The sequence below is a fragment of the Chenopodium album genome, chromosome 5, assembly GCF_948465745.1.
Source record: "Chenopodium album chromosome 5, dcCheAlbu1.1, whole genome shotgun sequence".
NCBI lineage: Eukaryota > Viridiplantae > Streptophyta > Magnoliopsida > Caryophyllales > Amaranthaceae > Chenopodium > Chenopodium album.
The window spans coordinates 14846202-14918290 of record NC_137838.1 but is presented as its reverse complement, the minus strand read 5'-3'; the positions used below and the strand labels follow the sequence as shown (position 1 = coordinate 14918290).

At 37.1% G+C, this 72089-nt stretch overlaps 2 protein-coding genes and 1 long non-coding RNA gene across 3 annotated transcripts; 1 reads left to right on the top strand and 2 right to left on the bottom strand.

The window, feature by feature from the left end:
- Positions 1-30506: 30506 nt before the first annotated feature.
- Positions 30507-46400, top strand: LOC145631964 (nuclear pore complex protein NUP155-like). The gene is made up of 13 exons (XM_081684205.1): positions 30507-30859; positions 34326-34495; positions 35752-35878; positions 39604-39866; positions 40072-41731; positions 41814-42026; positions 42131-42378; positions 42452-42854; positions 43130-43335; positions 43564-43912; positions 45062-45280; positions 45383-45708; positions 46158-46400. The coding sequence occupies exons 1-13, from the start codon at positions 30698-30700 to the stop codon at positions 46273-46275; spliced, it is 4464 nt and encodes a 1487-aa protein (XP_081540331.1). The 5' UTR covers positions 30507-30697; the 3' UTR covers positions 46276-46400.
- An 11243-nt stretch (positions 46401-57643) lies between these two features.
- LOC145632646 (uncharacterized) lies at positions 57644-58522 on the bottom strand. Its single transcript, XM_081684995.1, has one exon. It carries the CDS (start codon positions 58520-58522, stop codon positions 57644-57646), a length of 879 nt encoding a protein of 292 aa, XP_081541121.1.
- A 2636-nt stretch (positions 58523-61158) lies between these two features.
- On the bottom strand, positions 61159-62683 carry LOC145630499 (uncharacterized). The gene is made up of 2 exons (XR_014112061.1): positions 62015-62683; positions 61159-61357 (listed from the first exon to the last, which is right to left on the bottom strand). It is a non-coding gene; the product is annotated as an uncharacterized LOC145630499 (long non-coding RNA).
- Positions 62684-72089: the final 9406 nt, after the last annotated feature.

Below are 72089 nucleotides of genomic sequence, written 5' to 3'. Positions count from 1 at the left end.
AAATATCGCCACTAAAAAGGACCACTTTCCTCTTCCCTTTATAGATCAAATGCTTGAGAGGTTAGCCAATCATAAATTATTTTGCTATTTGGATGGGTATTCGGGATTTTTCCAAATTCCGATTCACCCTGAAGATCAGCAAAAGACTACTTTTACATGCCCTTATGGCACTTTTGCATATCGTAGAATGCCCTTTGGTTTATGTAATGCACCCGCTACCTTTCAACGTTGTATGATGAGCATTTTTTCTGATTTCATAGAGTCTTTTATGGAGGTCTTTATGGATGATTTTAGAGTATATGGTTCTTCATTTGATTCATGCTTAATTAATCTCGCTAAAATTTTGAAAAGATGTGAAGAGTGCAACTTAGTTCTTAATTGGGAAAAATGTCACTTTATGGTGACAGAGGGAGTAGTCCTAGGTCATATTGTATCTGATAAGGGCATACAAGTAGACAAAGCTAAAATATCACTGATTGAGCAATTACCTCCCCCAGTTAATGTTAAGGGAGTTAGAAGTTTCTTGGGTCATGCGGGGTTTTATCGCCGCTTTATCAAAGATTTTTCTAAAATTGCTAAACCACTGACGCAGCTTTTGCTCAAGGATGCCCCTTTTATTTTTACTGACGAGTGTCTTGAGGCTTTCAACAGGATTAAGCAGGCTTTGATATCGGCACCCATCATATGTGCTCCCGATTGGAACCTTCCTTTCGAGATCATGTGTGATGCAAGTGACTTTGCGCTAGGAGTCGTGCTCGGACAGAGAAAGAACAAGGTTTTGCATGCTATTTATTATGCAATCAAAACCTTGGATGAAGCCCAAGTCAACTATGCCACTACGGAAAAGGAGTTTCTTACTGTTATTTATGCTTTAGAAAAATTTAGATCATATCTTGTTGGTTCTAAAGTTATTGTTTTTACTGATCATGCAGCATTGAAGTATTTGATAGCTAAGGCGGAATCAAAGCCAAGGCTGCTCCGATGGGTTCTTTTGCTCCAAGACTTCAACATAGAAATAAAAGATAAAAAAGGGAGCAGAGAACGTAGTGGCAGATCACTTGTCACGTATCAGGTATGATGAGGGTAAGGATTCTCTACCTATTGATGATTCTTTCCCTGATGACAACCTTTATGAAGTTGTAGAGCATCACCCATGGTATGCGGATTTTGCTAATTATTTAGTGGGTGGTACTCTACCTCTTGACTTGTCCTACCAACAAAAAAAGAAATTCCTTTCTGATGTTAAACATTATTTTTGGGATGATCCTTTTTTGTTTCGTGAGTGTGCAGATGGATTGTTTCGCAGGTGTGTTCCCGAATGGGAAGTCCACGGTGTGCTTACTAGTTGCCATACCTCACCATATGGAGGACATCATGGCCCCACTAAAACGGTGGCCAAGATTAATGAGTCAGGTTTTTATTGGCCTATGATGTTTAAGGATGCTAACATTTTTGTGCGGACTTGTGACTCTTGCCAGAGGACTGGTAACATCTCGCGGAGGCATGAGATGCCCCAAACAGGAATTTTAGAAGTTGAAATTTTTGACGTTTGGGGTGTTGATTACATAGGACCGTTCCCTTCTTCAAAAGGGAACCGTTATATTCTTGTCGCCGTAGATTATGTATCTAAGTGGGTCGAGGCCATTGCCACTCCTACCAATGACGCCAAGGTCGTCCACAAGCTTTTCAAGAAGACCATCTTTCCAAGATTTGGTGTACCCAGAGCTATAATAAGTGACGGAGGATCTCACTTTCATGAACGGAAGTTGGACACCCTCCTCAAAAAGTATGGTGTCGACCATAGGACAGGTTTAGCCTACCACCCCCAAACTAGTGGCCAAGTTGAGGTTTCCAACCGTGAGATTAAGGCCATTCTAGAGAAGGTGGTGGCAAAGTCAAGGAAAGATTGGAGCGACAAGTTGGACGACACTCTTTGGGCATACAGAACTGCATTCAAGACCCCTATAAGTATTACTCCGTATAGACTCGTGTACGGAAAAGCATGTCATCTCTCGGTCGAATTGGAATATAAGGCATATTGGGCTATTAAGGAGCTCAATATAGATGCCAAACTAGCGGGAGAAAAGAGGTTACTTCAACTTAATCAACTCGATGAGTTTAGGTTGACGGCCTATGATAGTGCTCGAGTCTACAAAGAGAAGACGAAGAAGTGGCACGACAAGATGATCCTTCCGAGAGAATTCAAGGAGGGTGATAAAGTGTTACTATTCAACTCACGACTTAAACTTTTCCCAGGAAAGTTAAGGTCAAGGTGGTCGGGTCCTTTTATCGTAAAAAGGGCCAACAAATTTGGTTCTGTGGAGGTTTTCGATGAACATGGTAACGAGTTCAAGGTTAATGGCCAAAGACTCAAGCTATATCATGAGGGGGCTACAATTGGTGCAGTTGATGTACTTCACCTAAGTGGTTCCGATTCACTCTGAGTTTCACTGTGGTAAGAGGGTCGTGCGGGACCTAGATAAACCAGCGCTTTGCGGGAGGCAACCCATATTTCTTGCTTTCTAGACTAGTTTTCCTTTTTCTTTATTTTTATTTTTATCGATCCCATGAAACAACAACAGATGGACCTCATGCAAGAGAGTCTAAGCAAGCTATCTAGCGACTACAAGTTTCAAGGGATTAGTTCACAAGGGGTCTCGGTGGACAAAGATCTTCTTCCGCAAAAGTTCAATGCCAATGACATCCCGAAATTTAAAGCAACCGATAACCCTTATTTTCATTTAAGAGCCTTCGAAACAATAATGAGTATTAAGGGTATCGACAAGAAGGTTTTTCCCTCTCTGTTCTCACTATCTCTCGAGACCGTTTGCCAGCAATAGTTCTTTTCTCTCGAGAAAGAAAAAACCTCCACCTGGGAGTCCATAGCAAACTCTTTCGTTGATAGATACAAATGCAACATTCCAGTTGAGACTGACCATAGGGAGCTTGAAATCCTCAAGCAGAAAGAGAACGAAGGCTTCACCTCCTTCTTTAACAAATGGAGAGAAACCTCAGCTAAGATGATTGAGGTGCCGAGTGAAAAAGAGTCTGTAAGGTTATTCATCAAAAACCTTCAAGAAAAATACTCCAAGCATCTCAAGTATCAAAATAATATCCATACCTTTAAGGCCGTCTATGACATTGGAATCAATATTGAAGACGACCTGGCTAAGTTGAAAGCCGTCAACAATAACTCTAACAGTGGTTGGAAAGGCAAGAAGAACGACAATCCTTCTTCTTCTAAAACCACCCACTCAAACAATGTTAGCACTTTTAACCTAGGTAAAGTCCTTGCTATGAATAATCAAGGACAAAAGAAACCATTTAGGAGGAACTTTACTCCTATTGGCATGAGTTATGATACCGCATTTGACCGACTAAATGTAAAAGGTCTTATAAATCCTATTGGACAATTTGGGGACCCACCAGTCGAAAAGAGGTCGGCTAATTGGAACCCCAATGCACACTGCAAGTATCACCAAGGTAGGGGCCATCTCACCGAGAATTGTTGGAAGCTTAAAGAAGATATCCAAGACTTAATCGACAACAACAAGTTGCCATTGCCCCATGCCAGTAAGAAGCCAAGTATTGATAATGCGCCTCTCGCTCATTCCTTGGCTATCTCTGATGAGGAAAACGAGGTTGACCCCTCGTCTCTTATCAAACTTGTTAAAGAAATCCATGCCATCGAAGAAGAGGAGGAGATCTTTTTCGACGCCATGGATAACCTTCCAGAACTAGCAAGTAAAGAGGACATACAATCGCTCACACTGTCTATGATAGAAGGATCGCACTTGCTACGTGAAACTCTCAAGGCTATAAAGGAACTTCAGAAGAAATATGACGAGGTTTCACTCCCGAAAAATGAACCTAAGAGAGAGTTCACACCCATGGGAACGACTTACGAGGCAAAACATTTTCCTTTACAAGTCACCGAAAAACCCAAGAAGAGTAATAGACTCTACACTCCAATTGGGATCCCCTATATACAAATGTTCAAAATGCTCTCCGAGAGTGGCGAGATCAAACCTCTCGAACCGAGACCATTCGAATCATTGAAAAGGACATATAGATATTACTGTCACTATCATCAATCAGGAGGTCACACTATCGAAAACTGTTTTAAATTCAAGGATTTAATTCAGAAAATGATTGATGAAAAGAAACTAGTCCAAGTTCCACAAGAAGAGGATGCAAGTATTAATGGAGTTTGGGACAGTGATGAAGAAGACCTCTACTTAAAAGACATGGTAGGACTTCCACCTTCGGTGTCATATTCCATGGATGACTTTTGGGTTGAAGAAGACTCATCAATAGACGTCCTCACGAGATCCGGGAGAATGCAACCTCCTATTTTAACACAACCCATGCCAACCACACAGCAAGTTCCCATACCTATCATTGAAGATAATGACATCGTCAAACAATTCAAGAAAACAAAAGTTGAAATGAATGTATGGAAGCTTCTGGCAACATCTCGAGAACATAGGTTGGCTGTAATGAATTCCTTGGACAAAATAGGGATAGATTCTGACACCACTCCTGAGGAGTTGGCTAACTTCCTCACGAGTGATCTACCTAGTCCCATCAATTTGATCACCTTTTCTGACAAGGATTTACCCCCAGAAGGTGACAAACACTATAAGGCATTAAACCTCACAGTAGTTTGCAAGAGAATGAACGTCCCTATGACTCTTGTAGATAATGGATCAGCCATTAACGTCTTTCCACTTAGAATTGCGAGGATGCTAGGCATAAGGGATGAAGACTTAACTCCGTCAACGCAAGAAATAAGAGCCTACGACAACACTCGTCGTCAAGCTCTTGGTAAAATTACCATGAATGTAATGACAGGAGCGATAGAACATGCTACTACTTTCCAAGTAGTAGATATCAAAGCTTCATTCAATTTATTGTTGGGACGCCCTTGGCTTCATGACCTAAAGGCCGTCCCCTCATCTCTCCACCAACAAGTAAAAGCCATAGTTGGGGGAATTCCTATCACCATCGATGCTTCACCTATGAGAATCAAGTCTATAGAAAACCCAATAATTAACGTGGAGAACGACGAGGATGATGAAGATTTATGGGGATTTAACGAAGAGGTCTCCTTAATCCAGGAGGATGAAAGGACCCCTCTCGGCCACGACCCCCATTCTAACATGACCGTGAATGCTATTCTGAAGAAACAAGGACATTTTCCTGGGATGACTTTAGGAAAGAAAAAGGGAATAGCAAAACCGCTGGAGTCACCTGTTCTCCCTAAATTAGATACTTTCGAACTTGGTTTAGAACCGACTCAGAAATATCTTAAGCGAGCCCAGGAAAAATCGAAGGCACGTAGGGACGCTCGCATTCAAAAGAAAGCAATCCCAATAGATCAGTACCCTCTTACCCTTAATGGTCAATTCATAAAATAAGGAGAGGACTATCCATGCCACGAATTTCCTGAACCATTTGTCATAAACGGCATAAGGCAACCGGGATTTGAAATTTGCTTGGATTGCTATTTCACAGATGAAATCCCAACTCCTGTCCATAAGGAGAAAGCACCCCCATGCTTTGACTTTAACGTCATGGGATTATTATTTGGGCGAGAAAAGGATGAGCCGACATACAAAGAGGATAACTCCTCGCTCATTCAAACAGTCCTACAAAGTGAAAACTTCGATCCTTCGAAGCTAATCACTCCAGCGGAAGGATCACTACAAGGGTGGCGCAAGACCGTCAAGGTGACTACTCCAAGTGGAAGAAAAATATCCATCACGACAGGGCAAGGACCGATGTTCGAAGAGTCGTCTGAGTCAGAGTCAGAGTTAGAGTCTCTCCCTATAGAGTCATCTAGGTCTTTAGTAGTAGCACCTTCCCCTTCTATTTCTCCTAGAATAGTTAGTGATCAAGTCCCTGAGGACATATCACTCTTTGATGTAATGATCTCAGAGTATAATAATATAATTTCTTCTCCTTACTCTTTGTGTTCTTCTTTAACCCAAGATGACGAGCATTGCTTAACTAACAATGAAAAAGACAAAGAACTTATTAAAGCAATGGAAACACTCGAAAAGAAAACACCGATAATTGAAGAAACTGAAACGATTGATATCTCAAATGATTCGACCAATAAAAGAGAAGTTAAAATCGGACTAACACTTAATGAACAAGAAAGAATTGATTTAATTAACCTACTTAAAGAATTCATCGATGTATTTTCTTGGTCATACGAAGATATGCCAGGCATTAATAGAGAAATAGCTCAGCACACTATACCACTAATTCTAGGAATGAAACCTGTAAAACAAAAGTTACGTCGAATGAAACCCGACGTAGATCTTAAAATAAAAGAAGAAGTTCAAAAACAAATAACTGCAGGTTTCATCAAGGTATCCAAATACCCCGAATGGGTCGCCAACGTCGTCCCAGTTCCAAAAAAAGACGGAAGGGTAAGAATGTGTGTCGACTATCGAGATCTAAATAAGGAAAGTACAAAGGACGACTTCCCTTTACCACACATCGATATTATGGTAGATAACACAGCAAATCACGCACTTCTCTCGTTCATGGATGGATACGCAGGTTATAATCAGATTCTCATGGCAGAAGAAGACATGGAGAAAACAACCTTCATAACACCATGGGGCACTTACTGCTACACGGTAATGCCATTCGGGTTGAAAAACGCGGGTGCCACTTACCAACGTGCGGCGACTGCCTTACTCCATGACATGATTCATAAAGAAGTCTAAGTATATGTCGACGACATGATTGTAAAATCAAAAGACCGCCCAGGCCATCAAGTAGCCTTAAGAAAATTTTTCGAAAGGCTAAGAAAATACAATATGAGGTTGAAGCCATCTAAGTGTGCTTTTAGAGTCACCTCAGGCAAGCTTTTGGGTTATGTCATAAGCTCTAGAGGAATAGAGATAGACCCAACCAAAATCAAAGCAATCATGTCAATGCCACCGCCCAAAACTAAGAAGCAGATTCAAGGATTTATTGGCCGGTTGCAATACATAAGTAGGTTCATATCAAGATTGACAACGATATGTGAACCTGTAGGGAATATTTCAAGCGTTAACCCCTAGCTTGAACCCCACTGTGATCATACACTAAAGTACGGTGGCGTCCAAAAGGAAAGAAGATAGAGCAAAAGAGTCTCCAACAAGTTTTTTTAGGAACTTGTAAACCGTTCACGAGGTGAAGGTTACACCCCTTAACGATCCAAGAGATCATCAAATCCATAAGGTCTTGAACCAAATAGGGTTCGCAGATGAAGGTACAAATCCAACCTAAAAGAGATTAAACCTGCCCTAATAATAGGCCTCTACTTTATTCTGATCGTATTCATGTGCGCTTTCTGACTAACATGCAATCAATAGGATTAACCCTAAACCTGTTTATCTATGTTGGTTGAATATTAATACACAAATAAACCTATTATTGGCGATCACTTGAATTATAATCAAATTAACCCTAAACAAGATTATTAATTATCTTATTAAGCGTGATTACAAGTACAAAATTCCCTTTAAACATGCATAAAGGCGTGATCAAGCAATAACAATAAATATCATCAAGCAACATAATAATGATAAATCATAAAAATAATAATCATGTTAAAGCATAATAGCAAGATCCTAGGCATGATACTAACAAGATTAATAACAAACCCTAGCATGTCGCTAAACAATAAAGATCAAATATTTAACCCTAACATGATACTAACATGTTATTAGGAAAGAATATAGGAAGCATCATACTTTCAATCATACTTGGTATTAAATTTACCCTAGACATGATACTAGGAATATCATAATAAAAACCTAAGCGTGATTTCTACATCATAATAATAAAAACCATTAAAATCATAATAATAAAAACAATAATTAAAACAATTAAATTAAATAATTGAAAGAGAGATTTGGGACCAAACCCTCATAAATTAAACCTTTCACGTCTAGGGCGAAGGCAACTTCGAATATGGCTAGATGTATCTAAGTCTAATGAATGCGGAATTTTTATATTTGAGAGAAGGCTAGTTTAGAAAAGAGAGAGAGAGAGTCATCAAGAAAACTTGATGAGAGTTGGTGAATGAAAACGGAGTTTTTAACATGCTATTTATAGAGTAAATCAGCCAAAAAGATAAAACATCAAAAACAGAGTTCTGACGCAAAAGGCCAAGTTGGCGCCAAACGCTGACCTTAGCGCCAGACGCTACAGCTGGCGTTTGGCGCTGACTCGGAAATTCACGCATTTTCTTAAAAACAGATAGAAATTGTCATACAGGAAGATAAAATCGTATTTTCCTCAAAAAACGTTCTTTGATTCTGATTAAAACTCCTAAAAAGTCAACAAAAGTCAATTTATCAATGCTAATTGAATTAGGAATGAAAAGAACCTTCTAGGAGAATCTAGAAGACTAAAACCATTCCTAATTGCATTAGGAATGACAAATCCATATTAGGCCCTCCTCTAGATCATTGGGCCGCATATAAGGCTCAAACCGGGCCCAATTCAGTAATTTGGCCATAACTTCCTCAATATTCATCGGAATTGGGCTTATAATATATCGTTCGAAAGCACTTTTCAAGCCCTATCCAACTACACTACTATTTGACCCATATCATGGACCAACCAAACTGGATTGGCTGTTTTCTTAAAATAGGTTTTCAAAAATAGAGAGAAAAGAAAAGAAATTAAAACTATCCGCAACACTAAACTTTCCACACTTTCACTTTATTTGATTATGATTCGACGTGAAAGGTACTCATCACTGTTTGGTTTTGGGGAGACACAAATGGGTGTCTACAGAACCAAACTTTAAAAAGCTTAAGAAAAATGTACCAGTAATATGGGATGACGAGTGTCAAAAAGCCTTTGAAAAGATCAAATCCTATCTCGCAAATCCTCCCGTATTAGCACCAGCACTTCCCGAAATACCTCTCAGGTTGTACTTAACAGTTACCAAAGAGACAATGGGAGCTATGCTAGCACAAGAAGTAGAAGGCAAAGAAAATGCGAGCTACTATCTAAGCAAGAAAATGCTCGAATATGAAGCACGTTATACACCACTTGAGAAATTGTGCCTCGCCTTGGTGTGGGCCACAACCAAATTAAGACATTACATGCTAGTGCATACAGTCTTTGTAGTCTTCCGATTAGATCCACTCAAATATCAATTCGAGAAATCTACACTCAATGGACGCATATCGAGATAGATAGTCAATTTAGCCCAATTTGATGTAAGGTTTATGCCGCAAAAAGCTATCAAAGGATCTGTGGTGTCAGACTTTCTAGTGGAATTTCCAATAGAAGACTCGACGCCAATACACGACAATGAGTTTCCAGATGAAGACTTAATGGTCACTGAAGACGATACTTGGATATTATACTTCGACGGAGCCTCAAACCAAAAGGGATGTGGCGTTGGAGTATTGCTAGTATCACCTAAAGAAGAGCATGTTCCAATCTCCATAAAGCTTGATTTCGACGTTACCAACAACGCTGCTGAATACGAAGCATGCGTGGTAGGCCTTGAAACAGCTTTGGCATTGGGAGTAAAAAAGTTACGAATATTCGGAGACTCTTCATTGATCATCAATCAAATCTCCAAAAGGTGAAAAGTAAGAAGCAAAAGTCTAGCTCCTTACCAAACCTATCTGGAAACTCTTACCAATCAGTTAGAGAAGGTAGAATACACATATCTACCTAGGGAAGAAAATTAATTTGCTGATGCCTAATGGTTAGGATTCCTACGGAAATCGAGCAAATGCCTCTAACTATAGAAAAAAGGCACAAACCAGCATATATTTAGGCTATAGAAGATGATGAAATGATCCAAGACGAAGAGGAAGAACTGTGGTATACGGATATACTCAATTATGTCACCAAAGGAGAATATCCTCCCCATGCTGACAAAAGAGCAAAACGAGCATTAAGACTTTTGGCTTCCCAATATGTACTCATAGATAACAAGCTACATAAAAGGGTACCTAAGGGTCGAGCTCTCTTATGTGTAGGAGAAAAGGATTCCCAAAGAGCAATAAGGATAGTCCACGAAGGGATTTGTGGAACTCACATAAATGGCAAAATGTTAGTCTAAAAGATAATGCGAGAAGGATACTATTGGACTACAATGAATAGGGATTGTCATCAATACGTAAAAAGATGCCCCAAGTGCCAAATCTATGTCAATTTACAACATGTTCCTCCATCATTGCTCTACACCTACACGTTGCCATGGCCGTTCTCTACATGGGGAATTGACATCATCGGCAAAATCACTCCCCCGGGAACAGAAGGCCACGAATATATCCTAGTGGTAATCGATTACTTCACAAAGTGGGTTGAAGCACAATCGTACGCTAAATTCACTGCAAAACATGTAGCACTCTTTATCGAAAGAAATATTATTTGTCGATACGGAGTCCCACATGAAATGATAAGTGACAATAGAACTCACTTTCAAGCCGAATGTGAAGAATTGCTACAAAAATATGGCATTCAACATCATCATTCTTCCCCTTATAGGCCTCAGGCAAATGGAGCAGTCGAGGCAGCTAATAAAAATTTAAAGACTATCATCGAGAAAATGACGGAAAATTATAAGGATTGGCCTGACAAACTTCACTTTGCATTGTGGGGTTATCGCACGTCAATTCGCACATCAACAGGAATTACGCCATTTTCCTTGGTTTATGGAATGGATGCCGTACAACCTGTCGAACTAGAAATTCCATCTCTACGCATCGCGTTAGAGAGCAAACTCGATGAATTTGAATGGACTAGGGCAAGATATGAAGAGCTAATTCTACTCGATGAAAAACGACTAGAAGCTCTACATCACACTCAGTGTTACCAAACTCGTATGACTATGCATTTTAATAAGAAGGTCAAGACAAGAAACATCAAAGTAGGAGACTTGGTGTTAAAAGCACTAAGAAAAAATGTTTTAGATCCAAGGGGAAAATTTAGACCTAATTGGTCTGGACCCTACATTATCAAAACAATCCTGTCAGGAGGTGCAGCAAAATTAACTGACATGGATGGCAATGAATTCTCGAACATGACAAATCTTGACCAACTTAAGAAATACTGCCCATAATTACTTGAGTAGGATACTCAAGAGAGCTACGTTTGGCCTGATTCCTTAAGAAAGGATAAGTAGGCAACCCTTTACGGGTGCGGCCACTTAATTTTTTTTTTTTCAAATCTCGCATCCCAGACTTAATAAAAATTTCAATAGAAGGTCGACGAAACATCGGCGTCACAAAAAAGATTCTGGCGCCAGACGAAGGCACCTGACGCCAGACTGCCGCAGTCGGCGCCAGTCGCAGAATCGTGGCGCCAATTTACAATTAAATGTCTGGGAATATTTCGGTGTTTTTGGAAAATTTTCAACTTCCGTATTCGAAAAAATTTCTGGAAAATTAATTCTTCGCTTTTCATTGCTTTAATAAAATAAATTTAAAGTGAATAATTTAATTAAAAAGCTGAAATTTCATTAATAAAATAAATTACATTGTTTAAATAAATTAACCTTAAATTTAAAAAACTAAGTCTAATAATTGGAAATTAAGCAATGCTCTTAATCTTCTTTTTCTTTCTTAGCCCTTTTCTAATTCTTGTCTGCTTCTTCTTCCTCATCCATAACTTTAGCTAGTAGGCATCCTCTAGAGGACCTACATTCAATCTTGGAGTAGATAGTTTCCCCCTCAGCTAGGACCTCATGCTTCTTTTCTACCCAAGCTTTCTTTTCTGTGGTGTCAGCTTTCCTTTTCCCTTTATCTTTTGCAGTGCTCTTCTTCTTAGACATTATAGGTGTTTTGAACTCAATCCTTTCACCCAAACGTTCCTTAACAGGAACCACCTTGTCACCTAGACGGCTCTTCACATCAGTTTTACTCTGATTTTTCTTCACGTCCTTTGAAGGTTTCTTCAGAAGCCACTTTTTCACATCATTGGGCAAGGAAGGAGGAACCTTTTGGGTAATTACTTCCCATAAAGGTCTAGCGCTCCAATAAGCATCAACTTTGTCTACTTCCTGGGAGACAGGGAACTCGTAGGGACAACGAAGATCACCGGAAGGAATAGTCTGAAGTAAGCCGTATTGTCTTTTTACCCTGCAGGGATAATAAAAAGTCATACGCGACAAGCTTGGAAGACTGCAGAAAGGTTGATTATTGACGCCAACCATCTTTTCTATTTTCCACCAAGGGATGACCCACTTGATGGTAAAATTACAAGACTTGAAGATCTTCTTCCATTCATGACGCCCCATCTTAGAGAAGCGTTTCTTCCTTCTCACGAAGCAATTTGGAGTATACTTCTCAATGTTGTCCGGAGGGCTAATTAATTCCAGTCTTTACATTAGCCACATCTGTAAAAATTGCAATGCAAATAAATTATTATTACTTTACAAAAATATATTTTTGATTTCTGTAATTAAAAATATTATTTTTCTACCTGTAATAAAATTGGAGATCCCCGAAAAGGTGCTTTTGGATTTTTCTTCAATTCATCAAGACTAAGCATAGTCTCTCCAACTATTAAAGGCATTGGATTTCTCCCAGATTCAATTTGTTCTAAAACAGTGGATATAATTAACTGACCCTCATTATTTTTACCACTAGTAAGAAAAAATTGATTAAGCATGCAAAACAGGAAAGCCCTTCTTCTATAAACATGGAAAGATTCAGAATAAGGCTTATCAAAATAATGTCGAGCAAATTCTTTCAAATTAACTATGCTACCATCTACTATTTTTGATAGATCTTTGTCTTTTAAATTGTAGAAGCGTTCAAAATCCTTATAATAATACTCATTTATATTAGGGATTACTATAAGATCTAGTGCAGGGAAACCTAAAATAGCACCAAATTCTTCCGGCAAAGGGCTAATTTCATCATACCCTATTCTAAAGCAATGAGTATCTACATCTCAATATTCTAGAGCGGTATGAATAAATTCTGAATCAAGATCTACCCCTTTGACACCATAACTACCCCCCAAGTGAAACACATCTAATTCTTTTCTCTCTTAGGCATTAAGGGACCGACACCATTCATGGGTGTAGTTGGTAAAACTTTTGGAGACTAGAGACATGATGTTATTTTTCTAAAAGCTAAGAAATATTTTATTTGCTGAAATTATGAAGAGAATCGGCTGGGCAGGGGGCTATTTATGCAAAAAATCGGAGCAGTTTTAATCCAGGAAGGATTCGGGGTCAGCGCTCATCAGCGCCAGACGCCAACTATGGGCGCTTGATGCCAGAGCCTGGCGCCAATATGCCTCATCGTACGCGCTTTCTAAAAAAAACCGCGTTTTTGACTTGATTCGAGTCTGCTAATGACTTTACGGTTTCCTTATCTTTTTCTAAATATTCATTTATTCCTCCCTTTTAATTAATATAGCTATTATATTAATTATATCATTTTTCTGATTTTATTTAGACTAACGTCCAAGTTTTTATAAATCCAATATCTTATTTGACTTTTCCTTTTTTTTCATTTTTTCTTTTTTGGGGGAGAAAGTCGGATACCCTCCATCAATAATAAAAATGACGAAATTTTTGCGCAAAATTATTTTTCACATTTCTTTGCACATAATAATAATAATAATAATAATAATAATAATAATAATAATAATAATAATAATAATAATAATAATAAATGAAAAAAACATGATAAATAAGGAATAAACTCATAATAGTATGTATATACAAATATGTCTAAAAAATGAGTCTAATAAAAGGCAAAGTTCTATACAAAGTCAAAATAAATAATAAAAAACACAGGAATAAGCTACGGCGTCGGGGGACGTATACCCATCATCTCATAAAACTCCCTCGTACGAGGAGTAACCTCTCCACCAGCTCCAGCTCCAGCTCCAGCACCAGCTCCGGTTTCCTCCGGAGGAGGAAAACTCAACACGGGACCCGTGCACCCAAGATCAACCTGAGGCTGAGGCTGAGGCTGCGGAGGCTTCTGCGATGACGAGCCGACCTCATACATCCCACCACCTCTAAGAGCCGAGGTAGCCTTTCCCTGGCCTACCGGCGCAGCATGTGCACCCTCAGATGAAGAGCATGAGCCCTCTACCGCCTCGGTACGAACAGCCTCAGAACGACCGCCCCGACCTCCCGAACCAGTGCGACGACGTCTCGAGCTAGACCTCGCCGGATCCTTCCGCACCTCAGGTCTCGTGCGGGTACGAGAAGGAATGGGCTGACCCTGCAAAAGAAACTAAGATCAGAAGCATGCAAAATAGAAGCGGTAATGCAAAACATAAGAAGGGAAGTTACCTCCTGAACAGCGTCGTCTCGACGGTAGGTAGCCACGTTCCTCATCCGGACAAGCTGGCTCCGGAAGGCATTTATGCATCGTGCCATCGCTGAAACCACCTCGCGTGAGAATTGTCAAAGAAATGAGTCAGTAAACATGCATAACATGTATGGAAAAAAAGTTGCAAATAAACAAGCTTACCCGAGTCTGGTGACGAGGAGTCGACCGCTCTACAAAGCGCTCGCCCTAAGGAGCCGGAGGAATCATCTCCTCAATCGGCCCATATGTCCCCTGATAATGGATAGACATACGGGGTGGCACGAACTCAGTAGCATCATCCTGACAAGGCAAAACAAAATCAGTAAAGCACCACTTGGGGGCTACTTAACGAAAGGTTAAAGCCGAAAATCATACCGCCACATCCTCAGCAGGTACAGGAACTGGAGCTAACAATGGCAATAGCTCTTCCCCATAGCATTGCCCAGGGATCGTGTAAGATCGCCAAGGGGTACCGGCTCCCTCTGACATGCTCACCAACCTCGTGGCGTTAAACATGTGACGTGGTGGAGGAGCAGGAACGACAAAGGTATCTGAGGAATGCTGAATGGCAACCCTCTCCCCAAGATATGAGGCCGCTCCATAAGTCCCCAGGAAATAGCGACGCTCAGCAGAATACTGCGCGGCTAACCTAGGGACTGCCAAGTCGACCCACGGTCGATACAACACCTCAGGCTCCTGCAAAAAGCATCAATCAGGCGAGAATTTAGCTAAGGCATCACGAAATGTCAAATAAGAAAAGAATCATACCAAGATGAGCCAATCTCGGACATAGGCAGTGGACATCCTCACACGGCGGCCGCCCCAGGAAGCACTAACTGGAAGCCTGCGCGACGACAGTCTCGCCGGCGCAGCTGAGGGGAAATACTCGTAGAACCAGATTTACAAGAAGCTAAAGTCATTAGCAAGTGCTAACTAAAATCTAGAGCTAAACTTTATAGGGAATATAGTTTACCTCTACGACCCTCCAAAAGTCGGATAGAGCAATGTTTCCCGCAAAGGACTGGTGCCGACACAAGTCCCGCAACGCTCGGATGAAATCAGCATAGGCCAAGCTGGTCCAGTCGTAAGTCCCGATCCGGTGTAGATTGTGGACGGTAGGAAGGTAGTAAAGCAGCGCCCTACTACCCTTGTCAGGGGAGAACGTCCCTGACAGCAAGATAAGTGCAAAGATGCGCACCCTCTGCTCTCGGGTAGTCGCACCATCGTCAAAAGCCGCTGCTAGAGTCGAGCGGCGAATCCTCCTAGCACTGAACTGAGTCGACTCTACCTCATCTCGAGCCCGAATAGCAATCGGACCCAACAGCTCCTCGACCTCAGGAGAGAAGACGTCGATCCCGCTGTCGAACGGCAGCGCCACAGAGCTAAACTTCAGTCCCGTAATGAGACTGAAGTCGATAGGAGTGACCATCATCTCACCCCAGGGGAAGTGGAAAGTGTTGGTGGTGTCCCAAAAGAACTCCACCAGAGCACGGACTACGTGGTGACCCCCGCTAGAGGAAACCATGGTCTCGGAGGTCTCGAACAGTGCAGTAAGCCCGCAAGACTCCCATAGAAGTCTCGTTTGATCGTCTCTGGCGATGTACATCTTGTACAGATCGCCCAAGCCATCACAACCGGAACCATGACAGCGTGTCCTCCCAACTGTGATGCCCCGTCTCACCCTCTCAGAGATATTGTGGATAGGAGAAAAGTACAAGGTCTGCTCATCCCACTCAGGGAGTCGGCCGAGCAAAGTGGAAGGTTCAGCATCGTCCTCTACGGGCTCGTGTTCCCGTCGAACATCTCGGGACCGTGAACCCGAACCTCGCTGTCTAGCCATGCTACATTGTGCAGAATTATCATAAATTAAGGTTCTATAGTATCTAAGGTTCGCTTAGCCGCATGATACTATATTCGCAAAAAAAAAATTAAAAAAAATTAAAAAAAAAACAGAGTACGTAATACTAAAACAGAGCACAAATTCAAATTGAGCATGCACGACATTTTTCAAGAAATCAAATAATTTCTTGCAATACTATAGTAATTATTGTGACAAATTAGACAAGAATTGCTAGCAAAAACATCAAGAACGAGCCACATTGTTTTTCCCGACCTTAAGAGGTTCAACAATGGTGATTTGTTCATTTCTTCATCAAATTGAGTCAAACAAGTCTCAAATTACTCCCAAGGCAACATATAAACATAATCAAGCAATTTCATGGCATAAAATTTGATAAACAAAGAGGATTAAGCAATTCTAAATTTGAATTTTCAAGAAATTCGAGAACAAATACATGAAAAATCATTCAAACCGGTGTGAGTTTGAAGGAAACTTACATAGATCGGGAAAATGGATGGAATAAGCTTTGATTTGCAACAAATTTGAGCGAATTTGGTTGAGAAATGAGCAAGAACGAATCAAATGAAGTTCTGAGAATTCTCGAGCAAGAAACGCGTGCAATAGCAGCAGAAATGAGGAAGAGAAGGGTATTTAAGGAAAACCCGACTCTAGCGCCAAGCGTCAGACCTTGGCGTCAATCGATAAGCTTAGCGCTTGGCGCTAGCTCTAGCGTCTGGCGCTACAGCCAGATAAGTGGCGCTGATGTTATTTCAGCGGCGCCAGAACGTTCAGCCACTCAGTACGGTTGTTCCAACTTTTATGCAATATATGTTTCGGGTTCCTTGGTACGCCAGTTAGCCCCTCTAAGCAATTTGACACGATTTTCAGTAATCGGCTTGATTACATAAAGTGATCAACCTGATGAAAGATCGTCTCACTTAGCTTAAAGCGCCTAAGCATTGGCTCATCGCAAAAAGCACCGACATACTGGTTCATTCAGAAAGGCACCGACATACTGGTTCATAATTCAGCAAAAGGCACCGACATACAGGTTCACAAGCAGCAAAAGCGCCGACGTACAGGCATAGCGGAAGCAAAGTTCAAGCGAGCTTTTAAAAGATCGACAAGCAGAGGTCTTCGGTAATTTTCTTTGAAAAATTATCGCAATAAATGAGGATAGCTTCAAGCAAGGATATCTTCGGCAATATTCCCTAGCTTGCGGAGAGTTGTCACAAACAACTGAAGGTGATTTCAAGCGAAGTTGTTTTCGATCGTGTTCCCTAAGATGTGGAAGATGGTCACAAAGCGGAAGAGGACCGTTTCAAGCGAAGCAATCTTCGATAGTGTTCCCTAGCTTGCGGAAGATTATCATAGCGGAATTGGAAGCAGTTACAAGCGTAGCAGTCTTCAAGTGGGATGGCATTCTCTAGCTTGCAGGAGGTCATCAAAACAGTAATACAGCAGCAAATCGGTTACTTTCAAAGACGTGTGCTCAACGGTGCAAGATACGTGTTTCTTAACTCTCTTATCTGTTTAACTAACGTTAGTTTGCAGGTATCGGCGTTACAAGAGTGATTTAGGATCGCAGAACGTTCTGAATCATTCTCCGTCCCTATCGCTACTTTGACTTTTGTTTTCGAAACTTGCGTTTCTCCAAACTCAGTCAAAGTACCCATTTGTGTCTCCCCAAAACCGAACCCGGTGATGAGTGCCTTTCACGTTGAATCATAATCGAATGAAGTGAAAGTGTGGAAAGTTTAGTGTTGCGGATAGTTTTAATTTCTTTTCTCTTCTCTCTGTTTTTGAAATCCTATTTTAAGAAAACAGCCAATCCAGTTCGGTTGGTCCATGATATGGGTCCAATGGTAGTGTAGTTGTATAAAGCTTGAAAGAGCTTTCCAACGATATATTATAAGCCCAATTCCGATGAATATTGAGGAAGTTATGGCCAATTTACTAATATGGGCCCAGTTTAAGCCTTATATGCGGCCCAATGATCTAGAGGAGGGTTTAATATAGATTTATCATTCCTAATGCAATTAGGAATGGTTTTAGTCTTCTAGATTCCTCTAGAAGGTTCTTTTCATTCCTAATTCAATTAGCATTGATAAATTGACTTTTGTTGACTTTTAGAGTTTTAATTAGAATAAAAGAATCTTTTATAGGAAAATACGATTTCATCCTCCTGTACGGCAATTTTTATTTGATTTTTAGAAAACGCGTCAATTTCTTAGTCAGCGCCAAACGCTAGCATTAGCGCCTGACGCTAAGCTTGGCGCCTGTCGCTAGCGTTAACGCTAGCGCCAGGCACTAATGTCAGCGTCTGGCGATAACCCCGTTTTACGCGTCAGAACTCTGTTTTGATTTTTTATCTTTTTGGTTGATTTTCTTTATAAATAGCTTCCTAAAAACTCCGTTTTGATCCACCAACTCTCATCGAGATTTTCTTGATTACTCTCTCTCTCTCTCTCTCTTTTCTAAACTAGCTTTTTCTCAAATACAAAATTCCGCATTCGCAAGACTTAGATACACCTAGCCATATTCGAAGTTGCCTTCGCCCGTGAAAGGTTTAATTTCTGAGGGTTAGGTCCCAAATCTCTCTTTCAATTATTTAATTTAATTGTTGTTTGTTTTATTATTTTCCTTGAAGTTACTAACATGTGTATTTTGTTATTAGAAAGAGGTACGAGGCATCCAAGTAAGTGCTTTAATGGTTTTTATTGTTATTATTATGTAGAAATCATGCTTAGGTTATTATTATGATTCCTAGTATCATGTTAGGATGTTTTCCTTAATTTGATGTTTAGGGTGACAACAATAAATTCCTAGTATCATGTCTAGGGTAACTTTAATACTAAGTATGATTAAAAGTATGGTGCTTCCTATTTTCTTTCTAATATTTATGATTGTTAGTATCATGTTAGGGTTAAAGCTTTGATTTTTTATTGTTTAGTGACATGCTAGGGTTTGTTATTAATCTTGTTAGTATCATGCCTAGGATCTTGCTATTATGCTTTAACATGAATATTATTAATATTTTTATTATTATTATGTTGCTTGATATTTATTTTTATTGCTTGATCACACCTTTTATGCATGTTTAAAGGGAATTGGTACTTGTAATCATGCTTAATAAGATAATTAATAATCTTGTTTAGGGTTAATGTGATTATAATTCAAGTGATCGCCAATAATAGATTTATTTGTGCATTAATATTCAACCAACATAGATAAACAGGTTTAGGGTAAACCTATTGATTGCATGTTAGTCAGAAAAGCGCACATGAATATGATCAGAATAAAGTAGAGGCCTATTATTAGGGCAGGTTCAATCTCTTTTAGGTTGGATTTGTACCTTCATCCCCGAACACCAGTCATGGTTCAAGACCTATTGGAGTTGACGATCTCTTGGATCTTTAAGGGGTGTAACCTTCACCTCGTGAACGGTTTACAAGTTCCTAAAACTTGTTGGCGACTCTTTTGCTCTATCTTCTTTCCCTTTGGACGCCACCGTACTTTAGTGTATGATCACAGTGGGGTTCAAGCTAGGGATAACGCTTGAAATATTCCCTATAGTTCCTTGATGTATTTTTTGTTGATGGATCAAGATTCCTTCTTCAGATTGCTTGATTTGCAAACTGAGGAAGAAGTTAAGCTCTCCCATCATACTCATTTCAAATTCTCCACTCATTAGGTCAGCAAAATACTTGCACAAAGATTCATTAGTTGCACCGAATAAAATATCATCAACATAAATCTGTACAACTAATATATCAGTTCCATTTAACTTTAAAAATAAGGTTTTATCAATTTTACCACGTTTAAATCCATTTTTCAAAAGGAACTTCGATAACCTTTCATACCATGCTCTAGGAGCTTGCTTCAACCCATAAAGATCTTTGTCAAGCTTATAGACATGGTTTGGGAACTCTAGATTTTCAAATCCAGGAGGTTGTTCCACATAGACCTCTTCATCAAGATATCCATTTAGAAAAGCACATTTTACGTCCATATGGTACAGCCTAAATCCCATATAAGCAGCAAAAGCACATTTAGAATAGCTTCTAACCTAGCTACAGGAGAAAATGTTTTTTCATAGTCAATTCCTTCTTGTTGATTGAAACCTTGAACAACAAGTCTTGCCTTGTTCCTGACAATAATACCATGCTCATCTAGCTTGTTCCTAAACACCCATTTTAATCTAATTGTCTTCTTTTTATTAGGTCTAGGTTCCAGATGCCAAACTTTATTTCTTTCAAACTCATTAAGTTCATCTTGCATAACATTAATCCAGTTAGCATCAGTTAAAGCTTCAACATAGTTCTTAGAGAGAATAGAAATGCATAGAATGCACAGAAGTTCCTAAGCTGAGATCTGGTCTGAGTTCCTTTAGTGATATCACTCATGATTGTATCTACTGGATGTGATATCTGATATTTCTAGGGCTTTGGTGTAAAGTCCTTGATTGGATACAATCTTTCTTGATTGTTGTTGACTGGTACTTCTGTAGGAACTCCGTCTTGATTCTCAATTTGGACTTCTTCAGGAACTTCCTCATTTTCTTCATTCTGTTCTTGATTCTGTTCTTGAGGTGGGGTTCATGGTCCATTATCCATTGCAGGCTCAGGCTCTTCATTTGCTTCTGGATTTTGATAAGTCTATTTTATATGTATATATATATATATATATATATATATATTCCCTGTCCCACGGTTATATTTGTGCTTATTTGAGCTCTATAGAGCTATTTTTATTACTAATATACGTTTTCTAGTGTTTTTGTAGAGTTGGTATTATTTTGTAGGAATTTGCATTTTTATGACAATTCCCGAGCTTATTGATCCACTACAAAGACAATGGAATCGGATCGTATTTTATGACCAAATATTTTAAGCCCAAGACCGAGTTAGAGGAATTTAATTCGGTGATTAAGGGCTCAATTGGTGAAGAGTCAAAATTTTACAAGCTAGTATTACAGCCAAGTCCAAAGAGGAGGTTGGGCTCAAGTTTTGAACCAGCCCAATTCAAGTTACAAGATCCAATCTCGCGAGTCTGTTGGGTGTAAGGATAGCAGGCCCGATCGAGAGACTGATTATTGCTGCTACTTTGATTCGGTTGGACCTTGATGCAAAACAACCCAATAGCTTTGGTTTTTACGTAGGGCGTGACTTGCCTCTTAGACTTTACAAAGGATTTTGTTAGGAGTTGGATTGTTAGTGGGATTGGTGGCCATTAACTTTTCTTTTATATAAAGGGGAATAAGGGAGTACGGGAGTATCAGGTAGTTTAGATGATTTTTTTAGTTTAGTTTTTTTTAATTATTGTTATTACTTTGTTTTATGTTTTTATTTCTCTTTCTCTCTCTAACTTTTCTCTCTCTCCCTTAATTAAACTCTTAGTATTATTTTCTCTCTTATTTCTCTCTCTACAACTCTTGGTTTAATCTCAGTTATTTATTTTCTTTCTTTCATCATGTCTCCTTTAATTACTTTGTTTATTTTATATTTAATTATGTGTAAGTAGGTTTCTTTCTAGGGTTTGTGGGGATCCATAAATAATATGAAGGGTAATTTATTGTTGTTAATTGTCAATGCTAGATTAATTTCCTATTGATTGATTTAATGCTCTGTGACTAGATTTGCGCAGATCTTTTATGCATGAGTTTGACAATATTGATTCGAGATTCGACAGATGAGAATTAATGTTTAGGTCTAGTTTCAATAGGCAGGTTTGGTTAAGTCGAGATTCGAGAGATGAGATTTAATACCGGTAAATTAATTGTGTGATTGTAATACGTAGCGAAAGCCCTTTATGATCTGATTAATGTATGCATTGATGATTGATTATTATGTTTTACCCTGGAATATTATTTATTGGTGAACCTATGCCCTAGGCCATTCATTTTTTTCCTCCTACTTTTATTCTTTCCCACTTTTACTCTTCGTAGTTTAGTTTCCTTCGATCATTATATTTTGGTTACTTTATAATCTAGATTATATTAATTAATTAGGAATAGAAAGACTCGTTTCTCTGTGGATTCGACCCTACTTCCCTATCTACATTAGTTAGAGGATTTAGGAATTACTTTTGATTTGGGGATACGACTTTACCCTGTCAGATTTGCTTCACCTTCATTTTCGACCTGCTGCTTCTGAAATGATGTTGATTCTTCATCTGGATCTTACTTGCGTACAAGTTCAATTTCAAAATCATCATCACAATCATGTACATCAATTAGTTGTTCAGTTTCATCAAATATAATATGTACAGATTCCTCAACACACATTGTCCTCTTATTATATTATAAGATTTACTGTTTAAGGCATATCCTAAGAATACTGCCTCATCACTACGTTCATCAAACTTTCCCAAATTCCTTTTACCATTGTTAGGAATGAAGCATTTACAGCCAAAAGATCTAAAGTAAGAAATATTACGCTTTCTCCTTTTAATGAGTTCATAGGGAGTTTTGTTGGTGATGGCTCTAACAGATACTCTGTTGAGAATGTAACATGTTGTGTTCACTGCTTCTGCCCAGAAGTTCTTAGGCAACCCACTTGAAACCAGCATAGTTCTAGCCATGTCTTCAAGGCTTCTATTCTTGCGTTCCACAACTCCATTTTGTTGTGGAGTTCTTGGTGTGGAGAAGTTATGATCCATTCCATGTTCAGTGCAGAATTCATCAAACTTGGAAATTTCAAATTCTGTTCCATGGTTTGATCTGAGACGTATCAATTAATTACCTGTTCTTCTTTGTTCTTTCTTCACAAAGGCAATAAACTCGTCAACGTTTCATCTTTACTAACAAGAAAGAATACCCAAGTATACCTTGAAAAATCATCAATAATAACCATTACATATCTCTTACCACTTCTACTTTGGATTCTCATTGGACCACAGAGATCCATATAAATAAGTTCCAAAGGTCTTTTAGTACTTACCATCTTTTTAGATTTAAAGGAAATTCGAGTATGTTTTCCTCTAACACAAGCATCACACACTTTATCATACAGGAACTTAATGCAAGGAAGTCCTTCCACTAAATCCTTTGATCTAAGCTTATCAAGAAAAGTAAAACTTGCATGACCAAATCTCTTATGCCATAATAGAGGATCATCCTCAATAACACTGAGGCATGTTAAGTTGTTGTTAGGAACCTCGTTAAGATCCACAATATATGTGTTCTCTTTACGAGTTCCTTCTAGGATTATGTTCTCAGTGTCATTGTGGATGATTTTACACTTATTGGAAGTAAAGCTAGCAGAGTTACCTTTGTCACAAAACTGTGAAATACTTAACAAGTTGTGTTTAAGACCCTCAAACAAAAATACATTATCAATAGCATGGGAACTTGAACTTTCTACTTTGCCAATAACAACTATATGATCACCTTTCATATTATCACCAAAGGTCACAGTCCCACCATAGTAGGCATCCAATGAGAGAAATCTAGATTTGTCTCCAGTCATGTGCTTAGAACAACCACTGTCGAGGTACCAAGTGTTGTTCCCCCTCACTGGAACCTCAGATTCAAGTTCCTTCAGTTTGGCCTCTTCATCAATTTTGGCCATTAGACATAGATGTGTGGTTTCTTCTGACGGTTGGTCTTCTTCCTCTTCTGAATCTGCGTCTCCCCAGGCAACTAGCATTTCCTTCTTCAAATTGTCCTTAGTGAAGTATGGCTTGTAGACTCTGCACTCTTTGGATTGATCCTTTCCTTTAGTCTTTCCTTTGTCGCCTTCCTTAAATGGACACTCCTTAATGGAATGTGCCTTCCAAGGGAACTCAGTTCATTAATTATGTCATTAAATCTAGTAAATATTTCTTCTATGGTTTCCTTTGACTGCATTTCAAACCTCTCATATCTAGACATCAATAGATCAATTTTAGAACGTTTTACCTCATTTGTACCTTCATGAGTTACCTCTAGTAGATCCCAAATCTGTTTAGCAGACTTACATCCCATAATAGGGTGTGTTCATGGGGTCCAAGTCCACAGTGCAAATATTTAATAGCTAAAGCATTCAATTCAAGTTTCTGATAATCTTCTTTGTCAAAATCAGAAATAAATTTAGGAACTACCTCGTTTTTCTCATTGGTTGTGGTTACCTCAAAAACACCAGATTCAATAACACGCCAAACCTAGTCATTTTCAGTCTTGATGAAGATCTCCATCCTATTCTTCCATTAGGTGTAAAACTTACCATTAAACATGGGTGGACGTTGGGTAGAGTACCCTTCTTCAAGTTTCTCCTTGTAATTCATCTCTCCTCGGGAACTTACTCAGCAAAGTTATCTGCTTGCACGTGAGAACCTTGCTCTAATACCAATTGTTAGTTAAGACGAACACTACAAGAGGGGGGTGAATTGTATGTGAGTTCCTAGTTACTACTTTTGTGGAATATAAAAGAGAATGTAAAGGAACTTACAATGCGCACATGATTTTACGAGGAAACCTTCCAGGGCCCTACTGGAAGTAAAACCTCGACCCTTCTAAGGGATTTCCAAAACCAAATCACTTCACTATAATAGGGCCATCCCAAATTACAACCTATTATACACAGACCTTTACTCACAAGTTCCTCCGCGGACACTTGCTACCTGATAGGACCCTATCCTACCCAATCTAAGTCCCACACTTAGATTCACTCGTACTACCACAGTACTACCTCACAGCTTCACACTAGAAGCTTTACACGACTGTATGCAAAGTATAAATCATACACACACCTAATAACCCAACCAATACAAAATATGTGACACCTATTATATGATATGCAAGCTATGTAAGAAACCCGAAACTAATATGACAAAGTTGTAAGCTTGGCAAACTTACACAAATTAAGCACAAATGATGTATTCATGCATAAACTCGCTGAAAACTATGAAGTGAGATCTCTACTATTTATACAAGTCTAGCTCGTATAGCAAGTAGGGTTTTAAAAAAGATAATTATGTTAAATTACCAAATCTCAAAACACGGTTTTAAGAAAATCAAGTTTAAAGAAAATCTTTTTCGAAAACTAGATAAAGATAGATTATCAAATAGAATAATATCTTTTGATAATCAGTTTTTAAGAAGTAAATCGTTTTGAAAATCTTTTCTTAAAAACTTATTTTGTTAACTTTCCAATTTTAATTATATTTGCCAAGCACATTTGTCACGCTTCTAATACATTTCATGCATAACCTACTTAACATATTTAACAACATATCTAGAATATAAAATCTTAACTAAATTAAGTTGTTGCGCCTTTATTTTGTATAAGTAGATTGCTTGGGCTTCACGCAGACCAGGACTGAGTTCCTGCTGTCACTTGTACTCCAATTCTGAACTTGAACTTTGCAGACCAAGTTCTTCTAGAACTTGTTGTCTTCAACGCAGACCAAGTTAACACCTCAACTTGCTGTCTTTAACGCACACCAAGTTAACACCTCAACTTGTTGTCTTCAAGTTCCTGTTAGGGAACTTAGTTCTTGTTAGAGAACTCTTCTTCTATTTTGACTAACTTTTATTCAAAGGTCTCTTCATGTATTCTTAGCTTAGGTTACTCTTACACCACCATGGTCTACTTCATCTGTTCTAATCACACACTTATAAAACCTTTATTAGTTGAGTTTGCTTTAGTTTAAGTCTATCATCATCAAAACCTTTAAGTTTCAACATAACCTAATACGGTCGAGACGTCACTGCCGTAAATCCCTCATGGGAATTACAAGGCAACAATCATACTTAACTAACAAACTTTATTTATAAAACATAGTAAGCTATTTATTACAAACATTATTCTTAATTTTATACTATAGTAAATCCTATCATATCACAAACTTACTAAGTAGCTTAGTCTTACTATTCAAATTAAACAACTTAAACCTATAAATACTATTAAGTGATAACTGGAAGTAAAATCCTCGCTACTACTCGTCTCCATCATCCCCAACAGTACCTAAAACATAAAAACGGTGAGCCGAAGACTCAGTAACATACTACTCTAGTAGTGTAACATCATTTCAATTCATTTTAGTTAACAAACACAAGGAGAATGGAATCCTTAAAACATTTAATAAAATTCATATAATCATATATATAACTTTTATATTAACACGCTAGTCGCCGGCAAGTATGACATGGCGGAAAGTATTCCGCGATGGGCCGATGCCCATAACATAGAGCAGATGCTCGACATGGTTGGGCTAATGCCCCATGGGTACATGCTGGCCGAGAAAAAACCTGTAAACATATACTGCCAGATGGACTAGCTAGGTCTTTCACTGTTATTTATCATGTTGTGTAACTTTTACATAGGTCATTCATAGATTCATAACGTACTGTCATGAGATCCAAAGATCAATAAAACAACGTATATCCATAAAATCATTTATTTAATCATAAGACTGAAATGCATTAATAAATACGTTCATCATCCCGCAAGTCATTAAATCCAGAGATATAAATAACTTTCAAAAGTGACATCATGCTTTTATAAACAAATTTCAAGGGAATTGCGAGTACCAGCAATAGTCGTTACCTCAATTTACAGTCCGATAACCTTCCTGTAAGCTTTTGTTCATCGTTCTCACCGAGCTCCGAGCTCCGAGGTCCCATTCCTCTTAGAAATATAAATTATTACATTAGTAGGGAAAATGATTAAAACTATAAACTATTTAATTATTTTAGTATGAAAACAACACAAATAGTCAAATACTCTTTAGTAACTTGTTAATTCAAAACCTTTGAGAAGACCAATATAAACTTATTTTTATAGAATAAAACAAGTAATAGCTCCTTTAGAGTAAAATAAGCACTACTTTGAAAATAGATACTACAACTATTCATATTAGTAGAAAAAGATTAAAACCATATACCTTCCTAGCTTAGATATTATTTAGCATGAAATTGCCAATAATTCTAGCAAAATATATATTTCGTAGCTTTTGATAAAAGGAAAATAGGCATACTACTTCAATATGAGTAAAAACAAGTACTACCTCCGGTCCAAATTACTCGCAACTTTGGGGTATTATTTGTGACATAGAAGATATTCCAAAGTTGCAAGTAATTTGGATCGGAGGTAGTATTAATTAAAATGAGTAAAACAACCAAGCTCATGTTACTATTTACCACTAGATTCTTGCTTTTATGAAACCAATACACACAAGCGTAATTCTTGCAAATCTTTCAACATTGACAAAACATAAAAATATGACTTATTAACCCGAAATACATTTTGAAATAAATTACTTTCCTTCGAAAAAATTAGCTTCTGAAATAATATAATCTTAAAATGAAATTAAGACTAAAACATTCGTTCGTCGTAAAATAGAGGTTAAAATTTAATTAAGCTTATCATGTAACACCCCAATAATTCTCCCTTTTCCAAACCACTTACTTTAAATAAAAATAGAGGAGAACCATTAGCATGTTACCGCGCACGTGTTAAAACATTAAGGCTTTATCAAAGTAAAGCAGCGGAAAATCCGACTTAAATCTTGAAATAATATAATTTAGACAACCAATAAGTCAAGCTTACAAACCGGAACCATAAAGACCCTTATTTAAAACCAAACCAATAATCAAAATCCAAAACATAATTGAAATAGTAAAACATAAATAACTTCAACACAAAGAACGAATACTCTCAATCACACAAATCCCTTGACAATGCGTACGTCAAATCCCCGAACTTCACATCATCAAGCTACCCTGTGCAATACTGCTCCCCAATAATACAAGTGTAATAATTGGATCATCACATGGTTATTGAAAGGCGAAGGCCATGACCAAAAGAAACACACACAAAAGCACAAAATCGGCAAAGCTAAGTACGTACAAGCTACAACGCACCAAACCTAGCATGCTCAAATAATTAAAGTAAATAAACAAACAACACGAACTCATTAAAGAATTCAATTGACTCAACATACTTACTAATAAATTCCAAACACTTGACTCTTTATATTTAATTTAATTAATTTAATTTGGAGTAAGCAATAGACGAGGTTGTCCAATCCACCAAATCAATTTGGTCCCAAATGACCATTTAAAATAAAAGTTTAGCGCAATGCAAGAATGGGCGTGACTCCATTCTCACAAAGTAAAGATCCCATCTAACTTTCATTATAAAATAAAAATGTAAATACCAAAAAAGAAGAGGACATGTTAATCAAACAAGTCTCGGAAAGCCACGGGCTACCACTGTGTACCTCAACCCATAATTGTCAATACTCTAGAAGTGCATACTTTTCAGAGTTTTGTTGCTCATCCATGTTTCACTTTACGTTATTACAAATTTAATTAAAAGTCGACTCAATCAAGTAGACCATACATAACAATCATACATTAATTCACTTTTAATCTTATTTAGGACAATGGTGATCACATCACAAATTGACCTTTAATTCCTTTAAATTCCAAATCATCCAAAATTGTTGAACATAGTCAACCCACCTAGCCGTTTCTGCTTAATCCACTTTTACTCAACATACTAACATGCCATGCTTGAGTAATAAATAAAATAATAATAACCTTGTGGAATAATTAATAAATTCATTCCACTTAAACCATTTAAAGTCCAATTCTTCAATAATCAAATATGGTTAACAAACCAAACCAATAAAAACATGCTTGTATCAACATTCCATACAAACAATTAATCCAATATCATTAAACATGCTTGCGTCCATAATTCCATACAAACATAATTAATTCACCAAAACATGTCTCATAAACATAAACACATAAATTAATTAAATTTATAACCAAACAACTTTCATCCAAGTGTTCTCTAAACATGAAACTAAGTTATTTTCTTTTGGTACCTAAACATGATACTACTTATAACGAAGTAGACATGTACGTACCTCGTGTAAACAATCCTTTGTGCCACTTTTAATCACTTAAAAGTCTCCTAGGGAATAATCAACTCCTATAAAACAACCAATAATCATAAATTAATACTTAACCAAATTTCCAGCAGTATAAATATGATTAAAACTCCTTAAAACTTCCTTTAAAACATGTTTTTATGCTTAATTAATCAATAGAAATTGAATAAGAACAAAAACCCCAATTTAATTGATCATTAGAAGCCTAAAATCCCAATTTCAATAAATTAAAACCCTAGGTTTTAGAACTCATGAAATCTGAAAATTTAAAATTATTATGTAATCTGAAATTATAACTATTAATCATCAAAATATAGTTTTTCATACTATTAAATTAATTTCAAACAATAAAACCAAAACCCAAAACAATTAAACAATTTTAGAAAAAAATAAAAAGAAAACAAAGGAGGAGGAAGAAGGGGCAGCCATGGTGGCTGGGTTGGTGGTTCATCGGCGGCCAGTAGTGGTCGACGGCCTGTAGGCGGCGCCGGCAGGTCTGGGCAGCAGTGAGCCTGCTCACGTGAAGGAGGAGGAAAGGGAAAGAAAGAAAAAGAAAAGGGGAAAAAGAAAGAAAATAAAGGAAAATTAAAAGAAATAAAAATAAAGAGAATAGAATTTACTAAACCTTTCGTGTGAGGAAAATTTTGGGATGTATGGGGTATTTATAGGAGAGAGAGTTTTATGATAAGTAGGAATATTGGGCATTATAAAAATAATGGGCCAAAAGAATAAATGGACTAGACTTTATTTATGTGGGCATAAACTATACAATGATGGTTCATAAAAACCATAATGTAATAAAATAATTTTCCACACAAAATAATTTGAAACTTTTTTAAAAATAAAATCTAGAAAATACAAATTAATATTATAAATAAAATAAAATTTCATTTATAAAATATTTAAAAATACGGGGATTACATATCATATAGAGTAGAGTATAATAAATCATGTTTTAAAATCTCGAGTATTACATAAAAATAGAAAGATTAAATTAAAATGAACATTAATTACACCTATCGATGCATGATTTTGTCATGCTTACTCAATTAATACCATTTTAGGTAATATTTTAAATGTTTATCCAACGCCCCAGGAGCGTTCGTTAGCAAGATCCTTAATATAAAGTTCACAATATCAACTATATTTTAAGTTACATTTAATCATATAATTCAAACTAGTGCAGACTCAAGATTAATTACTAGGAGAGGTTGTTATACACACCCAGGTGTATGGTACAACCAAAGATATTTGTTATTTGATGATAAAATGAGCAAATAATACCTTGAATGCATCGGACACCCGGGGGTTATATAACAATTTTTAGATTACTACTATGTCAATTATTCAAAAACCGAGAAAACAGAAAATACCATAGACTCATCACTCATAGACTATAGAAGTTGCCTCCAAATATTACAAAGTCTAAAATTGTAAATCTTCTCACACCCTAAAAACACAAAACTCGGGGAGGGGTTTTTCAGCGCGGTTTCCCCCCAATTTTCACACACTTTCTTCGCCCAACTCCATTACTCAACCAAGGTAAAACCTTCAATTCATGCACCCACCCACGTTTTCTCTCTCCTATTCCCTCTCTTTCTCTCTCTAAAACCAACCAATTTCTGGGTTTTCCAAAGGGTGAGGGTGAAGTAGAATGATGTCAAGTGATGAAGAAATTGCTTTGCGAGATGTCACTCATGCTGGTCTTGTCGTCAGTGACCGCATTAGCCGAGAAGTCTCTATTCGTATCGACCTCGATGAAGCTTTGGATGCTGCAAGATATGCTAGTCATCCTTACACTACACACCCTAAAGAGGTATTGTCAATTGTTAATTGTGAATTGGGGTTTTAAGTTTTTCTGGGGTTTTAGTTTTTTGTGTTTTTTTCTTGAGTAAACCCAATTGATGTTTTTAGGGAATGAGATAAGATTAATTGGGTTTACTTTGAAGGGAATTTAATTTGAACCAATAGATTGGGTTTACTTTCAAGTGAACTTAATTTAAAAATAGTGAGTTAATTCAATCAATCTTTTGCTCTTGCTTATTTACATTTTATTTTTGAATGTAGTTTGTGCTTAATTTCGAGCAATTTATTATAATTTCTTGTTTGGGATTATGTTTTAAGTGTTAATCAAGAAAATATGTTTGAACATTGGTTTTGCTTTCATGTCAAATTGATTCATTACCCATTAGTTTTGTTGGAAGAAGTGAATGATGAGAAAAGGTAAAGAAACGAGACAGTGGAAATGTAAGGGTCCGTTTGGTATCACTTTATACGAGTATGTCATATGATGAAACAATTGTGCAAACCTATCAAAATCATATTAATTTTGAAAACTGGCAACAAAAAAGTGGAAAAAACTTTTTCTAGTATCCTGTTTTTGTTTTGTTTTGTTTTTTTTTTTTTTTTTTTTTTTTAAACTTAGATTAAAAAAATGATGACAAACAAGCCCTAAGGACATTTGGTTGATTAGTATTTAAGAAATTGAAGAAAAACAATGTCACTATCATATGTAATCGTCTTGAAAGATCATATTTTTTCGCTCCAAAAATATAAATTTTACTATCAAGATAATATCCAACATATTAGGTACTTTGCGCGTCACACAATTTGGGTTTATGATCTTCACATGATTTGATAAGAATGATAAGCACAACCCACATTAAGGCAATAACAATTTTCACTTTTCTATTTTTTAGCAAATGAGAAACTTAGTAGACCTAGGAAGCCTGAACTATTTGGAGAAGATAATGCAAATCCACAAATTTGTTGTGAGGGTAGGATAAGCATGGGGACTAGGCTATGTGAACATAGAGACTAATTTTTTGAACATTTGTTTGGTAAGAATCAGCAAACAATAGAGAAAGTTATATGACTAATACATTTTACAGTCTTACTTTTTTTGGGTATTATAAGTGGCCTTTTTCTTAAAAAATGAAGAAATATTTACACGTGTATTATTTGAAAGTTATTCTTTCACTTTAATGTGCTGTTTAATTTGATATACAATACGGAGTACTACATAGTAGACTTGGGACCTATCTAACAGCATAGATAATGTGAAGAAACCTGGACAATCTTAAGATCATGCTAACTTGTAATTTCATTGAAGGTGACCTAGGTGTAGGGCCTAGCTTCACTTGGCTTTTTTAACATAGACACTAATTCAGTGAATTTATCTGGCCCAGATTTTTATCCCTTTACCCCTAAGCATTTTAAAAGTATGTTTCATTCTGCTTGCTCTTTCCCTATACTTGTATCTTTGGGAATCAAATTTTGGAATTCCAAAAAGAATTTCATCATATTCAAGATATTTCATCAAAATTAGAGCATGAACAACTTAAATGAGGAGCTGGAAGGCTTTTCCATGTCAAATTGTCAATATTATTAATAATTTTGTGATGGAAAGTTTATGTAAACCTTGGGTCAATCCTTTTGTTTGTTGTTAAATCACAGGGTAATTGTCTATTGCAAAAAAAAAGTCTATCCTGAGTGAATAGGAAAAGGTTCTCTAACTTTCAGCTAACTACCTCAGTTTTTAAATGTTGCTGCTTATTATCAATTGATCTTCTTCCTTGAGCTTTAAAAGTATCAGTTCCTCCCTAAAAATTTCACCTCATTTAATTATTGGACCTTCAGACTATCGATTTATCCTATATATTGTGAAAATATCTTATTCTTTGGCGTCTTATCGTTATGTTTCAAAATTATTCAATTCTTGTTTCTGGCATCTTATTCAGTATTTGCTATTCCAATCATATCTTTTATCACTTCAATTTTGACTTTTATCTCTTTTGGTATGATTGCTCACCTGACCATCCTTATTTTTTTCACCTCTAGCTTATGGTCTTAGGATAGTTTTATCTCCCACGCCTTTATAGGGTCTACAATAGTTTCTGTTCTATTTAATTTTATAATTGCTTAAGACTTCTCGCCACTTTTCCATCAAGGTTTCTAGCATTAGAGTAATGCACAATATGATCCTTAATACTGCCATTTGAATGTCCTGCACCTAGAACTTGAATACATTATGTATTTTTGTATAGTTTGGGGGATAATTTGTATGGTTGAAAGAATCATATGCACACAAGGATAAATTTAAGCCTTATTCAGTAAAGGAACCACCAAGAATTAATCAAGAACACAAGTTGATTACTGTAGTTTAAAGGACATGCCATCCACTAATTAATGCACTTAGACAAGCTTAATGATTTTAATCACCAGGTTAATAAAATGATTGTTTTAAACTAAAACAAACAAAAGAACTTTTATTGATTTAATCTGAAAATTCATTATGAGAACTTACAACTTAATCCCTTTATATAGGACAAATTATATTTCTAGAACATTCCTAAAATAATTAAATAACTAAACATTAAAAAACTAAACAAACCTAATTATTAACGAGTTTATTTGAAAATAAAATCCTATCTCTATCTATTTTCTACCCACTATATCCAAAACTTAGGAATAACAGATAATTTACCTGAGTTTGATTTAATTTGTAAAATAATCCAAGCCTAAAAATTAAAATGACTAATAAAATAACTAATTTTAGTCCGCATTAATCCTGCATCAGGGGACAGCTGAAATATATTGTGAGTAGAATGAGCACGCTGGAGTGTACTTAGATCTCAGTGTGGTGCTTATTTTTGCTGGAAACCAGATCATTGATTAATGATGATCTGAAGATAACCATTCTCTGAATGGCTGAAAGAATGATGTATGATGTAGGGAGGAATTGTAAATAAGCATGGAAAAAATTGATTTTGGTGGGCTTTTGTGGATGTAGACTTCTTATCTACAACAGTGCCTTCTCACAAGGCATCTAGAGTACAAATTACCCAGACTAGATTTTGTAGCAGATAATTGGTTAGGTAACAGAGGCACATGTTCTATCTATTTAGTTGTAATTTCTAGGGTAATGTTGTGAATATAGTGATTAAATTTTATGCTAAGATTAAAGTATTTAGAACATGTTGCTAATCTCTTGCCAATAGAAAGTTGGGAAACTTTTAGTTTGACCAAAACATTTGTGTGTCGGCTAAGGTTCCATGTATTGCTATAATGATTAACAGGTCCAGTTCACATCAAGAATTGGGATTTGTGTAAGGTGATTTTGTTGTCTGCTGCAAGTTTACTTGTGTTTTGTAGAATTTCAATTAAAGTACGACATTCGATTCTTGATTGTGTGGTTTTTTTTTTTTTTTTTTTTTTGTTTTTTTTTTGTTTTTGGTCTAAAATGAATAATCTAAACTTACGGATGCTTATTTACATTGCAGTGGCCTCCATTAGTTGAAGTGGTAGATAGCTGGGAGTTACCTAATGTTCTTGTGGAGAGATATAATGCTGCTGGTGGTGAAGGAACTGCTCTATGCGGAATTTTCCCTGAGATACGTAGGGCATGGGCATCAGTTGACAACTCTCTATTTCTTTGGCGTTTTGACAAGTGGTAATTACATTGATAAATATTTTGCATCTTTTCATGATACTTCTTTTTTAATTTGAGATTACCTAGAGGAACAAAATGATTGGCATGGAGAATGCACAGGGGGTGGGGTTTCCATCACTTTCATGGATACTTTTATTAATTTTATTATTTTGATTATTAATTGTTTATTTGAATTATTTGAAATTGCTATATTCAACATTAACAAATTGCAAGCTTGGCTTAGTGTTAATCTGATCTATATGAGTTTTTATTGGCCATGTGCTGGGTTCATTCTTTATTGTCAGTAATTTTCTTTTTCGACCTTTTTTTGCACTCGCTTTCAATCATTGTATGGTTTGTGACTTGGTGTGTTGGTTTGTATCTTGACAATGGCTATACTGTTTACTGATATACTATGTTACTTCGGCACAGCTGTTTTGGCTTCGTACTCGGGTTGACATGACACGACCCCTATTCAGGCATGTAATCTGTGCCAGTTTTTTGGTTTGTGATTGGACACTTTGTCTAGGAGACCACAAAGCCACTAGAGAAAAAAGAGGAGTGGTGTGAAAATGAACTGGCATGAAGTCTTAAATTCGCACTATAGTAATATTAAACCCTAGATTTAAAAATCAAAACATCAATTTGAGAAAAGAAAATATTAGAGCATAGACCTTCTGTTTCATAAAGAATTTGAGAGAGGAAGACAAAGCGGGGGTGCGGGGTTCATTTTTAGACTTCCCTCGCTTTTTAATTTTATATATCTCCATGGTACCAATGTAGTCTGTATTGAAATCTTAGTTAACCATATCATTAAAGGGCATATGAATGTACAAAGTTTAGGTTAGTAAATTTAAAATAATCTGGCCTATTGTTTAGTGATGAGGAGAAAATAGCTACGTTTTATTGTACTTTTTTAATTCTAGTTTTAGTTTATATTTTTATATGGGGGATGGGGGTGGAGGCAGGGAATGATTTTTTTTTTTTTTTTTTTTTTTTGCCCTATTTAGTCTTTTACATAACCACTGGTTATATGTACACCACCACCACAATCATCCTGTGTGAATCTTAGGTTTTGAGAGACTGTTTTTTTTACTGGAAAAGGGAAGTGCATGAATTGTATAACGTCAAAGAGAATAAGAATATACAGTGTGTTTTGTAAAACTGACTAAATCTGTTTGTCATTTCATTTTCTGAAGCTTGCATGTTCTATCTGCCTTGATGTTTCTGCCTTTGAGTAACTAGTCTTATTTAATCTCATTGTAATCTATGTGTAGGGATGGGCAATGTCCCGAGTACAGTGGAGAGGAACAAGCTATATGTGCTGTGGGCCTAGCTAAATCTAAACCTGGCGTTTTTGTTGAAGCTATACAGCATCTTTTGGTGTTGGCTACACCTGCTGAGGTATTTGAATTTTTTGTGCAATCATCCAGATAATACTCCCTCCGGTTTTAATAAATGTTCCATTTTGACTTTCAGTCAATAAATGACTTCGGCTATTACAGTTATCTCTAATTCTTATAAGGCTATTATTATAAATTATAAAAATTTGATAATTCGTATTCTTATATGGAAACAAACCAAATAATAATTTACCTTATACTTGGTTTTATCTATTAGTTGAAAAGATGGTAAAAGTATGACATGTAAACAGTGCAAAAGTGAAACAATGAATTAAAAAAAATAAAAAAAATAAAAAGAAGAAAGAAAGAAAGAAAGAAAGAAAGAAAGAAAGAAAGAAAGAAAGAAAGAAAGAAAGAAAGAAAGAAAGAAAGGAGGACTACTTTAAGATGATATATTGGTTCTAACCTTTCATCAGTTAGATCTCTTACCAAGCATCAACTTAAACAACATTTTGCATATGCCACTTGACAACTCGCTTGTTCTTGATATACTTTTCTTTCCTTTCACTCCCATATTATTGTCTGATTTTCTGTTACTTGGATGTGAAACATGCTAACTCTTTTTTTGGAATTCTATTGATTGGATGGAACTTGAAGTGGTCAGCTGGATTATTTATTATGTGTTCATCTGTTATATGCTAGTGGGAGGAGACATTACAGTGCTCCAGAGTGCTCAAATTGAGCTACCTTTGTAATCTTGCCTTTTTTTTTTTTTGGATATTTTAGATAATGACACCACCCAAAAAAACCCAAAATTTGATTAACACCAAAAAAAAAACCCAAAAAACTGGTTTTACCACCACTTAACTTTGCCATCCAAAAAAACCGTTAAGTGGGTTTCACATTGTACATGTGTCAATCATCTATTGGATTAAAAAAAAGAAAAAATTGCCAAGAATAATACAACCTTTGGCCCATTTTTTAACTAATACAACCTTTGGATTATACCTGAATATTACAAGTTTACAACCTGTAAGGGGTTTCAATTTTAAACAAGACAAAAAACTTGTAACCGGTTAAATCCATTAGGCGTGACAAGTGTTGTCATATAATTGGTGACTTTTTTTCCCTTTTCTCTTTCTTCGTCCTTTCTCTTTCCCCCTACATACGACCATACTTCTGGCCACCTTCCTCTCCCTGCTGCACCTCCCTTTCCGGCCACCCCTTCCCTGCCACCTCCCTTTCCCTTTCCCGCATCCCCCGCCCAGTCCATCTCCTTTCCTCGCATCCCCTGCCGTGCTCCCACGAGTTTGCCGCTTTCCCCTCTCCGTCGAAATCAAGGAAAAACCCACCACCTTGCCGCTTTTTTCCTTTCTCTTTCCCCCTCCAATTGATGTTGATTTGCAATTGTTGCTGCTGATGTTGATTTGCGATTGTTGATGTTGATTTGATTTGGATTACCAATTGATTTTGATTTAATTGCTGAATGGGGGTGGCGGATTGGTGCTATTTGGTGGCTTTGGCTATGATTTGGTGTGAAATTGGGGAATTGGTGATGCGGGGCTGGTATTGTTGGTGCGAGGAGAGGGAACAACTGCTGGTGGCTGCTGTTCTTGAGGTAGAAGGGAGTTGTGGTTGGTCAGGTAGGGAATTTCGGATTATTGGTGGGTGTGTGGGAGTTTTTGGCGGTGGTGGTTGGCTGCAGTGGTCAGGAAGGCTGGAATCAGGGCTGCAGAAGGGTGGGGGTGGAATCGAGGCTGGTTGGTGGGTTATGTGGGAGTTTTGGCCTGGTAGTGGGGGTTGGCAGCGATGGTTGGGAAGGGGAAGAGGGAGGGGGAGGGGCGGTTCTGGGTGGTGGAAATGAGAGCGAGTGTTGCAGTGGTGGTGGGGATGGAGCAATGGTGGAGCTCGGGGAAGGAGAGAGAGAAAAAAAACTTATGTAAGCCAATCATATAACGACACGTGGCATGATTAACTTGTTTTTCTTGTTATGTCTTGTTTAAAATTAAGACCCCCTAATGATTGTAATATTCAGAAATAATCAAAAAGTTGTATTATTAAAAAAAAGGCCCAAAAGTTGTATTATTAATGACCATTTTTCCTTTAAAACAACAGAAAAAATTTAAAAAAGAAAAAGGAAAACCCTAAAATCCCAAACTAGCCACCACCCGCACCACAGGCACCGGTTCCCACCGCCGTCATCCATACCCAGCCCCAAAACTGTCGATGAACCGCCGAAAACGTCGCCGGACCACCGTAATCCCAACCCAAACCAACCAGCCGACAACAGCAACATCACCTCCACCACCGTTGTCGAACTCCTACCCTACCCAAAACCGTCGAAACCCACACCCATACTTAAACCCACAAATTGCCCTACTCTCGCCCTCATTGAACCTAAACCCATACCCAGGAGGTTGGGGTACGGTTGGGCTGGTTTCGACAAAGAAGGGTGGTCTGCTGGGCTAGTTTCGTCGATTGAGGGTGGTCGGCTAGGATGTGGTGATGGTGGTGGGGGCTGGGTTGGGGTTACGGCGATGGGAACCAGCGCCGGGGTGGGGGTGGTACAGTATAAGGAAGATTAGCAATTGATTTTTAATTCATTATTCTGCCTTTTACATAAAACATTTTGAAATGCAGATCTGATTCTCAATTAATAATTAAATTCGACAATGATATTGAGAGGCCCTTGAAAATCACTCTTCATGTTTAAGGACCATTCCCCTTAGCTGTAGTACAAGGTACCACAAGAATTTGAGCCTACCACTGGTATCTTGACTATTTTGGAATGTGTTCTTGCTTTTCCTTTATTAGTAACTTGTCGTTTAGTATGTAATATTGTAATTGTAATAAGATGAAGGTCCGATAATGGATTTTACTATTTCTTAGTAGTTGCATTAATTCAACCAAATAAATACATATTTCTGTTTGAATCCATTTTTACATGTGTTGATGTGATGGGGTTTTATGTTATAAGTTCTTTAGTTCCGCAACAAAAGAAAGAGGTTGAAAAGGTTACTTAATTTTCTACATTCTTTCCAATGATCTATAAGCTGTTTTACTTTCTATCTCTTTATATGTGCTCCCTTAGAGCTGTTTAATGAATTTATGAACTCTAGAACTATTCCATTTGTTGCTTGGTTGAAATGAAATATTGCATACGAAACATTGTCTTCACCCACCTTTTGAATTTCAACATTTTTTCATGCATCTTTGGTACAAAATAAAGTGTGGTTTTTTTTTTTTTCATTTACAATCTCTTTACTTTGATGAATTCACTTTTTAGTTTGGATAAGCGTGAGTTTTTGATTTTTCATTAGGCCAACATACTCTTGTCTTGAAAAAAAGTGAGAACTTGGTAAGTGGATAGGTGACCTGGAAGTGTCATTACAATACTTTAGCCTATAACAAGGAAGATCATATAAATCACCAGAGAATGCCCATTTGTGATTTTTATAATTGCTATAGCTCACTTCTAAAGTCTGGTACTAATGTCATATAAATGCGACTTTTAGAAAAGTGGCCATTTCATCCTTGTAACTGAGGAGATTATTTCATTAAAGCTTTGAATAGGAGTTCTATTCGAAAGATAAGAATAAAAAAAATTATGTTTCACCTCTTATTGGAGAAATTATTTAATGTACAATGGTCTATTTGATATTAAAATAATGTGCCTAATGGAGTCTCTTACTTTCCATGTATACGTTTACTTCTTTTGGCCTTTAATTTGATGTTTCCCTTGTATTTTTTTGGGTGCTGTTGGTTGCTAACAAGATCAGATTTCAGTTAATTCTTGTAGGAGTTTGCTGTTCAGGAACAGCTGATGGAACTGATCCATATGCAGAGCTCTCTTTACAGCCACTTTCTGAATATACAATTCCATCTGAGGGAGTCACAATGACTTGTATTACGTGCACTGATAAAGGTCGTATTTTCTTAGCTGGCCGTGATGGTAACATTTATGAGCTATTATACACAACAGGATCTGGTTGGCAAAAACGTTGCCGTAAAGTATGCCTTACTTCAGGTCTTGGTAGCGTCCTTTCAAGGTACATATCATATATCTGGTCTAGCTGGATAAAACTTTGTCATAATGTTTTCTGTACAACATGCTATGTCCTTTGATATTAATATATGATTTATATACTCTTATTCCCCATGTTTATTGTTTAATCACTTAAATGTTGAACCGAAGCCATTCCATGATCTAAAGAATATTTTTTTTGCTTATACTCTGCTTTTGTATCTGTTCAGATGGGTTGTGCCAAATGTCTTTAAATTTGGAGCCGTTGATCCAATTGTTGAGATGGTTTTTGACAATGAAAGGCACATATTCTATGCAAGAACTGAAGCTATGAAACTTCAAGTTTTTGAGTTGGGTCAAAATGGAGAAGGACCTCTCAAAAAAGTGGCAGAGGAAAGGAACTTTATAAATCAGAGGGACCCAAATTATGGAGGTAGACAGTCAACAGGGTCAAGAGCTGGTAGTGGATCTGCAAAACCCTCTATAGTTTGCATTTCACCTTTATCTTCACTAGAGTCAAAATCTCTTCACCTCGTTGCTGTATTATCTGATGGGAGAAGAATGTATTTTTCTACTGGTTCTTGTGGGTTTAATGGTTCAGTTGGAGGTCTGCATGAATATTCTGGTAACCATCATAGGCCAAGTTGTTTGAAATTTGTTTCAATCAGACCTTCTCCTCCTCTGGGGGTCACGGGTGCACTTGGTTTTGGCTCTGTTCCTCTTATTGGTCATGCTCAGAGTGAGGATCTCTCTCTGAAAGTTGAAACAGCATATCATTCTGCTGGAACTCTTGTGCTTTCTGATTCCTCACCTCCAAATGCATCCTCTCTTCTTATTGTTTGCAAAGATTACACTGCTCAGTCTTCTCCTTCAGGGAATATGGCGACTAGTGTCAGGAGTTCTCGTGCTTTGCGGGAAACTGTATCTTCTCTGCCTGTAGAAGGCAGAATGTTGTTTGTAGCAGATGTTTTACCCTTACCAGACACTGCATTAATGGTGCAGTCTCTTTATTCAGAAGTTGAGTTCTTTGGTTTGGGTAGCTCAGGTGAGTCGCTGGAGAAAGCGTCTGCAAAATTATGGGCCAGAGGTGACCTTTCGACTCAGCATATATTACCAAGGAGGCGGATTGTTGTATTCAGTACCATGGGCATGATGGAGTTAGTTTTTAATAGGCCAGTTGACATCCTTAGAAGGTTGCTGGAATCCAACTCACCAAGAGCAGTTTTAGAAGACTTTTTCAATCGTTTTGGGGCAGGAGAAGCTGCTGCAATGTGCTTGATGCTGGCTGCAAAAATAGTTGATACAGAAAATATTACAGGCAATATTATTACTGAAAAAGCTGCTGAGGCGTATGAGGACCCTAGATTTGTGGGAATGCCCCAACTAGAAGGTAGTAATGCATTGTCAAACACAAGAACAGCTGCTGGTGGGTTTAGTATGGGGCAGGTAGTTCAGGAGGCTGAGCCTGTATTTTCAGGTGCCTATGAAGGGTTGTGCTTGTGCACGGCAAGGTTGCTTTTTCCGCTGTGGGAGCTTCCTGTTATGGTTATAAAAGGTGGTTCAGACTCTGATCAATCTGAAAATGGTGTTATAGTGTGCAGACTATCTGTTTCAGCTATGCAAGTTCTTGAAAACAAAATCCGTTCCTTAGAGAAATTTTTTAGATTACGTAAGAATCAAAGGAGAGGAATGTATGCACGTGTTGCTGGCCTTGGGGATTTGACAGGCTCGATTTTATATTCAAGTGGTTCAACGCTAGCGGGTGGTGACAGAAGCATGACAGGACATTTATTTGGGGGTTATTCTCGTAATATGGAGTCTGCTGATGGACTTGCATCTAATAGAAGACAGCGGCTACCTTACAATTCTGCAGAACTTGCTGCTGAGGAGGTCTGCTTTTGCTGTTTTTCCCTTTTTAACCATAAAATAATGATTCTTATCTGAGTTTTTTTTTTTTTCCTGTACCCTGCAGGTTAGAGCAATTGAATGCCTTCGGCAGCTGCTGCTCAGATCCAGTGAAGCTCTTTTTCTGCTACAACTGCTTTCATTGCATCATGTGTCACGGTTAATTCAAGGTTTTGACGCTGACTTAAGGCGTGCATTAACTCAAATGACTTTTCATCAGCTTGTTTGCTCTGAGGAAGGTGATATGCTACCAACTAGGCTTGTCTCTGCCTTGATGGAGGTAATACGGCTTGTGGGACATTAAAAAATGAGTACCAACTCAGTTTTGTTGTGTCTTCCTTCTGCATTAATTAATCTTGTTCTTTTGCTTCTCTATTCCCACAGTATTATACTGGTCGTGATGGTAGAGGGACTGTGGATGATATTAGTGGGAAACTGCGGGAAGGTTGCTCAAGTTACTATAAGGAGTCTGATCATAAATTTTACTTAGCTGTGGAATGTCTTGAGAGAGCTGCTATATCTTCTGATGCTGAAGAGAGGGAAGCTCTTGCTAGGGAGGCCTTTAGTTTTTTGAGTCAGGTCCCCGAGTCTGCAGACTTACGCACAATATGTAAAAGATTTGAGGACTTGAGGTAAGCTTATACCAAAATTCTATCCTGTATGTGTCTTAATCAAGTGTACTTGCTAACAATCAAGGAGTTGCAGATTCTATGAAGCTGTTGTGCACTTGCCTTTGCAAAAGGCTCAGATTCTTGATCCTGCTGGGAATGCATCTAATGATCAAATAGATCCAGCAATTCGAGAACGTGCTCTTGCTCAGCGTGAACAATGCTATGAAATTGTTACTGGTGCTTTACGTAACCTGAAAGGAGAAGCATTTGGTTCTCCCACTAAATCTGCATCTGCAAGATCTGTTCTTGATCAGTCCTCTAGAAAGAAGTATATATGTCAAATTCTTCAGCTCGCTGTCCAGTCATCTGATAGAATATTTCATGAGTATCTCTACCGAACTATGGTTGATCTGGGTCTGGAGAATGAGCTTTTGGAATTCGGAGGTCCTGATTTGGTTCCTTTTTTGCAGCATGCAGCCTCTGAACACAAAGATGAGGTACATTTGAAACTTCTGCTGTCATTTTTGTTCCTCGGTTTTTCTTGGTGTCAATTCCTGCTTTTGGTATTGCCTTCAATGGATAATTTTTGGACCTTATATCATTTAATTTGATCTTCTTCTTTGTTGTATGACAATGTACAGTGGGTGTGATCTTCTACTTCAGTTTTTAATATTTTTTTTTTTTTTAAGGAAGGAAACGTCAGTTTTTTATATTCTTGTTCCTAGATATATATTTTTTTCACGGGTAGTGGGTGCGGTCTTCTAACTTACAGGTACATGCTGCTTCATCAACTACATACCCTACTTCAGCAATGGGTCATATGGGTGTCCGTAATTCTTTTAATCAAGCCAAATATCTAGATCTCCTGGCACGTTATTACATCATGAAACGCCAGCATTTGCTTGCAGCTCATGTGTTGTTGAAGCTGGCAGAAAGGCGTTCCATAGAGGATAGAGATGTCCCCAGCTTGGAGCAGAGGTTAGTGCTCTAATTCTGTATTTTAACACATACCACTCCCATTAAACAACTTTAAAAATAAAACCAAACAAAACATCCTTTGTTGGACCCTGTAGAGCAAGATTACATAATGAAGAGGAAGGCTCTAGCCATTCTACTACCATAACATTATCTTTTCTTGATTGCTTACTATTTCTTGATATGCCAATCAAAGTATACATGATTAGTTTTTGCACATTGTCATGTCAGGTGTCAGTACTTAAATAATGCTGTTTTACAAGCAAAAAATGCAAGCAATAGTGATGGTTATGCGAGTTCTGCAAAAGGTGTCTATGATGATGGATTGCTTGATTTACTTGAGGGAAAGCTTGCTGTAGTGCGCTTTCAGATAAAGATCAGAGAAGAACTGGAGGCTATTGCCTCACGGTCAGAATCTCGCACTGGAACATCAGAGTCTGGTGAGAATGAAGAGACTCTTGAAAGACGTGAAGTTAATTTGGCCAGCTCCATGAGGGAGAAGGTGAAAGAGTTATCATTAGAATTGAAGAGTATCACTCAGCTGTATAATGACTATGCTGTTCCTTATGAACTTTGGGAGGTAGATCACTCCACTCTCTCATTTGCTGATACCCCCCCCCCCCCCGGAACATATAGAATTTAATACATAGTGCTTGTCTTGGAGTATGTTTCATTCTACCTTTCTATATGTGATTTTGAGGCATGGTTATCTCTTGTAAGCTGCCACAAATTTTTGCTGCTGGATATGCTATGCATACATAGGTACCGTGAGAAGTATAGTTTTTAGATACTTGACACTAGTTTTCGATAAAGTTTCTTGATGTGACTGGTAGTTGATAAATAGTTGTGAGGAATTCTTTGTTTAGGGATATGCTTTTAAGATTTTCTATTTTGGAAGAGGTTTGAGTTTTTGAAGTAATATTATATTGCTCTCAAAGAAAAGTGGTTAAGATATTTCCTTTGGAATTTGATGTCTTATGGCATAGCATGCCATCATGCACAAAAAGTAGTTGTGCTCTCTCAAGTAATGTTGACATTGGAAAATCATTCCTGTGGTCTCTTCATTGTTATTTTTCTTCTTTGGTATAGCACTATAGTGTAGGGCTTGAATAACTGTTTAGGTGGAGCATTTTTTCTAAATTTCTTAACATAAAATTGTATCCACTCAAGTACTTTTAATTTCTAGGGTTACACAATTTTTCTGATGAAATTCCACTTTGATGGGGAGGGATCCTTCAAATTTAGAATCGATTTGAGTAAAATAAAAAAACCTAAGGTTGCATGCTGTTGTAGGAAGAACTATTGGAGAAGTATGTTAAGAATCTTGTGGGGGTTCTTTCTTGGCAATATCAAACTGATGTAGAATTTTCAGGAGCCCCTTCATTGAAGTATACGAAAATGCATCTGATTTGTTCATATTAACTACTAACCAAAAGCTATAATTTTGTGGCTAAATTATGATTTTGAATGTTCTTAAATCCTTATCCTTAATGCCGAGGCGATTTGATCCTTTGCGTAAACTTTGAGGTGAAAGTTTACTTATTTATTTCAAAGTTTCTTCGTCAAGCAATAAATTTGGGGGCAAGGGAGTAGCATTTTGCTTTGATTCAAATCGAAATGTCTTTTACTTTAAAGACATTTTGGAAATTTTACTGCATAACTTAATTTCTCTCCTTTATGCTTTGGTATTCAATCTTAAGTTGGTTTTGGCTCTGTATTTGATCCACAGGTTTGTCTTGAAATGTTGTATTTTGCAAGCTATTCTGGTGATACTGACAGCAATATTATTAGAGAAACTTGGGCCAGACTTATTGACCAGTCTCTTTCAAGGGGTGGTATTGCCGAAGCTTCTTCAGTTTTGAAGAGGGTTGGTCCTCGTCTATATCCTGGAGATGGAGCTATGTTGCCGTTAGATACATTATGTCTCCATTTGGAGAAGGCTGCACTGGTATTGATGTTTACATGAATGACCTTTAGTAATGTTGCTTACAATAACTGTATTTTTTGAAGCTGTGGATCAACTAATTTGAACTTCTGTTTTGTTTCTCAGGAGAGATCTACTTCTGGAGTTGAGTGTGTTGGAGATGATGAGATTCCGCGAGCTCTCCTTGGTGCCTGCAAAGGTGCTGCAGAGCCTGTCCTTAACACTTATGATCACTTGCTATCTAATGGAGCAATTTTAACATCACCAATGCTCAAGCTACGGCTTCTTCGTTCAGTTCTAGTGGTGCTTCGAGAATGGGCTATGTCCATTTTTGCACAGACAATTGGTACAAGTTCTGTTGGAGCTTCACTAATCTTAGGAACATACCTACCTGATCAAACTGCTGGTGGTAACCAAGGGGTCCGAGATAAGATCACCAGTGCTGCAAATAGGTAGCAATTCCTTATTTTTATTTTTATTTATTTTTCAATAAAATTTGGGTTAGCTGGATTACATGCACTTAAGTACTTCTCTTTCTATATAATCTTCTACATTGTCTGTGAGTAATTTTTTTCTCTTAGTCTGCTTGCTACTCAGAAAAGAAAGATGGTACCAATCCTTTTTTAATTTTTTTTTTTTTATTCTATCAAATGACTGTTGGCAGACATTGGATGTTGTGTTACATATTGTGGCTTTGAGTAAGTTAGTGCCACCGCGGGAAATTTGGTTTGACCATAGGATAACAGGCTTTACTGCACTTCATGACTTGGCTAAATAGAGTGAAAGGCTGCTTACTAACTATTATGCTTACCGTTTGATGGAACTTGTATACTAATTATTTGCCAAGACTGCCAACTTTCTTCATTACTTCTGATCTACCATGTCAAACTTGGAATTTCAGGTATATGACTGAGGTACGAAGATTGCCACTACCACAAAGCCAGACAGAGGCAGTGTATCGTGGATTTCGAGAATTAGAAGAATCATTAATAAGTCCATATTCTTTTCCGCACTACTAAAGGTTTTGATTTTTGAAGCAATTTGTTGTATGTACTGTATTAATATCAGCATTGATCCACAGTTCTGAAATATGATGATTGTGATTTGTGAGTCTTTGGGGCATGATTCAAAAGCTTTTCGTGTACTTCCTGCTTTCAGTTAAATCATCCCACTTAGACGTCTTAATTTAAGGAATAATTTGACATCATATGCCATATATTATCACCACGTCAATCAAACCACTGATGAGGGTCCAAAATCCATTGTCCTAATACAGTTTTCTTTCAATTAGTTACTCTGTAATAGTGAAAGTCAGATTGTATCCAACTATTCAGCACTGATTTTTATTTTTGGGTGATGAGATTATGTCATTGCATAAATCCAAGTACATATTTTGGAATTAAATTCTGTATGAATAAAGCTTCACTTATTCTCACTACCCATATCTCCGTAAGTATGTACTAAAAGTATGGCATGTTTGCCAATCCATGTCTTTATTACCTCCTTCCTCTCCTCGAGCTTATATCGATAAGTATAGCAAATCTGTTGGCTTTTTATCAGCACACTAGTTTATCTGCAAAAAGGGAAACAACACATGAACACATGCACTAGAGATGCACAGCATTGATCTTAAGCAGGAAATGAACACATGCACTAGAGTTGCAGGAAATGAACACATACACTAGAGATGCACACCATTATAGGACAATCAAGCAATTACATTGAAACGGAAATAGCATACTTAATTCGCTAAAAAAAAAAAAAAACAATTAATCCACTATGGTTTGCTAGGCAACTTGTTTAAGAGGTTGGCTTAGGCTAACTGTATCAAGGGGAATTTGAGTCAATTAACATATCCTAGTAATGAGTCCCATTTGGAAAGCTTTTTTTTGACAGTCTAGTTGACAAAAATTAACTAAAAACACAGTTGATTATATGAGACCTATATTGCTATAAGGAAGAAAATAGTGGATTTGCTGAAAAGAAGAGATATGGAAATGAGGTAGAGGTGTCAATTTTGAGTCACAAGATTGGGTTTGGTTCCGTCACGTAAAGTCTTTCAAATTTGGGTCATTTTTTTTCATACAAGTTATAATCTTGAATTTTTTCAGATTGGGTTAAATCGTGTTAGTTTTTGACACTTTTAGAATTGGGTTGATGAAGAAATTGACATAAGTGATCAGTGCTGATTCAAGTGATAGGATTTATGGTTTAATGATGAGGACAATAATTTTGAGTCATAAATGAGGAATGTGTAGTAGGAAAACGAGCCAGCCCCGGTTAATAAGTCATATTAACAATCTTTGTTAATATGATGGCATTTTCGCAATTATGAGAGATTATGTCTAATATTTTTTTCGTTTGCAGGTCATGTGGCACTTAACTTGGACGTTAGCCATTGGAAACGGTCATTTTGAATGTCGTTTTGTCTTGAATTTGGGAATCACCACATCTGGCTAATCCCATTATTCTGGTTGAACACGATTTGAGGCCATTTTTCTCTTCTCCATTTCATTTAATCTCCTTCACTCTCACTTCCTTAAGCTCCATCAATGGAGGTCAGATAGAAGCCGGCATCAGCGGTGATGAAGACCACCGTCGTTGCAACTCCGGCTAGAAGAAGGACCCGGTGAAACTCAATCTCGAAAAACTTCTCGGTGATGATCATAATGAACCTGATAGAATATGATAAATATTCTAGATATTATTCTGTATAGAAGGATATAATTTTGTAAATATTCTGGAATTATCTTGTGAGTTTACCTAACGTGTTTAGGTCTCCTATTGTAACCCTATATATATTATTCAATGGAATACACTCCAACTCAAGGAGTTTACAGTATCTAACGTATCACAGCTTTAGGTTATGATCTAGGTTCCGCAATTTATTTTTTTAGCCGCCATCTTTGTCTTCTTCCTACGGAATTTCTTTCCTTAGTGCACCTGCAATTGCTTTTCTACTATAATTAATTGATTTGATTATCAATTAATTCCTTTTCCCACTTCCTTTTGTTTTAATTTGGTGCGCCTACTTTTGTTGCTGCAACTATGGGCAAAGATGACGACACATCTTCATCCTCTTCTAATTATCACCCTGCTTTAGGTGTTAATAATATCAAGAATGTTATTCCTCTTATTCTTGATCGAGCCGACGTTCAATATTCTAGTTGGGTTGAATTGTTTGAGTGTCATGCACACGCGTACAATGTTCTTGATCACATTGACTCCAAAACACCCAAACCGACGGATATATCGGATGAGATGTGGAAACGACTTGACTCCATTGTCAAGAACTGGATTTATGGCACAATCTCTAAGGATTTGCTTGAAACGGTTATAGAAAAAGGGGCTACGGCTCAACAGATCTGGAATAAAGTCAAGGAAATTTTTCAGGATAATAAATCTACTAGGGCGGTTTACCTTGAAAACCAATTTAATTCCTTGCATTTGTCTAATTTTCCAGATATTTCTTCCTATTGTCGGCAATTGAAGACCTTAAAGGATCAACTTGCTAATGTTGATCAACCGGTGTCGGAGCAAAAATTGGTAATTCGCTTGGTCTCGGGACTTACAAACACCGATTTCGACACAGTGGCTACGATGATGCAACAAACAGAGCCCCTGCCTTCCTTTGAAACTGCTCGATCATGTCTTCTCCTCGAGGAGTCTCGTAAGGCGAATGACACAAGCACTCCAGCTTCTTCCTTCGTCGCACAAACTGGTGCTTTAAACCAGTCTAGTACCCCTGCTCCGCCAGCTTCCCAGCAGCAGCAGCAACCGTCTGGCAGAGGGGGTGCACCAGCAGCAAGTCGTGGCAGAGGCCGCGGCAAAGGGCGCGGCAAGGGCCGCAGCAGAGGCTCTGGTCAGCAGCAGCAGGCACCGCAACAAGCCCCTCAGTAGGGGCAGCCTACATGGGCCGCACGTCCACCACAGCAGCAGCAAACCCAGCAGGGTGGACAGTGGGCTGCGACTCCTTACCCACACCCGCAGCAATGGGTACAACAGCCTCGACCATCCCAAATGCCGCAGCAAGCCTATTATGCACCTGTAGCTCCGCAAGGTATTCCTCCACCGTACCAACTACAGGCCTACACCGCTCAAGGACCGGATTACAACTCGGCAATGACTCCAACCGAGCTCGGAAATGCCTTTGCAACTATGGGGTTTCAAAACTATGATCCGTCTTGGTACATGGACTCCGGAGCCACTTCCCACATGACGAATAATGCTAGTAATCTCTTGCCCCTTTTTAATTTGAGCACAAATAATTATATTCAAGTGGGAAACGGTCATCGCATTCCAATTACGAGTTATGGTCATTCTACTATTGCTAACAAATCCCTTTCTTTACGTGATGTTAATTTAGCTCCCCAAATTATTAAAAACCTAATCTCTGTTAGAAAATTTACATCTGATAATTCTGTTTCTATAGAGTTTGATCCTAGTGGTTTTTCTGTGAAGGATCTTCGAACGGGGAAACTAATAACCAGATGCAATAGTACGGGGGATCTTTATCCAGTGACCAAATCACCATCAACCTGTCTAGCCACCTCTCTTACGGCCTTGTCTCCATCCACATGGCACAACCGCTTAGGACATCCCGGGGCACCCACCTTTAATTTTCTTAGGAGTAAAAATTTGATTGATTGTAATAAGGAGCATGACTCCACTAGCTTTTGCATAGGTTGTCAATTGGGAAAACATGTTCGTTTGCCTTTTCATAATTCTAATAGTAAAACCTTTTCTGCGTTTGATATAATTCATGCTGATTTGTTCACTTCTCCTATTCGTAGTGAAAAGGGTCATAAATACTATCTAGTTTTATTGGATGATTTTACTCATTATGTGTGGACTATTCCTCTTGTTTACAAGTCTCAAGCGTTTCAAACTTTTCTTAATTTTCGACAATATGTTCTCACTCAATTTGAACGCCCTATCAAGTCCTTTCAAAGTGATCATGGTCGTGAATTCGACAATGACCCGTTCAAATTATTTTGTGTCAAAAATGGATTCGTTTTTCGCTTTTCTTGCCCACACACATCATCTCAAAATGGCAAAGCCGAACGCATGATTCGTACAATTAACAATGTTAAGCGTACTCTATTATTTCATGCTTCTCTTCCCCCTCCGTTCTGGCATCACGCCCTTGAAACGACAACCTACCTTATTAACATTTTACCTACAAAAGCTCTAAATCAAATTACTCCAGCTCAATCCTTGTTTGGGGTCGTCCCGTCCTACACTCATCTCCGAGTCTTTGGGTGTTTGTGTTTTCCAAACCTTTCCGCGACTGCTCCTCATAAGCTAGCTCCGCGATCCGCACCATGTATTTTCTTAGGATATCCTTCCGAGCATAGGGGTTACAAATGTCTTGATATCTCCACCAATAAAATTATAATTTCCCGTCATGTTACTTTCGATGAACACACCCTTCCTCATCGAAATATTTCTCTCTATAAAATTTCGGACTATAATTTTTTGGGGAATGATGATCCATTGCCTTTGATCCAATATCAAAATCTGCTACACACCCCTTGCTCCCCTCACATGGCGCCACACACTCCACCACAGCCCACACCGCAGGCAAGCTGCGGCACCCAGCAGCAAGCCACAACTAGCCTGCGGAGTCCACTGCCCAGGCAGGCAGCAGCGCACGCTGGTTTGCCATCGCCCCAGGCAATGGCTGCTGGTGCAAGCAGTGATGCCCAGCACAGCTCTGTGCGTGCTGGCTCCCCCACGCATGCTGCCGCACCCAGCCCGCCTCACTCCAGCCCTGCCACAAGCCACCCTTCACCCTCCAATACTTACACACCTCCACCTCTTCGAGGTCATACACCTATTTCACCTACTCGACCTCCACCTCTCTCACCCCAAATGCAAACACGTTCAAAACACGGTATAGTTAAACCAAACCCCAAGTATGGCTTAACCATGTCTATTCGATCCCCACTCCCGAAAAATCACAAACAAGCCCTTTCCGACCCAAATTGGAATGCTGCGATGCGTGATGAATATAGTGCTTTAATTGAAACAGGGACATGGGAATTGGTTCCTAGGCCTACGGGGGTGAACATTGTGAATTGCATGTGGTTGTTCCGTCATAAATTAAATGCTAATGGTGACCTTGAAAGACACAAAGCTCGCTTAGTTTGTGATGGCAGGTCTCAGGTTGAAGGTGTCGACTGTGATGAAACTTTCAGTCTGGTTGTTAAGCTGGCCACTATACGCACTGTTTTGAGTTTGGCTATGTCTCGAAAGTGGTCTATTCACCAACTTGATGTGAAAAATGCCTTTTTACACGATGATTTGAATGAGTGTGTATATATGCATCAACCCCCCGGGTTTGTTGACAAGAGGTTTCCAGGCCATGTGTGCAGGCTACGTAAGGCTCTATATGGTTTAAAGCAAGCTCCACGAGCTTGGTATCAGCGGTTTGCTAACTATCTTTTGCAGATGGGCTTTGTCATTGCTAAGAGTGACAATTCATTATTTATTTTCCGTCATGGGAAAGATATGGCATATTTATTGTTATATGTTGACGATATTGTGTTGGTTACATCATCAGATTTGTTACGTGAGCGCATCATCTCGCACCTTCGTGCAGGATTTCCGATGACTGATTTAGGTCCTCTGAATTATTTTCTGGGCATTGCTGTCACTCGTACTCCTTCATACTTGTTTTTGTCTCAGCAGAAATATGCACAGGAAATTTTAGAGCGCGCAGGGATGGCTAGTTGTAAACCTGCGGCGACTCCAGTGGATACTCAATCCAAGCTCAGTGCTGAGACATGCCCTGAATTTGATAATCCAACACTCTATCGTAGTCTTGCAGGTGCTTTACAGTACCTCACTTTTACTCGCCCTGATATTACTTATGCAGTTCAGCAGGTCAGTTTATTCATGCGTGACCCAAGACAGCCTCATTATGATGCATTGAAACGCATTCTGCGTTACATACAGGGCACCATTGATCATGGGTTACATTTATATCCTTCATCATCCATGCACTTGATCACTTATACTGATGCAAATTGGGGCAGGTGTCCAGACACTCGTCGGCCGACCTCGGGTTATTGTTGCTTTCTAGGGGACAATCTCATTTCCTGGTCTTCGAAGCGTCAGCCTACTCTCTCAAAATCAAGTGCAGAGGCAGAATATAGAGGCGTCGCAAATGTTGTTGCCGAGGCATGTTGGCTTCGAAATCTTCTTTTGGAGTTACAGTGCCCTCTCCGGCAGGCCACTGTTGTTTATTGTGATAATGTTAGTGCAATCTATCTCTCTCATAATCCCGTACAACACCAACGCACCAAGCACATCGAAATGGACATTCATTTCGTTCGAGAAAAGGTGGCGTTGGGGCATGTACGGGTCTTACACGTTCCTTCACGTTATCAGTTTGCAGGCATTTTCACGAAAGGCCTACCTCGACAACTATTTTTGGAATTCAGATCCAGTCTCAGCGTACGTCCTCCTCCCGCTACGACTGCGGGGGTATGATAGAATATGATAAATATTCTAGATATTATTCTGTATAGAAGGATATAATTTTGTAAATATTCTGGAATTATCTTGTGAGTTTACCTAACGTGTTTAGGTCTTCTATTGTAACCCTATATATATTATTCAATGGAATACACTCCAACTCAAGGAGTTTACAGTATCTAACAGAATCGACACCGGAGATTAAAAATTGGGGTAAGGAAAGGAAGTCGGCGAATGATATATCCTCATCCAGCGAATTCTCATGGTGGACATGGAATTGATAATTGCAATGAGAATTCCTATCCACCTTCAACCCAACGTAATTATATGAACACACTATCATTTAAACTTCCTGCATTTCCTATTCACTCCAATTAACATCAATTCAACACAATTACATGCTCATCAACGCAAATATGATGTATCATTTAACTCAAATTAACTCATTTATACATGACATTAACTCCAATTAACTCAATCAAACTAATCAATCAAATTACCCAAGTCATAGAATTACACATGACATTACCACAATCAATCAATAAATTATTTAATTGTAAAAAAATTCAATTTACAACAACAATAATAGGAAGAATCAACCTGATAAACTGAAAATAATGTCGTAAAGTGAAGAAACGACATTGTATCGCCACCTCCATAGTTTGAAAACACAGACACCAATTCAGATCGACATAGAAAACTGGGGTAACTTCAATTCCATATGAGAATCAGTGGAATTATGGAGAACATGCTCTCCACCTGCAATATCTTTTGGAGGAGAGTCAGACCATTCAGGAGAACGAAACACCAGTTGGTTCAGCAACGGAAAATGGTTACGGAATGGAACGGGATTGTAAACAAACGAGGAGTTAACGCCTGTTTTGGACGTTAAAGGTCCTACCCGCATGTTTACAATTTTGCCCTTACTAAAAAGGTGGAAATGACTGGTGCGCCCTCGTATAAACGAGTCTTGTTAATATTACATATTAACCAGTATTTTCTCGTAGGAAAACAAAGGTTTAAAGGAAAGTGTTGAAGTTCATAATATGAACTTCATTTCTGCATAATTTGCAGAGAATTACTGAAAATTCTAGAGAGAGAAAGAGAGAGGAAACTTGGGGAAGAAGAAGAGAAGTAGAAATTTTATTATGTGAAATTATGAATTACAGCAAAGCAAAAAAAGTATATATACAAGAGTTTGTTAGAGTTAGTTATTCTCTAACAGAATTTATTCTCTAACAGAATTTGTAAAGCATGCTAAATGCGTGAGATTGCATAAGCTGTTGACTTGGCATTGCTCTGCTATATTGCCCTGTTGCTAACTTAGTATTCCAACACCCCCCTTCAAACTTGGGGTTGGTGATTGAACCAAACCAAGTTTGGATAGTAAGAACTGTTGCTGCTGGACAGAAAGTTGCTTTGTTAAAACATCAGCTAATTGATCTGATGTAGGAATATAACAAAGCTCAAGTAGCCCATCTAAGACCTTGTCTCTTGTGAAGTTGCAGTCCACTTCTATATGTTTGGTCCTCTCATGAAAAACTGGGTTTTTAGCAAGTTGTATGGCTGACTGATTATCACAATACAAAGTTACAAGCTTGAGATTCTGAACACCAATTTCCTCAAGTAATCTGACCATCCAACAAACCTCACTTGCTGCTTGTGAGACAACCCTGTACTCAGCCTCTGAATAAATCTTAGAGGTTGTACTTTGTTTCTTCGATTTCCAAGAAATAGGATATCTTCCAAGGAGCATAACATAACCAGTTACTGATTTCCTTGAAAAAGGACAAGCAGCCCAGTTAGAGTCACTGTAAGCTTAGAGAATTAATTCATCAGTAGCCCTTAGGAGAATTACTTGACCAACAGTGCTTGCAATATACCTTAGAGTATGCTGTAAAGCAATCACATGAGGTACTCTAGGAGAGTGCATGAACTGACTCAATGTTTGAACTGCAAAAGCTATATCAGGCCTTGTATTGGTTAGGAAGTTTAGCTTTCCAACCAAGCTTCTGTAAAGAGCTGGATTATCATAGATTTCACCCTGGTCTGAGTGTAGTTTTACTGTTGAGGCAAAAGGAGCATTAGCAGGCTTTGAGAGATCAAAAGCACATTCTTCTAATAATTCTTTGGTGAACTTATTTTGAGATAGGACATAACCATTGGCACATTTACTAACTTCAATGCCAAGGAAGTAATGAAGCAAACCAAGATCCTTTATGCTAAAGAACTTGTGTAAATGAGATTTCATGGCAGCAATAAAGGCTTCATTTGAACCAGTGATGATAATATCATCAACATAAACAACAATAATGGTGATATCAGAATCAGTCTTCCTCAAGAAAAGAGAATAGTCATTCTTTGATTGATAAAACCCTTGAAATTTAAGTTCTTCAACCAATCTTGCAAACCATTGTCTTGAAGCTTGCTTCAGACCATACAATGATTTCTTGAGCTTGCAAACAGAACCTTTAGGAGAAGAAATTCCCTTTGGAACCTTCATATAAACCTCTTCATTTAAAGAGCCATGAAGAAAAGCATTGTTAATGTCCAATTGAAACAAGTTCCAATTATTCCTTGCTGCAACAGAAATCAAGCATCTAATAGTTGACATTTTAACAACTGGAGAGAAAGTCTCCTCATAATCAACACCATACTTTTGAGTGAAACCCTTGGCAACCAGTCTAGCTTTGTATCTTTCAATGCTACCATCTGCATTTTTCTTGATTCTGTAGACCCATTTACAGCCAATAGCCTTCTTTCCTTTGGGAAGTTGAACAATATCCCAAGTATTGTTCTGTTCCAGAGCAGTGAGCTCTTTCTGCATAGCTGAGATCCAATTAGAATCAAGAGCAGCCTCTGAATAAGTAGTAGGCTCAAAGAGAGACTGAGATGACTGTATAGCATCTTGTTGATGTTGAGGAAGAGAATCAAATGAGACCAAATTACACCAAGAATCAGTGCTAATATAACAGTGATAATCTGAAAAATGAGAAGGAGGTTTAGTAGGTCTAGTTGAGTGTCTTATAGGCTGAGCAACATGGTCAATGACAGATTGATTTGGAACTGAAATAACAGATTCAGTGTGAATATCAGAAGCTGAACCATCATGTTCTGCTGTAAAATGATTAACAGGAGAAGAAGAATTAGAGGAATCAGAAGAATTTTCTTGAGTTTGAGAATGAGAATTAGGGGAATCAGAAGAATGAGAATGAGATTGATCTTGAGTTTGAGTAAAAAAATCTGGAACATCTTGAGGATGAGTAGGAATTGGAGTAATAACAGGAAGAAAAAATTTGTTTGTATAAGCTGAAGCAGGAGAAGATGAGAAATGAAAAGGGAAATGTTTTTCATAAAAAACAACATCTCTTGAAATTAGAATTTTATTTGTGGCTAAATTCAAAACCCTATAAGCTTTTTGATTAGGAGGATACCCTAGAAAGATGCAAGGAACAACTCTTGGATCAAATTTTGATCTATGAGTTTTTGAAGTAGAAACATAGCAAAGGCAACCAAACACCTTAAGATGAGCAAGATCAGGAACAGAACCATAAAGTTTCTCATATGGTGTTAGATTATTGATTGATTTTAGGGGCATTCTATTAATTAGATATGCTGCTGCTAGTACACAGTCTCCCCAAAACGAGCTGGCACCTTAGACTGAATAAAAAGAGCTCTTCCAGTTTCAAGAAGATGCTTGTGTTTTCTCTCCACAACACCATTCTGTTGTGGAGTATCACTGCAAGATTTCTGATTCAAAATACCATGCTGAATGAACAATTTCTTCATATCACCCTTAGTAAGGTCAGGAGCATTGTCTGACCTAACAGACATAACTTTTGAAGAAAAACTAAGTACTCACATAAGATAGAAACTGAGTCATGACAGAAATTGAATCAATTTTATTCTTTAAAAGATGAATCCAAGTCATTCTGGTATAATCATAAAAAATTATTAGGAACTGATTACAGCCACTATGAGTTACATGACTATATGGTCCCCATACATCTAAATGAAGAAGTTCAAAAGGTCTAGTAGTCTTAATACTACTGACTGGAAAAGAAAATCTGGTTTGTTTAGCTAAAGGACATACTTGACATAGACTCTCAGCTAAACAACCTTGTACATCTGTTCCTTTTACAGATTTTATTTTATCAAAAGAAATGTGACCTAAACGAAGATGCCAAATTTTAGCTTCTTCAATTGCAGTACAACAATAACCAGTAAGGTTAACTGCATTATTACTGGAGCTCAAAAGATCTTCAGTGAGACTGTATAAACCTTTGTCCATTTTACCAAGCACAATTGGTTTGGTCAAGGAAGGGCCCTGAATTAGACATGTATCATCAGTAAATGATACAGAACAAGAAGTGTATTTACACAATTTAGACACAGAAATCAAATTGAAGTGAAATCCTAGGACATGCAAAACATTCTGTAAAATTATTCCAGGATTTATAACAACTGTTCCAATGTTTTCAACCTTTAATTTCTTTCCATCTGGTATAGTGAAAAACGATCAATTTATTCCATTTTAGTGTGTGATTTGAACAATGTAATATCAACACACATGTGATCAGATGCTCCACTATCAAGGATCCATTTAGAAGATAAAGAAGAAGCTAGGCAAAATGTACCTGCTAGTTGAGAAGTTGCTGCTAAACCAAGGGAACTTGAACCTCCAGTGAGATCACCTTGTTCAGTAGCTTGTTGCCTCTCAAGATATTGCATCACTTGCTTATGTTGCTCCTTGGTAATGGCCATATTCACCATATCACCAGAATCAAAGTCAATGCCAGCATCATCCATTTGTACAGAAGCTGCAACTCTCTTGCCTTTAGCCTTTTTATCAGAAGGATAACCATGAATCTTAAAACACTTATCTCTAGTATGATTTCTCATTTTTCAGTAGTCACAGAACAATTTGTTTCTGGTATAGACAAAATTTCTTGGACCTGCTTTTGTAGAACCAGAAGAAGTATGCTCTGCTGACTGTCTAGAGTATTGTTGAGGTTTATTGATACTGAACTGTCTAGCAGAGAAGGCAGCATTATCAAGATTATTGTGCTGATTTTTTATGTTGCTGAGTTTAACATGAGTTTTTTCTTGTAAAAGCAATCTATAAGCCTTTGAGACTGTTGGCAAAGGATTCATCATCAGGATTGTGCTCTTTGTGTGAGCATATTTGTCTGTAACCTTCATTAGAAAATGAATCAACCTCTGATTCTGTTGAGACTTGAAGAGTTTCTGAGTCAATGTACAGATGCATCCTGTACAAATGCAAGCAGGTAGAGGATCCAGACCATCCAGCTGATCCCATAACATTTTAATTCTAGTAAAAAATTCAGCAATTCCTTCATTCTGAGATTGAGAGATGTCAGATAACTGTTGTTGAACAGAAAATAGTTGAGGTCCTGATGACTGACTAAAACGTTCTTCAAGATCTAACCATATTTGTCTAGCAGTTTTCAAATACAAAACACTACGAGCAATAGAAGCATCGAGTGAGTTCAAGATCCAGGAGATTACCAGATCATTGCATATGTTCCAGATTCTGAAATTTTGAGCATTAGGAGCTGGTTGATTAAGACTTCCATCAACAAAGCAAAGCTTGTTTCTAGCTGATAATGCAATCGTCATTGATCGTCTCCAATCGTTGAAGCTCGATCCATCAAACACAATCGTCACTAATTTGATTGCAGTGAGATCAGAATTGCTGAGATAATAAACAGAATTCGGATTCGACGAAGGATAATTGTTTTCTAAATGAGAATTTGAAGCCATTAGATTAAGAATCAATTGAATTCAATTGAAAAATTACTGAAGAAACTCGAAGAATTGACTGGATTCAAGACAAAAATCAGAGAAAATCAAGCGGAAATCGAGCAAATCATCGATTACTGCTCTGATACCATGTTGAAGTTCATAATATGAACTTCATTTATGCATAATTTGCAGAGAATTACTGAAAGTTCTAGAGAGAGAAAGAGAGAGGAAACTTGGGGAAGAAGAAGAGAAGTAGAAATTTTATTATGTGAAATTATGAATTACAGCAAAGCAAAAACAGTATATATTTAGAGTTAGTTATTCTCTAACAGAATTTGTTAAGCATGCTAAATGCGTGAGATTGCATAAGCTGCTGACTTGGCATTGCTTTGCTATATTTCCCTGTTGTTGACTTAGTATTCCAACAGAAAGTGATATAATAACAAGGGTGCACCTAAATAAAAATGCCTAAAAGAATGAAATTCTGACATACTTGACTAGTTTAAATCTATTTTTTGGCAATGCTTTGATTTAAGTGAATTACGAAAGGCGGCATCGGTAATTTAAATGAGGTGGCTGTGTTGAAAAGTTGCGATAGTGAATGAAGTTAATTCAATTACTAGGTTATCCCGTCAATAATAATAATAATAATAATAATAATAATAATAATAATAATAATAATAATAATAATAATAATAATAATAATAATAATAATAATAATAATAATAATAATAATAATAATAATAATAATAATAATAATAATAATAATAATAATAATAATAATAATAATAATAATAATAATAATAATAATAATAATAATAATAATAATAATAATAATAATAATAATAATAATAATAATAATAATAATAATAATAATAATAATAATAATAATAATAATAATAATAATAATAATAATAATAATAATAATAATAATAATAATAATAATAATAATAATAATAATAATAATAATAATAATAATAATAATAATAATAATAATAATAATAATAATAATAATAATAATAATAATAATAATAATAATAATAATAATAATAATAATAATAATAATAATAATAATAATAATAATAATAATAATAATAATAATAATAATAATAATAATAATAATAATAATAATAATAATAATAATAATAATAATAATAATAATAATAATAATAATAATAATGCAAAAGCTGACGAACGCCCCGGGGCGTTGGTTAGCTTTTGCCGAATAACATATTACCCCCTCTGTTTTTAAATACTTACTCCATTTCTCTATGCGCGGAGTTTTAGGAGAAATTAGAGAAAGTAATAAAAAATTGAGGTAGTGAGGTTGGTAGAAAGAATAAAAAATTGTAAAAAAAACCAAAATTAGTGGAGTGAATTGAAGGAGAGAGAATATGGAATTAATAATGTTAGGTCCACTTGGCGAGAGAAATTAATTAAATATTGTAAAAATTTTCTAAATAAGGAAATGGAGCAAGTATTTAAAAATTGCCGGAAAAGAAAAATGGAGCAAGTATTTAAAAACGGAGTGAGTATCTCATAAAATATGTTATTAACAAAGTATTAATATATATTTTCATAATATAACTTTTATTACAATTTTCACCAATATTTTAATCATACGGAGTATAAAAATAAGGTCAAACTAGTACATCGGCATGTGTGCAAAGGTTGAATGTGTCGGTTAGCCTGAAATAGACGGAGTATAATGGGAAACAAGCATTATAATATAGGACAAGGGGAAATGGGGAATCTATACTTAGTTAGTATTTAAAAACACAAACCACAAAATCTATTCTAAGCCACATGTCACCTCTCTTAATCCTTTCTTTTTATATTTTCATTTTAATATAAAAACAAAATGTATAAATAATGTTTGAGTCTTTTAATCTTTATGCTTCTAAAACTTACAAATTAAAGTAAGAAAATTAAGTGTTTCATATTCAATATGATAAATTAAAGTTAAACTAATTTGTGTTCATTACATTAACAATAAAATAGTCTTTTCATCTCCTAAACTTAAATATAACTTAAACTAATGTGTCATTTCATGCCCTACAATATCTATGTATATATATTTAACAAAATTCCACAACAACACTAACACTTTTCAAGAAAAATAACCTAAGTAACAACCCGTGCATCGAACGGGTCAAAAGGCTAGTTACATTATAAGATCTTTGGGCAAAATAAAGAGCAAGAGAAAAAAAAAAAGATAATGATATATATAGCCCTTAGGCTATGTATAAGCATTAAAATACTTCCTAAAATGAAATAAGTTGGGAATTCATGACAAAATCACGCACAGATTAGAGTAATTAATGTTAATTTTTCCCCCATTATTTCCTTTTTTAAATTCTTATACATAGCCCTAAGGGTTAGGGCTATGTATATCATTTTCCAAAAAAAAAGGGTGCAACTTTGAGTACTTTCTAGGGCTAAAAACAGGTTATTTTTTCATTTTGACAATAGTATAATCCCGCAATATGTTGGATGAATGCAATTGCATAAAAGGCAGTAGGAACAATACAGTTCTTGGGCATCCTATTACATAAAGCATTACTACCACATAGGCGAAATTAACTACAGCATGTACCCCATAGGTATTTAAGAGCAGAACAATTTATTTATTTATTTATTTTTAAAAAAAAACCTACTTCAGTTGAATATCCCAAAACTAAATGGATAGTTTAGAAAAAGTAGGCATCCAAACCTTGGGGGACAATATACATAACAACATCAAGAAATTAGACATCACTCTGGAATTTGCTTGAGAAGTTTGACTTGCAGTTCATACGCATCATCCCCATGAAGCATATCACGCATCCATGTGACTTTTGTCTTCATTGATACCTAAATATACAGGCCAGGTGAAGGGGAAGATGTACTAATTATATGTAGGAATGTAGCCCAAAAGATAAATATTGCAATGATGACTCTGTAAGATAAATATTGCAACGATGACTCTGTAAGAAGGTTAACATTCATTCATTCCTTTCCAGAAGATGAAAGTTGCATATACAATTGGAAGCATAGGTGAAAATTTTAACGGTAAGGTGAGAGAACTCACAGCAAAGGCATACACCACAAGATAATAATATATAACAATCCCCTCCTCTCCCCCCCCCCCCCCCCCGCGTCCTCTTTTTCTTCCCCGTGACAACATAAAAACAAATGGGCTTGAGAAAAATGCTTTATGGCGGTGATGAGAGGAGCTCCAATAAAGACCTCCCCTACAAACAAAAGTTAAAAAAAAAAAAAAAAAAAAGAGGAAGATATAGTGAAACAGATAGTATTAGCTAGATCTCTTCAAGAAACCTATCCAGGCAGCTGATGAGGCTAGAAATCTAGATACAGATCCTATCAGCTTATAATGCCAATCTGAAAATTAGATTTCAGTGGCACACTCTGCTTCAATATGGAAACAAGTACTCCATTAATATGATAAGCAAAAAAAAGAAAAATAAAAAAATAAAAAAATAAAAACTAGCATTAGATAGCAAAGCTCACCATCTCCAGCGCTCCTCTGACCACACCATTTAAAACATTGCAATTCAATAGTGAAGGCCTTGGCACGTGTCAGGAAGCTCAACAAAATCTACCAAAGGGTTGTCCTCCAAGACAAGACTGCAAGTTGTTCCCTCTGCATCCTAATTAGTGACTGTTGCACTCACCCCCAGAAACATTTTGAAGCCAACCTGTTAGCATGCCATAAAATCTGTTAGAAAGTCTTAAAAAACACCTATATACCACATAAAACAAAATAAAGGATACTTTATTTCTAAAATTATAGAGAAATATGGTGTACCTTCATGCTGTTCAACAACCATATTTTTGTTCCAAGCACATAGGATAATCAACAACAAAGAAAACACTATCTTACAAAGCCATCAGCTAATATGCTATTAGATAGACTAGCTTTTAAACAATCATCACATTAAACAGGGCTTATCATAGCATGACAATTATTCAAGTCACATACACATACCAACTTCAAAACTTTGGAAGCTTCTCTTATATTAGCATCATTAGAATACAATAATCCGTCTTTAAGGAGGCTAAACATAATCATATACTTGTAAGATTTTTATTCTCTCTTAATCTCTCACTCCCTCTCTCGAATGACTTAGACAAGAGTGAGATATTATTCATATTTAACTAAAAACAATCGAACAACTGTATTATTTGTACAATTACAACAAGGAAAAAATTCAGAACAGGAGTCCAATGAGACTGACCTGATTTTACAATTTAGCTTAACAGAAACAAGATAGAATTAATTGGTTTTAATTACCTCAATTGTACAAAAACATGTCACATTTGTGGTTTACTAGTTTATAAGCTTAAAATTACTGATACATACAAATTTAGCTTAATTCATTGACCTGCTAGTTTATAAGCTTAAAATTACTGATACATATAAATTTAGCTTAATTCATTGACCTGCTACAAGTATTGATAACAAACACTCTCCCTGTGACTTATTCGCCTACCTTGTCGGATCCCAAACCTATATTCCAAAGATTTTTTGGTTTGTCCGACAATGATATGACAAACATAGGAAATGAAGAAGGCGTGAATTTAATTCAATTTATTGAACACTCCGTCGCCCCTCGTGACAACATGACTAAACAACGCTTTAAAATTCGTGCTTTATGTTATTCTCTTGTTGTTAATTGTTTACTTAGGACATGCAAAGAATACGGATATTATTCAATGGTGTCCATAGTAGAGCAAATAGAGGGATATCATTCACCCGCTCCTTTGGTTTTGGCGGAAACCGTTCTGTGCTTGAATCGCCTTAGAGGAGATCCTAACGAAAACGGTTTCACGGGAAGTCCACTCCTATTACACGTACGTTTTTTTTTCGGCGTTTCTCAGCGCAAGTCAAAAAGTTGCGCTGGCATAACCAACACAATCTTTTGAGTTGCGCGCGGAGGGTGCGCACAACTTATTTAGTTGCGCGCGCCACCTGCTCGTGTAATAAATCGCGAAAATAATTTTTTTTTTTGTTTTTTTTTTCAGATTTGGCTCATGGAGCGTTTGCGAATTGTTGATCAGCCTCAAAACCTTGAGGCTAATGGAGTAAAGACATTTCCTGGACATCGAATCCTTTATAAGCATAAGAATGAAGAGGAATGGACGTCGTTTTTCTGTCATGGAGTTCCTAACATACGGTTTGTGATTCCTTGGTGGAACATAAATAATATGATTGGGAATAGTCTCAATTGCTCGTACATTAGGCTTTTAGGCCTATCTAGTACTACTTATATTTTTCCTTGTAGGGTGATGAGACAATACGGGATAAGGCAATATATTCTTCCGCAAGATTGTGATGCCCCTAAAGATGTGACTTTTAAACCCGAAAGGATTGCTCGTTGGATGGAATATTGGTCAAGTCTTCCTAAATGGGTAATACAAAATCCTCCTGTGAGTATCACATTATCTTCCTTTTACAAGGCTTGGATGAATGCGGCGGATAAGGGTGAGTTAAACAAGGCCCGATCTCAACTTCAAGCCGCCACCGCTCGCAATCCACCTAAGACTTTGATGCATTCAACCACTACTACTCCTCCTAGTGGTCAAAACAAAGGAGTGAGAAGAAAGTTAGACTTCTCATCCCCCAAGGCTCGTTCGAAGGAAATAAAAAGAAAGGCTCCTTCCAAACCTGCGCAACAAGATGTGAAAATTAAAGAACCTTCACCAAATACTCACAAGAAAGCTCCAATAGTCAAAGGGAAAGGACAACAAGTTGCAAAGGCCCCAATCCCAAAATTGAAAAAAAATGTTTGGGTGAAAAAGAAGAGTGTAGGGGAAAGCTCCAAGGTTTCTAAAAATGGTGCGATGGAAACTACGTACTCCTCCATCATCTATGACAATCGAGGACATAGTAAAAACTTAGAGTGTTACACAATTTTACCATTAGTTTTTTTTCGAATAAAGTGTAATCACTACTATGTTTTTTTTTTTCGTTTACTATCTAGTTCAATAATGTCTCTCTTTTGAATTTTGAATGAAATAAAATGAGCTTCATATTTTTATATTTTGATATGACCGAATCATAGAGATTACCTACGTATTTGCATTACGAAATCAGGTCTTTGCGTGGTTCTAATTTTTTTTTTATTATATTATTATGCATTTTTTTTCTTTAATCTCTTAGATAGAAATTAAATAAAAAAAATTAATCAAACCTTGTTTAAAAGAATTAAATCAAAGATTAATTTTATTTTCCGGGTATATGTTATATTTAAGAAACACCCTCTTTTTATCGTAAGTAGAAATCGTAACTTCATTCAAACGCTAAAAAAATCGGGTTCGCAATTCGTCATCAGGTGGCGCACGCAATGTCTGGAGTTGCGCGAGCCTGTCGCGCGCAACAAAATTAGTTGCGCGTGACATCCGCGCGCAACTATTCCAGTTGCGCGCGACACTTGTGCTACGAATGTCTCGAAAAAATTTATTTTAAAAATTCGTATTATTACCCCCCCAAGTGTGAAGATTTTTTTCGTAATGTTCAAAAGAATTTGAACGATTTATTATTTTTAAATTACCCCCCAAGTGTTATGTATTTTACCGTGTTATTCGGTAAAATGTATAACACTTAGAATCTTTCAATTGAATGCTAATTAAAGTTGGTTGTATGAGTGAACGAGTTTTATCCGGATTTCATATGTAATATTTCTTAAGGCGATCAATGTTTATTAATTGGCAAATTTCATCTCCTCCAATATCCATTAATCTGACGGCTCCTCCTGATAGGATTTCAATTACGCGGTAGGGACCTATCCAATTAGGTTTGAATTTCCCTCTTGGATCGGTTGGTGGACCCCTAACCTGCTTTAGTACAAAGTCACCTTCTTTTATATTTCTAGGCTTTACCCTTTTATTAAAATGACGCGCAATGCGCCTTTGGTAGACTTGTACATGATGCAAAACACTTAATCGTCGCTCATCGAGGAATAAAAGCTCTTCATACCTCGCTCTTACCCATTCAACTTCCGGTAGCTTACTTTCAAGTACAATGCGTAGGAATGGTATTTCCTGTTCGACTGGTTGAACTGCGTCCATTCCGAAAACTAAGGAGTATGGAGTTACCCCTATTGATGTTCGTATAGACGTTCTATTACCCCATAATGTGAAGTGTAGTTTATTCGGCCAGTCTTTATAATTTTTCGCCATTTTCTTAATGATCAATGTTATATTTTTATTTGCCGACTCCACAGCTCCATTCATTTGAGGTCTGTATGGGGATGAGTGATGATGTTTTACTTTATAACGAGTTAAGAGGGTCTCGACTTCAGCTTTGAATTGAGATCCCTGATCACTAATTAGTTCATGTGGAACTCCATATCTACAAAATATGTTTCATTCGAGAAACTTTGCGACATGTTTAGAAGTGATATTCACAAAAGAAGCAGCCTCAATCCACTTAGTAAAGTAATCAATGTCAACTAATACATACTCGTTCCCTCCCGATCTTGTTGGAGAGACTTTTCCAATTATGTCAATTCCCCAAGTTGAAAAAGGCCAAGGGGAAGTGAGATTGTATAGTTCGGATGGTGGAAGGTGTTGTAAATTAGCGAACATTTGGCACTGTGGACATTTTTTAACATATTGTATGCAATCATATTCCATAGTGGACAATAGTACCCTTGCCGTGAAATTATTTTTGAAAGCATTTTACCATTCATGTGAGGTCCACAAACACCTTTGTGAGTATTTTCTATAAGGCGTGTGGCTTCCGGTTGGCCTATACATAGTAAGCTTTGACCATTAGGTCCTTTTTTGCATAGTTGACCTTATTAGACCATACCGGGCCGCAAGTGTTCGTAAGGCTCGTTGTTGTTTTGATGAAGTATTTTCGGGATGTGTGCCATGAGTAATATATTAGAGGATATGATCATACCAAGGATTGTCTCCTTCAATGTCATTTATTTCCTCTATTGCGTTACAATACGTTGGTTCTTCTCTTCTATCAACGCATAATGGCATCATATTTAAGTATTCTGGAATGTTGATCATTGAGGCTAATTTTGCTAGCGCATCGGCAAATTGATTGTCCTCTCTTGGGAGATATTTAAAATCAATATGTTCAAAATGCTCGATGAGTTGCTCTAGGTGTGCTTGGTATAATATCATTGTGGAGCTCTTTATTTTCCATTTTTTAAATATATGATTTATAATAAAACTGGAGTCTCCATATACCTCTAATTTTTGCACACCTATGCTAGCTGCTGCTTCTAATCCAATAATGCACACTTCACATTCTGCGGCATTATTAGTAACCTCAAAGTCTAATTTAACAGAGATTGGAGTATGTGTTCCCTCTGGACTTATGAGTAACACTCCTACGCCACATCCTTTTTGATTGGACGCACCGTCGAAGTACATTACCCATTTGTCATCTTGTGTTATGAGAATCTCTTCATCCGGAAGATGAGTAGTTTCTGCATGACTTGTTTGAATTGGATGTTGTGCCAAGAAGTCGGAAATTACTTTCCTTTCATTGATTTTTCAGGAATATATTTTAGATCAAATTCGGCCAACATCACCAACCACTTAGATATCCTTCCTTGTATGGGTGGTTGTTCAAACAAATACTTTATCGGATTTTGTTGAGAAATCACATGAGTAGTGTGTGGTAACATAACTTTTTGGTTACCCACACTAATGCTAGGCTTGTCTTTTCCAAAGTGCTGTATTTTGTTTCGTATTGGATGAATTTTTTGCTTATATAATATATTGCACGTTCGACTTTTTCTACCTCTTGTGCTAACATGGCACCTGTGGCTGTGTCTGTAACTGTAATGTATAGCCTAAGAGGTAGTTTGGGTACTGGTGGTGCTAAAATTGGTGGACTTTTGAGATAATCTTTGATTTTCTCAAAGGCATTTTGGCATTGATCGTCCCATTCATGTTTCTCCTCTTTTTTCAATTTTTTAAATATTGGCTCACAAGTCATAGTCAATTTGTTGATAAATCGACTAATGTATTGTAACTTGCCAAGGAATCCCCTAATTTCTTTTTCTGTTTGAGGGAGAGGCATGTCAACAATTGCCTTTATTTTAGAGGGATCGATCTCGATGCCACGTATGCTTACTACATATCCGAGTAACTTACCTGAAGTGACTTCGAAGGCGCATTTTTGTGGATTCAATCGCATTTTATATTCTTTTATGCGAGTGAAAAATTTGCGTAAAGCTTTTATATGTCCCATTCTATCTTTGGACTTCACTATCATATCATCCACATCCACATACACTTCTATTTCTTTATGCATCATATCATGCAAGAGAGTCGTAGCCGTTCTTTGGTACGTAGCTCCTGCATTTTTTAAACCAAATGGCATAACTATGTAGCAATACGTACCCCAAGGGATAATAAATCATGTCTTTTCTTCATCTTCTTTTGCCATTAAAATTTGGTTGTAACCTGCGTATCCATCCATAAAAAATAACATCGCATGTTCAGCCGTGTTATCTACCAATATATCAATATGTGGTAGAGGAAAATCGTCTTTAGGGCTTTATTAAGATCCCTAAAGTCGAAACACATACGAACTCTTCCATTTTTTTTAGGGACTGGAACGATGTTCGCTACCCATTCTGGGTAATTACATACGCGAATAAAACCAGCGTCTAACTGTTTTTGTACTTCTTCTTTTATTTTTAATGCGACATCAGGTTTCATTCGTCGAAATTTTTGTTTTACTAGTTTAGAAGTAGGGTTCGAGGGAATGGTATGTTCCGCGATTTCCCTATCTATTCCAGGCATGTCCTTGTATGACCAAGCGAACACGTCTTCGAATTCTTTGAGCGTCGATATGAGGGTCGATCGCTCTTCCGGATTTAGAGTTAAGTCAATTTTGACTTCTCTCTTATTTTCGTTAGTTCCTATATTAACTATTTCAGTTTCTTCAACAATAGGGTTTGTAGACACCCATTTGTGTCTCCCCAAAACCAAACCCAGTGATGAGTACCTTTCACGTCGAATCATAATCGAATGAAGTGAAAGTGTGGAAAGTCTAGTGTTGCGGATAGTTTTAATTTCTTTTCTCTTCTCTCTGTTTTTGAAAACTTATTTTAAGAAAACATCCAATCCAGTTTGGTTGGTCCATGATATGGGTCCAATAGTAGTGTAATTGGATGGGGCTTGCAAAGACCTTTCCAACGATATATTATAAGCCCAATTCCGATGAATATTGAGGAAGTTATGGCCAATTTACTAAACTGGGCCTGGTTTGAGCTTTATATGCGGCCCAATGATCTAGGGAAGGGCCTAATATGATTTATCTTTCCTAATGCAATTAGGAATGGTTTTAGTCTTCTAGATTCTTCCAGAAGGTTCTTTTCATTTCTAATTCAATTAGCATTGATAAATTGACTTTTGACTTTTCAGAGTTTTAATTAAAATCAAATAGCATTTTCGAGGAAATTATATGATTTTATCCTCCAGTACGGCAAACTTATCTAATTTTCGAAAACGCGTTGAAAATAGGCTTGGCGCCTGACCCCAGGCTTTGGCGCCTGAAACCAGGTCTGGCGCCTGGCGCTAGCCATTGGCGCCTGGCGCCAGCTAGCCAGGGTTTGCGTCAACTTTGTTTTTTGTGCGTCAGACTCTGTCTTGTTTATTTTATCTTTTTGGCTGATTTTCTCTATAAATATCGTATTAAAAACTCCGTTTTCAATCATCAGTCATTTACATTCACCTACAATCAGTTTTAATTAGCATTCTTTAATTCTTCAATTCTTTCTCTCTTTAAACTTTGTTTTCACATACAAAATTCCGCATTCACAAGACTTAGATACACCTAGCCATATTCGAAGTTGCCTTCGCTCTAGACGTGAAAGGTTTTAATTTCTGAGGGTTTGGTCCCAAATCTCTATTTCAATTATTTAATTTAATTGTTTGTTTATTATTTTCCTTGAAGTTACTAACGTGTGTATTTTGTTATTAGAAAGAGGTACGAAGCATCAAAGTAAGTGCTTTAATTGATTTATTGATGTTATGATGTAGAAATCATGTTTACATTGTTATTATGATATTCCTAGTATCATGCTTAGGGTAATTTTAATATTAAATATGATTGTTGCGATGCTTCCTATGTTCTTCCTAATATTTATGATTGTTAGTATCATGTTAGGGCTAAAGATTTGATTTTTATTTCTTAGTGACATGTTAGGGTTTGTTATTAATCTTGTTAGTATCATGCCTAGGATCTTGCTATTATTATGCTTTAATATTAACATGATCATGATTATGATTATAATTGTTATAATTTATGATGAATATAAATATTATTATTATTATTATTATTATTATTTTGATGATGATTATTTTATTTATAATTTTATTGTCATGATTATAATTATTATTATGAGTATTATTATGTTGCTTGATATTTATTTTTATTGCTTGATCACACCTTTTTATGCATGTTTAAAGGGAATTTGGTACTTGTAATCACGCTTAATAAGATAATTAATAATCTTGTTTAGGGTTAATGTGATTATAATTCAAGTGATCGCCAATAATAGTTTATTTGTGCATTATATTCAACCAACATAGATAAACAGATTTAGGGTTAATCCTATTGATTGCATGTTAATTAAAAAGCGCACATGAATACGATCAGAATAAAGTAGAGGCCTATTATTATGGCAGGTTCAATCTCTTTTAGGTTGGATTTGTACCTTCATCCCCGAACCCTTATTTGGTTCTAGATCTTATGGAGTTGACGATCTCTTGGATCGTTAAGGGGTGTAACCTTCACCTCGTGAATGGTTTACAAGTTCCTAAAAAAACTTGTTGGCGACTCTTTTGCTCTATCTTCTTCCCTTTTGGACGCCACCGTACTTTAGTGTATGATCATAGTGGGGTTCAAGCTAGTGGGATTAAAGCTTGAAATTTATTCCCTACAGTTTTTGGCGACTCCGCTGGGGAGGATTTCTATCTTAATTCCTGAATTTGTTTCGGCAATGATTTAGAATGAGTGGATGAGACTTGAAACGTTCTAAGTATTTCATGTGCGTAATTTTGATTAACATTATTGTCATATGCATAAAAAAGATCTCATTGGAAAGACCATTCGTAATGAGTTAAAAACATAGGATTTTACACGTAGGAAATTTGAGAAATATCTTTCACAACTAGGACTGAAATAATACCGCGCGAAACAGGAAAATTTTATCGAGCACAGAAAGCTGCTGAGGCATGTGGGAAGTAGCGTCAGGGGGCGAGAGCATTGGCGCCAGCATTTTAACCGTAGCGCCAGACGCCAGTATTGGCGCCAGGCGCTACAGCTAAAAGCTGGCGCCAGTCTCTGTTTGCTGGCGCCAATTTCCCCCAATACCGAGCCAGAAATATGCGTTCTAATTTCGACCAGTTTTTCGTATTGTTTGCTCGATCCTACTTCCTGATTGAATTTTTTCTCACTTTTCTGAAACCCATATGTGTTCTACATATGGACATATCCCTCTGGGAATTCATGCTCCATCTACCCGATTGAACGCTCCGTGCAACAAAGGGTACATCCGAGATTGTTGAATTCACCAAACCATGGAAGCGAGTTTTTTCTAAACTTCGAGGTGTCCCATCCACTCGCGCCAACCCTTCACGGTTAGGCTTCCACGCGGTGCATCCGGACAATTAACCATGGACCCTCTTTGACTAAACCATATCCCGAACTTTAGAGAACTAGAGCCATGGTTAGGTTGCGAACTCATTGCATCATATTGTGCCTACTTGACTAATTGTGCATTATTCGTTGTGCATATATTCTATGTTTTCCTAACCATTTGTTTGACTTGTGTTAAGACTAAATAAACTGATTAATGACTAAAGGACTTTGTTTAATTAATTAATTAATTAATTTGAGCTAATAAATAAACATAAAATCGAGTCATAGTTTCTTTAAGTCAACCCGGATTTTTATTCCCGTATACTGCACAAACGTCAACTTGTTTTGGTCATAGCCGGATTTATAGAAAGAACTACGAGTCGTATAACCTATGGATCTGTAGCCCCGAGTTTTATCTTTAATTTGGCGTTGGTTTCATCCCAATCAGAGTCGCAGATAAAAAGTTATGACTAAAATACCACAGTCTGTCCAGTTTAATGCATATACGTGAAGTCTTAACTTAGTCTTTGCTTGAGTCTAGTCACATAGTCTAGCCACATGGTCATGACATGAGTCTTAAAATGTCACCTACACTCACTAGTCTTAGCACACACTTCGTACATACTCTTTTCACACCATGACCATGTCTTAGGTTCATGCATGAGTCGATCTTTTCCGTCATTTAAGTTGGGGGGTACATTCTATTCCTAATTCTTCATATCCCTCCATCTAAATCTTCTTTCACATTATATTCCAATCTTTCTTCACTTCCTCCATCCATTGCATGTTGAATAAAGTTTGAGTCAAATAATTAACAATAAATATCCCCAATTTCCTTTTCCACAGTACTTGGTCGAGGAAAGAAGGACGATTAATCAAAGACAACCTCTTTATTCAAGTCTCACTTTTTGATAAACTGATTCGTCAAAAGAGGAAGGCTAAAAGGATAATGGCAACTCAAGA

Coding starts and splice junctions, on each gene's coding strand:
- LOC145631964 (XM_081684205.1), top strand. CDS start 30,698: ATGATGTCAAGTGATGAAGAAATTGCTTTGCGAGATGTCACTCATGCT. Junction 35,879..39,603: donor TGTTGGCTACACCTGCTGAG/GTATTTGAATTT, acceptor ATCAGATTTCAG/TTAATTCTTGTAGGAGTTTG. Junction 42,027..42,130: donor TTGTCTCTGCCTTGATGGAG/GTAATACGGCTT, acceptor CTATTCCCACAG/TATTATACTGGTCGTGATGG.
- LOC145632646 (XM_081684995.1), bottom strand. CDS start 58,522: ATGGCTTCAAATTCTCATTTAGAAAACAATTATCCTTCGTCGAATCCG.